This window comes from Rattus norvegicus, chromosome 3 (genome assembly GCF_021556685.1).
Source record: "Rattus norvegicus strain SHRSP/BbbUtx chromosome 3, alternate assembly SHRSP_T2T, whole genome shotgun sequence".
Taxonomy (NCBI): Eukaryota; Metazoa; Chordata; class Mammalia; order Rodentia; family Muridae; genus Rattus; species Rattus norvegicus.
Window position 1 is genome coordinate 20,178,862 of NC_141536.1, and position 64,042 is coordinate 20,242,903.

Genomic DNA, 64,042 nt, shown 5'->3' on the forward strand with positions numbered 1-64,042 from the left:
TTTGGGCCATTTTTTTGTTTAAAGACTACTAGTTTACCCTCTCTTATCTTCTTTTCCGGAACAAATACTATTAGATAGATTATAAATATTTGAATTTCAATCCACACTTTTAGGGAAAGAATAGACTTTTTGAAATTGTTTTCTTACTCCTCTTGCTGTCCCTCAAAAAATGAGAGATAAGTTATTTAACCATATTTGAAGAATCTATGGTCATGAAGAGCCTCTTAAAAGTCATCATGACCATGAGGTCTAGACAAAACTAGATGTATCTTTCCATTATACTCATTTCTATCTTTAGGTCTTTCAGTGTAACAAGTGCTCAAGAATATTATTGAAGGGGTTGGGGATTTAGCTCAGTGGTAGAGCGCTTGCCTAGGAAGCGCAAGGCCCTGGGTTCGATCCCTGCTGTGGTTTGCCTTGGAGTTCTCTCTGAATTTGTAAAATAAAGGCAAGAGCGCTAGATTTGGGCAGAGGGAGGAGTCAGGAGCGAGAGGGGGATTAGATTCAGAGAATAGGGTGAGAGAAGACAGTTGGTGACAGTTGAGCCAGTAGAACCTGAGGAGGGGGGAAAAGATTGAACAGTTGAGAGAGTTGGGAGAGGAGTAATGAAGATAGGTGGGAAAGGGACTGGTTAAGCACACGATGGGGAACTGAGAAAAGTTAGAGGAGACAGGAAATGGAGAGAGGGGAGAAGCTAGGAGTCGTTGTGGGAGAAAGAGAAACTAAAGCATGGAAGAGTTGATATAGTTGGGAGAGTGAGTAATGAAAAAAGTGGGAAAGGGACTGTTTGAAGACATGATGGGGAACTGAGAAAGGATGAGTTGGGAGAAAAGTTAGAGGAGACAGGAGATGGAGAGAGGGGAGAAGCAAGGAGTCGTCCTGGGAGAAGGAGAAGCTGGAGACCTGGCAAATAAAAGGTGTAAGGAATAGATGGTACTGGGCTTTGTATGTTTAAGTGGGCAATTATATCTTACCAATTGGATCTAAGATTATTGTGTTGTGTGTTCTTTTATGTGAGGGTTTGAATGTAAGAAAGTGTGGGGCTGGGCTTTCCCCCAAGATATCTAGCTGTGTTTCCGCCAAGATATCTAACAGATATCTGGGGCACTGAGGTGTAGGACCTAGCAGGGTAAAAGACCAAAAATTACCGTTTTATTTTTATACTTTTACAACAACAGATCCCCAGCTCTGAAAAAAAGAACCAAAAAAATATTATTGAAGCAGAGAATATGATTATGATTGTTATTCATGGTTTTCAACTTGGACTTCCTCTGGATTAACTCAAACCAAAAAGAGAGGGCACAACTATGATGGATTTCTGCAGAAAAGTGCAGGCCTTCCTGGTTGCTGCCCTAATGGAGAGCTCAAAAGCAGCTCCCCACAAGCGACTTTAGCTGCAGGACCACAGGTAAGACCAAGCGACCTGCCTGGTAGACTCAGGAAATAGGCCCACAGGAACAGCTGAAGACCAGTAGACAGGAAGGACTACACTCCCGAAAGCAGAACACTCTGTTCCCATAACTGAAAGAAAACAGGAAAACAGATCTACAGCACTCCTGACACACAGGCCTATAGGACGGTCTAGCCACTGTCAGAAATAGCAGAACAAGGTAACACCAGAGACAACCTGATGGCGAGAGGCAAGCTCAGGAACCCAAGCAAGAGAAACCAAGACTACATGGCGTCATGGGAGCCCAATTCTCCCACCAAAGCAAACACTGAATATTCAAACACACAAGAAAAGCAAGATCTAGATTTAAAATCACATTTGATCATGATGATGGGGGACTTGAAAAAAGACAAGGAACTCCCTTAGAGAAATGGAGGAAAACATAAATAAACAGGTAGAAGCCTATAGGAAGGAATCACAAAAATCTCTGAAAGAATTCCAGGAAAACAAAATAAAAGAGGTGAAGGAATTAAAAATGGAAATAGAAGCAACAAGGAAATCACAAAGGGAGACAAACCGGGATATAGAAAACCAAAGGAAGAGTCAAGGAGCCGTATATACAAGCATGACCAACACAATACAAGAAATAGAAGAGAGAATCTTTGGAGCAGAAGATTCCATAGAAATCATCAACAAAACTGTCAAAGTAATGAAAAACAGAAAAAGCTACTGGTCCAAAACATACAGGAAAACCAGGACACAATAAGAAGATCAAGCCTAAGGATAATAGGTATAGAAGAGAGTGAAGACTCCCAGCTCATAGGACCAGTAAATATCTTCAACAAAATCATAGAAGAAAACTTCCCTAACCTAAAGAAAGAGATGCCCATAAACATACAAGAAGCCTACAGAACTCCAAATAGATTGGACCAGAAAAGAAACTCTTCCCATCACATAAGTCAAACCACTAAATGCACAAAACAAAGAAAGAATATTAAAAGCAGTAAGGGAAAAAGGTCAAGTAACATATAAAGGCAGACCTATCAGAATCACACCAGACTTCTCACCAGAGATTATGAAAGCCAGAAGATCCTGGACAGATCTCATACAGACCCTAAGAGAGTACAAATGCCACCCCAGGTTGCTGTATCCAGCAAAACTCTCAATTAACATACATGGAGAAACCAAGATATTCCATGACAAAGCCAAATTTACACAATATCTTTCTACAAATCCAGCCCTACAAAGGCTAATAAATGGTAAAGCCCAACATAAGGAGGCAAGCTACACCCTACAAAAAGCAAGAAACTAATCTTCTTGGCAACAAAACAGAAGAAAAGCACACAAACATAATCTCACATCCAAATACAAATATAACAGGAAGCAAGAATCACTATTCCTTAATATCTCTGAACATCAATGGACTCAACTCCCCCAATAAAAAGACATAGATTAACAAACTGGATACGCAATGAGGACCCTGAATTCTGCTACCTTCAGGAAACACACCACAGAGACAAAGAAAGACACTGGAAAGAAAGGCTGGAAAACATTTTTCCAAGCAAATGGTCTGAAGAAGCAAGGTGGAGTAGTCATTCTAATATCGAAAAAATTGATTTTCAACTAAAAGTAATCAAAAAAGATAAGGAAGGACACTTCATATTAATCAAAGGAAAAATCCACCAAGATGGACTCTCAATCCTAAATATCTATGCTCCAAATACAAGGGCACCTACATATAAAAGAAACCATAATAAAGCTCAAAGCACACATTGCACCTCACACAATAATAGTAGGAGATTTCAACACCCCACTCTCATCAATGGAAAGATCATGGAAACAGAAATTAAACAGACACATAGACAGACTAAGAGAAGTCATGAAACAAAATGACTTAAAAGATATTTATAGAACATTCTATCCTAAAACAAAAGGATATACCTCCTTCCCACCAGCTCATGGAACTTTCTCCAAAATTGACCATATAAATGGTCATAAAACAGGCCTCAATAGATACAGAAAGTAAGAAACAATCCGATGTGTTCTATCAGACCACCACAGGCTAAAGCTGGTCTTTAACAACAATAAGGGAAGAACGCCCACATATACATGGAAATTGAACAATGTTCTACTCAATGATAACCTGGTCAAGGAAGAAATAAAGAAAGAAATTAACGACTTCTTAGAATTTAATGAAAATGAAGGTACAACATACCCAAACTTATGGGACACAATGAAAGCTGTGCTAAGAGGAAAACCCATAGCTCTGAGTGACTGCAGAAAGAAACAGGAGAGAGCATATATCAGCAGCTTGACAGCACACCTAAAAGCTCTAGAACAAAAAGAAGCAAATACACCCAGGAGGAGTAGAAGGCAGGAAATAATCAAACTCAGAACTGAAATCAACCAAGTAGAAACAGAAAGGACCATAGAAAGAATCAACAGAACCAAAAGTTGGTTCTTGGAGAAACTCAACAAGATAGATAAACCCTTAGCCAGACTAACGAGAGGACACAGAGAGTGTGTCCAAATTAACAAAATCAGAAATGAAAAGGGAGACATAACTACAGATTCAGAAGTTCAAAAAATCATCAGATCCTACTACAAAAGCCTATATTCAACAAAACTTGAAAATCTGCAGGAAATGGACAATTTCCTAGACAAATACCAGGTACCAAAGTTAAATCAGGAACAGATAAACCATTTAAACAATCCCAAAACTCCTAAAGAAATAGAAGCAGTCATTAAAGGTCTCCCAAATAAAAAGAGCCCAAGTACAGATGGATTCAGTACAGAATTCTATCAGACCCTCATAGAAGACTTCATACCAATACTATCAAAACTATTCCACAAAATTGAAACACAAGGAGCGCTACCGAATTCCTTCTATGAAGCCACAATTACTCTTATACCTAAACCACACAAAGACCCCACAAAGAAATAGAACTTCAGACCAATTTCCCTTATGAATATTGATGCAAAAATACTCAATAAAATTCTGGCAAACCGAATCCAAGAGCACATCAAAACAATCATCCACCATGTTCAAGTAGGCTTTATCTCAGCCATGCAGGGATGGTTTAGTATACGGAAAACCATCAACATGATCCATTATGTAAACAAACAGAAAGAACAAAACCACATGATCATTTCATTAGATGCTGAGAAAGCATTTGACAAAATTCAACACCCCTTCATGATAAAAGTCCTGGAAAGAATAGGAATTCAAGGCCCATACCTAAACATAGTAAAAGACATATACAGCAAACCAGTTGCTAACATTAAACTAAATGGAGAGAAACTTGAAGCAATCCCACTAAAATCAGGGACTAGACAAGGCTGCCCACTCTCTCCCTACTTATTCAATATAGTTCTTGAAGTTCTAGCCAGAGCAATCAGACAACAAAAGGAGATCAAAGGGATACAGATTGGAAAAGAAGAAGTCAAAATATCACTATTTGCAGATGATATGATAGTATATGTAAGTGATCACAAAAGTTCCACCAGAGAACTACTAAACCTGATAAACACCTTCGGCAAAGTGGCTGGGTATAAAATTAACTCAAATAAATCAGTAGCTTTCCTCTACACAAAAGAGAAACAAGCCAAGAAAGAAATTAGGGAATTGACACTGTTCATAATAGTCCCAAATAATATAAAGTACCTCGGTGTGACTTTAACCATGCAAGTAAAAGATCTGTATGATAAGAACTTCAAGCCTCTGAAGAAAGAAATTGAAGAAGACCTCAGAAGATGGAAAGATCTCCCATACTCATGGATTGGCAGGATTAATATAGTAAAATTGGCCATTTTACCAAAAGCGATCTACAGATTCAATGCAATCCCCATCAAAATGCCAAACCAGTTCTTCATAGAGTTAGACAGAACAATTTGCAAATTCATCTGGAATAACAAAAAACCCAGGATAGCTAAAACTATCCTCAACAATAAAAGGATTTCCGGGGGAATCACTATCCCTGTAGTCAAGCAGTATGACAGAGCAATAGTGATAAAAACTGCATGGTATTGGTACAGAGACAGACAGATAGACCAATGGTATAGAATTGAACACCCAGAAATGAACCCACACACCTATGGTCACTTGATTTTTGACAAAGGAGCCAAAACCATCCAATGGCAAAAAGATAGCATTTTCAGCAAATGGTGCTGGTTCATCAGGAGGTCAGCATGTAGAAGAATGGAGATCAATCCATGCTAATCACCCTGAAAAAAGCTTAAGTCCAAGTGGATCAAGGACCTCCATATCAAACTAGATACACTCAAACTAATAGAAGAAAATGTGGGGAAGCAACTCGAACACATAGGCACTGGAGAAAATTTCGTGAACAAAACACCAATGACTTATGCTCTAAGATCAAGAATTGACAAATGGGATTTCATAAAACTGCAAAGCTTCTGTAAGGCAAAGGACACTGTTGTTAGGACAAAACAGCAACCAACAAACAGATTGGGAAAAGATCTTTACCAATCCTACAACAGATAGAGGGCTTATATCAAAAATATACAAAGAACTCAAGAAGTTAGACCACAGGGAGACAAATAACCCTATTAAAAATGGGGTTCAGAGCTAAAAAAACAATTCACAGCTGAGGAATTCTGAATGGCTGAGAAACACCTAAAGAAATGTTCAACATTTTTAGTCACAAGGGAAATGCAAATCAAAACAAATCTGAGATTTCACCTCACACCAGTTAGAATGGCTAAGATCAAAAACTCAGGTAACAGCAGATGCTGGCAAGGATGTGGAGAAAGAGGAACACTCCTCTATTGTTGGTGGGATTCCAGACTGGTACAACCATTCTGGAAATCAGTCTGGAGGTTCCTCAGAAAATTGGACATTGAACTACCTCAGGACCCAGCTATACCTCTCTTGGGCATATTACCCAAAAGATGCCCCAACATTTAACAAAGACACATTCTCCCTATGTTCATAGCAGCCTTATTTATAATAGCCAGAAGCTGGAAAGAACCCAGATGCCCTTCAACAGAGGAATGGATACAGAAAATGTGGTACATCTACACAATGGAATATTACTCAGCTATCAAAAACAATGACTATGAAATTCATAGGCAAATGGATGGAACTGGAAAATATCATCCTGTGTGAGGTAACCCAATCACAGTAAAACACACATGGTATGTACTCATTGATCAGTGGATATTAGCCCAAATGCTTGATTACCCTAGATTCACAGAACACATGAAACTCAAGAAGGATGACCAAAATGCGAATGCTTCACTCCTTCTTTAAAAGGGGAACAAGAATACCCTTGGGAGGGAATAGGGAGGCAAAGTTTAGAACAGAGGCAGAAGGACACCATTCAGATCCTGCCCCACATGTGGCCCATACATATAAAGCCACCAATCTAGATAAGATGGATGAAGCAAAGAAGTGCAGGCCGACAGGAACCAGATGTAGATCTCTCCTGAGAAACACAGCTAGATACAGCAAAAACATAGTCAAATGCCATCATTAAACCACTGAACTGACAACAGGACCCCGTTTGAAGGAATTAGAGAAAGGACTGAAAGAGTTTGAAGGGGCTTGAGACCCCATATGAACAACAATGCCAACCAACCAGAGCTTCCAGGGACTAAGCCACTACCCAAAGATTATACATGGACTGAACCTGGGCATAGGTAGCAATGAATAGCCTAGTAAGAGCACCAGTGGAAGGGGAAGCCCTTGGTCCTGCCAAGAGTGAACCCCAAGTGAACGTGATTGTTGGGGGGAGGGTGGTAATGGGGGGAGGATGGGGATGGGAACACCCATAGAGAAGGGAAGGCAAGGGTTTAGGGAGATGTTGGCCCTCAAATCAGGAAAGGGAATAACAATAGAAATGTAAATAAGAAATACCCAAATTAATAAAGATAAAAAAAAGTTCACCCAACCTAGAACTTCATAAGAGAAAACAATAACCACAAAGAAGAAATGTCCGAGACTTACCACACCAAAAGACATGGAATACCAAGCCTGAGGCAACATGTTTAGACATTTCACAACCCTCTACAGCCATGTCTGCCTTGGCAGCACACTTGGGACTTTTCATGACCCCGACCATGGTCCAGATGTATTAACTGAAATAAATAATGTTTGTATAAACTAAAATATCTGATAAAGGACATAAATGAAAATAATTTGTTACATTGTGACCCAAATAATTACTATGTTCTGTCAAAACAAATGTTGAAAGGTTATTCAAATCCTCAACTAACACTGATGCCACCGTCGGTTTTGCCTTTTAAAAATGCTGTATCCCTTGGACTTTAGTACCAAGAGTCTTTCAGAGAAGCTTGCCTACTCTCAGCCACTGGCTATAATAAAGGACTCCTTGTACTCTTAAAAAAAGATTTATTTATTTATTATATATAAATACACTGTAGCTGTCTTCAGACACACCATAAGAAGGCATCAGATCCCATTACAGATGGTTGTGAGTCACCATGTGGTTGCTGGGATTTGAACTCAGGACCTCTGGAAGAGCTGTCAATGCTCTTAACCACCAAGCCATCTCTCCTCCCCACTTGGTTATTCTTAGAGAGGCTCATCCTGGTATTCTTTGATACTCCCCATGACATTAAAAAGCTCCAAGGAGAGCCTCTTGACATGTATCAATTCTTGGCTGTCTGTCAAACTAATGATCAGAAATTGTTGAGTCTGGGTCAGCCATTTGGGAAGACTGAGGCTCCAAATCATACATCATACTCCTGGAAGGACCAACACAAGCCAACTTCTTCGAAGAAGCTCCCCTTCCCCTACCCAGTACTTACTTCACCTTCTCCAGGATCATTCCATTCGTCTTATTCTCCAACATGATAGAAGTCTGGCCTCCTTCTGCCTTGGTCTGGTCTCTGCACGTATATGATTGTCCCTCTGAAATAGACTGAGCAGCCTTGAGAACATGCCTGCTTCTGAAACCATTAGGCACTGAAGGGATAGGCACAGGTAGTTGGTGTCACCACAACACTGGTGACATCACAGAAGATTCTAGTGTTCTCCTGGATACAAGAGAATTTCCAGGGAAGACACTACCTGTGATGTCACTTGGAAATGCCATAGCTTTCTTGCTAACTACCTCTACCCAGACTGACCAGTTTCTCCAGTGCCTTTTCCAGAGGCTCACTTTTGAGCCAGGGAGCACCCATTCGCACACTCTCCTTCCAGAGCTTCAGGGTTCTCACTACTTCATTACAACTCAGTTGCTGAGGATAGGGAGAGTTGGCTAAAGCCTTGATATGGATAAAACATCTTTGTTACCAGCCAAAGATCTAAAGATCCAGTTGCCCTAGCCATCACAGGTCCTCATTCCATTGTATTGTTCCCCTCCTCATCTACTTCTGTCTCTCCTTGTATGGTCCACCTGCAGCTGTTTTAGGGGGTCACCAGGCACGAACATCCCCTGGCAGTCACCACAGTCTAGTTGCCACCCAGCAGGACAAGAGCAGTTGGAAAGGTATCTGATTCTGCAGCTGTGGCAGCTTTTGTGTGGTTTGGGGATGGGCCATGTGAGGGAAGTGTCATAAGAGGGAAAGAGAGGCTGGTTTTAGTCCGTTGGTCACATGTCATCAGCTGGCCTAGGTGTGTTTGGGGGCTAGTATGACCTTGTCTTCCTTTGTTAAGACATTCACAGAGACTGTCATGCACCAAGGTGTGTGCCTGGCAATGAGATAAAACCAGACATGTTCCTGGTATGGCAGTGTGGCCCCTCCCCCTCTACCTTAGGTTCAGCCTTCCTCTGAGTGCCCATCTTCCCTCAACTCTCTTGAAGGTAAAATCACTTGTGGACCTCCCCTTATCTTCTGCAATCCCTCAAACATCATGGGCCAAATGCATGGTGCCACTGACCTCCAATTCTCATCTGGGCTGGCCACCATCCAGCTGAACACCATTAGGGTGTGTCAATATCTAGTGTGTTGGGGGCCCTGGGTACAGTTGCACACCACCAGGACACAGGGGATGCAGAGCAAAGGGAGAAGCAACTGCATGAAGTTGCAGGATTTATTAATCCTTATATAGATATGAATATGCATTATTTCAATTTTCATTCTGGCAAGAGAGCAAAAGATCATTATTCCCAGGATACCAGGAACAATTGAGGCAAGACTAAACCAAGAAATATAGCTAAACAAAGGCTTCTTCTCAAAATACTCACATAATAAATCACCCCTCTTCTTATTATCAAAATATACTCACCATTACCATGAGAACGGCTTCCACAGAAACAGGATACAGCAGAACATAGTTTAAGGCCAAGTGAGAAAAACATTTTCTTCTCAAGGGCGGCATTTCAGTCCCTATGTGCACCTGTCACCAGTCCTTACTTTATCCTGCCTGGGAGCTGCATCTCTATGTCTCAACAATTCCTTCTTCTTTCTTTTGTTTCAAGAGTAACACTTCCCATAACATAGCTAAATGCCCTTGTAGGGGTTTAATCATGGAAAAATAAAGCAACATAATACATAATGCACATAATATTATGGCAAAAATAGCCCCTCCCAAGCTGTGGAAAATACTTTGAAGCCAAGTTTGGGATCTAATCATGTCAATTGATCAGCCAATAACTTCACTATTTCTGCAGGGGTAGTATCTTCTAGCTGTTTACCAAAAGACACTTGGACCTGTGGATCCCTGCCCGCAGCAGCTCTCTGCTCCCAAACCCCGTGGAAGAGAGACCTCACCACCTGGACAGGTGGGCACTCCTGAGACTGCAGAGCGGAAGAGACCACCAACACTGCCCACCCTTGCCCACATCCCTGGCCCAAGAGGAAACTGTATACGGCTTCTGGGTTCCCTTGGATAAGGGCACAGCAGCAGCGGGTCCCCTGCGTCTGAGACACCGCCTGAACCTGAAGGGACCGACCAGATAAACAGTTCTCTGCACCTAAATCCCATGGGAGGGAGAGCTAAACCTTCAGAGAGGCAGACAACCTGGGAAACCAGAAGAGACTGCACTCTGCACACATTACTGATTCCATAGGAAAACACCAAACGCCATCTGGAACCCTGGTGCACTGAAGCTCCCTGAAAGGGCGGCACAGATCTTCCTGGTTGCGGCTGCTGCAGAGAGCTCATAAGCAACACCACACGAGCAAACTTGAGCCTCGGGACCACAGGTAAGACCAACTTTTCTGCTGCAAGTGATCTGCCTGGTGAACTCAAGACACAGGCCCACAGGAACAGCTGAAGACCTGTACAGAGGAAAAACTACACGCCCGAAAGCAGAACACTCTGTCCCCATAACTGGCTGAAAGAAAACAGGAAAACAGGTCTACAGCACGCCTGAAACACAGGCTTATAGGACAGTCTAGCCACTGTCAGAAATAGCAGAACAAAGTAACACTAGAGATAATCTGATGGCGAGAGGCAAGCACAGGAACCCAAGCAACAGAAACCAAGACTACATGGCATCACCGGAGCCCAATTCTCCCACCAAAGCAAACACGGAATATCCAAACACACCAGAAAAGCAAGACCTAGTGTCAAAATCATATTTGATCATGATGCTGGAGGACTTCAAGAAAGACATGAAGAACTCCCTTAGAGAAACACAGGAAAACATTGATAAACAAGTAGAAGCCTACAGAGAGGAATCGCAAAAATCCCTGAAAGAATTCCAGGAAAACATAAATAAACGAGTAGAAGCAGATAGAAAGGAGTCACAAAAATCCCTGAAAGAATTCCAGGAAAACACAATCAAACAGTTGAAGGAATTAAAAAAGGAAATAGAAGCAATCAAGAAAGAACACATGGAAACAACACTGGATATAGAAAACCAAAAGAAGAGACAAGGAGCTGTAGATACAAGCTTCACCAACAGAATACAAGAGATGGAAGAGAGAATCTCAGGAGCTGAAGATCCCATAGAAATCATCGACTCAACTGTCAAAGATAATGTAAAGCAGAAAAAGCTACTGGTCCAAAACATACAGGAAATCCAGGACTCAATGAGAAGATCAAACCTAAGGATAATAGGTATAGAAGAGAGTGAAGACTCCCAGCTCAAAGGACCAGTAAATATCTTCAACAAAATCATAGAAGAAAACTTCCCTAACCTAAAAAAAGGATACCCATAGGCATACAAGAAGCCTAAAGAACTCCAAATAGATTGGACCAGAAAAGAAACACCTCCCGTCACATAATAGTCAAAACACCAAACGCACAAAATAAAGAAAGAATATTAAAAGCAGTAAGGGAAAAAGGTCAAGTAACATATAAAGGCAGACCTATCAGAATCACACCAGACTTTTCTCCAGAAACTATGAAAGCCAGAAGATCCTGGACAGATGTCATACAGACCCTAAGAGAACACAAATGCCAGCCCAGGTTACTGTATCCTGCAAAACTCTCAATTAACACAGATGGAGAAACCAAGATATTCCATGACAAAACCAAATTTACACGATATCTTTCTACAAATCCAGCAATACAAAGGATAATAAATGGTAAAGCCCAACATAAGGAGGCAAGCTATACCCTAGAAGAAGCAAGACACTAATCGTCTTGGCAACAAAACAAAGAGAAGAAAAGCACACAAACATAACCTCACATCCAAATATGAATATAACAGGAAGCAATAATCACTGTTCCTTAATATCTCTCAACATCAATGGCCTCAACTCCCCAATGAAAGGACATACATTAACAAACTGGGTACCCAACGAGGACCCTGCATTCTGCTGCCTACAGGAAACACACCTCAGAGACAAAGACAGACACTACCTCAGAGTGAAAGGCTGGAAAACAACTTTCCAAGCAAGTGGTCAGAAGAAGCAAGCTGGAGTAGCCATTCTAATATCAAATAAAATCAATTTTCAACTAAAAGTCATCAAAAAAGATAAGGAAGGACACTTCATATTCATCAAAGGAAAAATCCACCAAGATGAACTCTCAATCCTAAATACCTATGCCCCAAATATAAGGGCATCTACATACGTAAAAGAAACCTTACTAAAGCTCAAAACACACATTGCACCTCACACAGTAATAGTAGGAGATTTCAACACCCCACTCTCATCAATGGACAGATCATGGAAACAGAAATTAAACAGAGACGTAGACACACTAAGAGAAGTCATGACCCAAATGGACTTAATAGATATTTATAGAACATCCTATCCTAAAGCAAAAGGAAATACCTTCTTCTCAGCTCCTCATGGTACTTTCGCCAAAATTGACCATATAGTTGGTCAAAAAATGGGCCTCAACAGGTACAGAAAGATAGAAATAATCCCATGCGTGCTATCAGACCACCATGGTCTAAAGCTGGTCCTCAATGACAATAAGGGAAGAATGCCCACATATACGTGGAAATTGAACAATGCTCTACTCAATGATAACCTGGTCAAGGAAGAAATAAAGAAAGAAATTAAAGACTTCTTACAATTTAATGAAAATGAAGGTACAACATACCCAAACTTATGGGACACAATGAAAGCTATGCTAAGAGGAAAACTCATAGTGCTGAGTGCCTGCAGAAAGAAACAGGAAAGAGCATATGTCACCAGCTTGACAGCACACCTAAAAGCTCTAGAACAAAAAGAAGCAAATACACCCAGGAGGAGTAGAAGGCAGGAAATAATCAAACTCAGAGCTGAAATCAACCAAAGTAGAAACAAAAAGGACCATAGAAAGAATCAACAGAACCAAAAGTTGGTTCTTTTAGAAAATCAACAAGATAGACAAACCCTTAGCCAGACTAACGAGAGGAAACAGAGAGTGTGTCCAAATTAACAAAATCAGAAATGAAAAGGGAGACATAACTACAGATTCAGAGGAAATTCAAAAAATCATCAGATCTTACTATAAAAGCCTATATTCAACAAAACTTGAAAATCTACAGGAAATGGACAATTTCCTAGACAGATACCAGGTACCGAAGTTAAATCAGGAACAGATAAACCAGTTAAACAACCCCATAACTCCTAAGGAAATAGAAGCAGTCATTAAAGGTCTCCCAACCAAAAAGAGCCCAGGTCCAGACGGGTTTGGTGCAGAATTCTATCAAACCTTCATAGAAGACCTCATACCAATACTATCAAAACTATTCCACCAAATTGAAACAGATGGAGCACTACCGAATTCCTTCTATGAAGCCACAATTACTCTTATACCTAAACCACACAAAGACCCAACAAAGAAAGAGAACTTCAGACCAATTTCCCTTATGAATATCAATGCAAAAATACTCAATAAAATTCTGGCAAACCGAATCCAAGAGCACATCAAAACAATCATCCACCATGATCAAGTAGGCTTCATCCCAGGCATGCAGGGATGGTTTAATATACGGAAAACCATCAACGTGATCCATTATATAAACAAACTGAAAGAACAAAACCACATGATCATTTCATTAGATGCTGAGAAAGCATTTGACAAAATTCAACACCCCTTCATGATAAAAGTCCTGGAAAGAATAGGAATTCAAGGCCCATACCTAAACATAGTAAAAGCTATATACAGCAAACCAGTTGCTAGCATTAAATGGAGAGAAACTTGAAGCAATCCCACTAAAATCAGGGACTAGACAAGGCTGCCCACTCTCCCCCTACTTATTCAATATAGTTCTTGAAGTTCTAGCCAGAGCAATCAGACAATAAAAGGAGGTCAAGGGGATATAGACCGGAAAAGAAGAAGTCAAAATATCACTATTTGCAGATGATATGATAGTATATTTAAGTGATCCCAAAAGTTCCACCAAAGAACTACTAAAGCTGATAAACAACTTCAGCAAAGTGGCTGGGTATAAAATTAACTCAAATAAATCAGTAGCCTTCCTCTACACAAAAGAGAAACAAGCCGAGAAAGAAATTAGGGAATTGACACTGTTCATAATAGTCCCAAATAATATAAAGTACCTCGGTGTGACTTTAACCAAGCAAGTAAAAGATCTGTACAATACGAACTTAAAGACTCTGAAGAAAGAAATTGAAGAAGACCTCAGAAGATGGAAAGATCTCCCATGCTCATGGATTGGCAGGATTAATATAGTAAAAATGGCCATTTTACCAAAAGCGATCTACAGATTCAATGCAATCCCCATCAAAATACCAATCCAATTCTTCAAAGAGTTAGACAGAACAATTTGCAAATTCATCTGGAATAACAAAAAACCCAGGATAGCTAAAACTATTCTCAACAATAAAAGGACTTCCAGGGGAATCACTATCCCTGAACTCAAGCAGTATTACAGAGCAATAGTGATAAAAACTGCATGGTATTGGTACAGAGACAGACAGATAGACCAATGGAACAGAATTGAAGACCCAGAAATGAACCCACACACCTATGGTCACTTGATTTTTGACAAAGGAGCCAAAACCATCCAATGGAAAAAAGATAGCATTTTCAGCAAATGGTGCTGGTTCAACTGGAGGTCAACATGTAGAAGAATGCAGATTGATCCATGCTTATCACCCTGTACAAAGCTTAAGTCCAAGTGGATCAAGGACCTCCACATCAAACCAGGTACACTCAAACTAATAGAAGAAAAACTAGGGAAGCATCTGGAACACATGGGCACTGGAAAAAATTTCCTGAACAAAACACCAATGGCTTATGCTTTAAGATCAAGAATTGACAAATGGGATCTCATAAAACTGCAAAGCTTCTGTAAGGCAAAGGACACTGTGGTTAGGACAAAACGGCAACCAACAGATTGGGAAAAGATCTTTACCAATCCTACAACAGATAGAGGCCTTATATCCAAAATATACAAAGAAATCAAGAAGTTAGACTGCAAGGAGACAAATAACTCTATTAAAAAATGGGGTTCACATTCAGAGCCTGCCCCACATGTGGCCCATACATATACAGCCACCCAATTAGACAAGATGGATGAAGCAAAGAAGTGCAGACCGACAGGAGCCGGATGTAGATCGCTCCTCAGAGACACAGCCAGAATACAGCAAATATAGAGGCGAATGCCAGCAGCAAACCACTGAACTGAGAATAGGACCCCCGTTGAAGGAATCAGAGAAAGAACTGGAAGAGCTTGAAGGGGCTCGAGACCCCATATGTACAACAATGCCAACCAACCAGAGCTTCCAGGGACTAAGCCACTACCTAAAGACTATACATGGACTGACCCTGGACTCTGACCTCATAGGTAGCAATGAATATCCTAGTAAGAGCACCAGTGGAAGGGGAAGCCCTGTGTCCTGCTAAGACTAAACCCCCTGTACTAGACTGTTGGGGGGAGGGCGGCAATGGGGGGAGGGTGGTGAGGGGAACACCCATAAGGAAGGGGAGGGGGGAGGGGGATGTTTGCCCGGAAACCGGGAAAGGGAATAACACTAGAAATGTATATAAGAAATACTCAAGTTAATAAAAAAAAATGGGGTTCAGAGCTAAAGAAAGAATTCACAGCTGAGGAATGCCGAATGGCTGAGAAACACCTAAAGAAATGTTCAACATCTTTAGTCGTAAGGGAAATGCAAATCAAAACAACCCTGGGGAGGAAGCCCTTAGATTGTTTCTATCCTTGGAACAGCAGTTTGGCGCTCATGTCTGGTCTTCCTCATCCCCAAATCTCTCTGGTCTGGGAGATTCTGCTCCCCAGGGATGGGGCTTGGGGTAATAGGAGAGCAGCCAAACTCTAACACTCTTTCTGAGGTCAGTTTCTTCGTGAATTGTCAAAATAAAGCAAAAAACAGCAAATACTACACATCTTACAAAAATAAGAGGCTTAAAATCTTAAGCAACCTACATTCCTGGGACTTCTCCTCAAAAAAATGAACAAACCAAAAAGCAAAACCAAAGCCTTCTTTGGGTGCTTTTTATCCTTGTCCCACTCCTAAGACCCCAAGATTTCAGGTGGGTAGGGGACAGAGGCAGCTTGGGGCTCCCTGCTTCACCTTTCTCAGCCTCCAGACCAAAAGAACGTCTGCCAAGCGTCTCTGCAGTGTTAATCAGAACAATGAGGGAGGGTGGGTTAAAGCACAGGGTCAGGGAGACACAGGGCAAGACGAGACAGAAGCACAGAGGGTGATAGATGGGGACAGGAAGGAGGAGCTGAAAAGGAAGGGGACAGCATGGGGAGGGGTAAGTGACAAAACCCTGAGGAGACAACTAAGCCAAAACTGAGAAAGTAGAATGGGAAAGGAGGGTGTGGCCCAGAGGACAAAAGACAGAGATTAAGGGGAGAGAGCAGGAGCTCCTTAGGCCCTGATGCCAACTCATGTCCGGTGTGCCGAGCGGAGATGTCGAACTTCCCGTCCACGATAAATAGGAAAATCCTGAGTACACCGGCGCTTATGGCATTGATCTGCAAGCATTTTCCTTCCCACTTAAAAAAAAAAAAAACTCAAAACTGAAAGACCTCTGCCCAAAAGAAGCTATGATATACATCAAAATGAACTCAACAAATATATCATTATCAAGAATAACAACAAACAAACCAACAACAAAAATAGTAAAAATATTCATTCCTCTAAAATTGGTCGAATTCATTAACTGTGCAGTCATAGCTGATGCTATAGTTCAAGGAATCCACAGGCATAAAACTCTATGTGTCCTGATCTCTTTTTTATATTCCCATACTGAATGTTTTTATTTCCTCTAACGTACTACAGAAACACTTCTGCGTTTCTCTTTTGTTTGTTATTATAAAGGAATCTAAATTTGTGAACACAAGGATACAGCAAGAATATTTTTCATCATGAAGGTGGGATCCACAGAGCAAGACACACTATCAACATCAAGACCATGGTTTCCTGTGCAGCTATGGCTGGATGTGAACTGATGATGAAGCCTAAGCTGCATGAGACTTGCAGAAAACCACTGTTGCCTTATACTTGTGCTGTTACAGGAGGGAAAACCACACATGACTCAGAAGGGTCTTATGAGTGAAGGGTTAGAGGTCACATTTTTATTTATAGGCAAACATTAATTTATTCGAGAACATTTTAAAGTGGGGAGTCAATGAGTTCAATTAATATAGCCTTAGGAATATAGCATATTAATTTTAAAAACTAAAGTTAACAAATAAATGACAAAACTTCAAGTGTAAACAAAAAAACCAAATGCATAAAACAATCAAACTAAAAACTGAAAACCAAATACAGCAGGTAAATTAATCAACATTCAATGGCTGCAGATTTTGCAACATATACCTCCAGCCTGTTGCTGGCCTTGCAAGCATAGCAGAATGGCAGGCAAAATGGTAAAAATCTCTTCAAGATGAATGTAGACATGCCTCATTCGGGGTGGTGGTTGTTGATGGACAAGTTCTCAAAAGGTTAAACATTAGGCATGTTCCATATGATATCTCAAGGTCTTTCAAATGCAGCCCAAGAGTGTTATGGTTATGAGAACTGAGATGCGGGAGGTGTTGTCAGTCTTTGCACCCTCAGTGTTCCTGGTGGACAGTTCTGTCTCTGAGAGCTGTAGTCCTGGTCTGGGCCCTGTGCAAGTTTCTGCTGGAGTGTTGCAGACCTAGGGGTGGAAAAGGCCTGGTGAGGACCTGCCATTTCAGTTATCCAATACACAGCAGCACAATTCAGCAGGATAATACAGTATGATCTTTCATTTGAAGTCATTCTCTCATGCCCAAGAGAGAAGGGTAAGAGATCCCACAGGCTTGCATATTTTCTCAGCTTTTAAAAGCTGCTAAAAATCGAACAGTGAACAGCACATGATTCCAATCATCCATATATTATATTTTAATATCATGTTGCAATGTCTCAATGTCAGTTGAGGAGAGATGTGAACAACCTAGAAAACAATAGGAAGGCCTTGGAAGCCTGGCCCTCACTGGAATGAAGGCTGCTATTATTCCTCCAGTGCAGGAATCTGTCTGAGTTCCACTTACAATCTCAATATCTGCAAAGACCCAGAGAAACAATATCTCAAGAAGTACATGCACACAGATGTGATATTATATTCAGCAAGCATATGCTGCCTGGAAATCTTTCCAAGAGGAGGCATTGAACTCTGAAGGAGATATTCATGCAGAAAATAAACTATATCACTCCTTCGTTTATGGGTATCGTAAAATTATTTGTGGGGAGACCTAAAGGCAATGTGCTCAGAAAACACTAGAGAGCTCAGACTGGAAGAATGGGTACACAATAGCCAGAATCTCTAAGGATCGCATACACTTCGTGGACAAAATTTCTTTTAAAATGGACCAGAATAATATTCTGAGCTGCTCTTAGCTGACAGATGCTGAGAACTATGTAGAAAGACAGACACCCAAAAAGACAGTTTACAAGTACAGGGAATCTACTTGGGTCCTCCCATCCTGTGCTTTTTTTTTTTAATTTTAACAAGTTTTTTTTTAAATTTATTTAATACTTAATAATAATTCTTTGGTTTCTGGGCAAACATCCCCCCCTCCCCTTCCTTATGGGTGTTCCCCTCCCAACCCTCCCCCCATTGCCACCCTCCCCCCAACAGTCTAGTTCACTGGGGGTTCAGTCTTAGCAGGACCCAGGGCTTCCCCTTCCACTGGTGCTCTTACTAGGATATTCATTGCTACCTATGAGGTCAGAGTCCAGGGTCAGCCCATGTATAGTCTTTAGGTAGTGGCTTAGTCCCTGGAAGCTCTGGTTGCTTGGCATTGTTGTACATATGGGGTCTCGAGCCCCTTCAAGCTCTTCCAGTTCTTTCTCTGATTCCTTCAACGGGGGTCCTATTCTCAGTTCAGTGGTTTGCTGCTGGCACTCGCCTCTGTATTTGCTGTATTCTGGCTGTGTCTCTCAGGAGCGATCTACATCCGGCTCCTGTCGGTCTGCACTTCTTTGCTTCATCCATCTTGTCTAATTGGGTGGCTGTATATGTATGGGCCACATGTGGGGCAGGCTCTGAATGGGTGTTCCTTCAGTCTCTGTTTTAATCTTTGCCTCTCTCTTCCCTGCCAAGGGTATTCTTGTTCCCCTTTTAGAGAAGGAGTGAAGCATTCACATTTTGATCATATGTCTTGAGGTTCATTTGTTCTAGGCATCTAGGGTAATTCAAACATTTGGGCTAATAGCCACTTATCAGTGAGTGCATACCATGTATGTCTTTCTGTGATTGGGTTAGCTCACTCAGGATGATATTTTCCAGTTCCAACCATTTGCCTACGAATTTCATAAACTCGTTGTTTTTGATAGCTGAGTAATATTCCATTGTGTAGATGTACCACATTTTCTGTATCCATTCCTCTGTTGAAGGGCATCTGGGTTCTTTCCAGCTTCTGGCTATTATAAATAAGGCTGTGATGAACATAGTGGAGGACGTGTCTTTTTTATATGTTGGGGCATCTTTTGGGTATATGCCCAAGACAGGTATAGCTGGATCCTCAGGCAGTTCAATGTCCAATTTTCTGAGGAACCTCCAGACTGATTTCCAGAATGGTTGTACCAGTCTGCAATCCCACCAACAATGGAGGAGTGTTCCTCTTTCTCTGCATCCTCGCCAGCATCTGCTGTCCCCTGAGTTTTTGATCTTAGCCATTCTCACTGGTGTGAGGTGAAATCTCAGGGTTGTTTTGATTTGCATTTCCCTTATGACTAAAGATGTTGAACATTTCTTTAGGTGTTTCTCAGCCATTCGGCATTCCTCAGCTGTGAATTCTTTGTTTAGCTCTCAACCCCGTTTTTAATAGGGTTATTTGTCTCCCTGCGGTCTAACTTCTTGAGTTCTTTGTATATTTTGGATATAAGGCCTCTATCTGTTGTAGGATTGGTAAAGATCTTTTCCCAATCTGTTGGTTGCCGTTTTGTCCTAACCACAGTGTCCTTTGCCTTACAGAAGCTTTGCAGTTTTATGAGATCCCATTTGTCGATTCTTGATCTTAGAGCATAAGCCAGTGTGTTTTGTTCAGGAAATTTTTTCCAGTGCCCATGTGTTCCAGATGCTTCCCTAGTTTTTCTTCTATTAGTTTGAGTGTATCAGGTTTGATGTGGAGGTCCTTGATCCACTTGGACTTAAGCTTTGTACAGGGTGATAAGCATGGATCAATCTGCATTCTTCTACATGTTGACCTCCAGTTGAACCAGCACCATTTGCTGAAAATGCTATCTTTTTTCCATTGGATGGTTTTGGCTCCTTTGTCAAAAATCAAGTGACCATAGGTGTGTGGGTTCATTTCTGGGTCTTCAATTCTATTCCATTGGTCTATCTGTCTGTCTCTGTACCAATACCATGCAGTTTTTATCACTATTGCTCTGTAATACTGCTTGAGTTCAGGGATAGTGATTCCCCCTGAAGTCCTTTTATTGTTGAGGATAGTTTTAGCTATCCTGGGTTTTTTGTTATTCCAGATGAATTTGCAAATTGTTCTGTCTAACTCTTTGAAGAATTGGATTGGTATTTTGATGGGGATTGCATTGAATCTGTAGATCGCTTTTGGTAAAATGGCCATTTTTACTATATTAATCCTGCCAATCCATGAGCATGGGAGATCTTTCCATCTTCTGAGGTCTTCTTCAATTTCTTTCCTCAGTGTCTTGAAGTTCTTATTGTACAGATCTTTTACTTGCTTGGTTAAAGTCACACCGAGGTACTTTATATTATTTGGGTCTATTATGAAGGGTGTCGTTTCCCTAATTTCTTTCTCGGCTTGTTTCTCTTTTGTATAGAGGAAGGCAACTGATTTATTTGAGTTAATTTTATACCCAGCCACTTTGCTGAAGTTGTTTATCAGCTTTAGTAGTTCTCTGGTGGAACTTTTGGGATCACTTAAATAAACTATCATATCATCTGCAAATAGTGATATTTTGACTTCTTCTTTTCCGATCTGTATCCCCTTGACCTCCTTTTGTTGTCTGATTGCTCTGGCTAGAACTTCAAGAACTATATTGAATAAGTAGGGAGAGAGTGGGCAGCCTTGTCTAGTCCCTGATTTTAGTGGGATTGCTTCAAGTTTCTCTCCATTTAATGCTAGCAACTGGTTTGCTGTATATGTCTTTTACTATGTTTAGGTATGGGCCTTGAATTCCTATTCTTTCCAGGACTTTTATCATGAAGGGGTGTTGAATTTTGTCAAATGCTTTCTCAGCATCTAATGAAATGATCATGTGGTTTTGTTCTTTCAGTTTGTTTATATAATGGATCACGTTGATGGTTTTCCGTATATTAAACCATCCCTGCATGCCTGGGATGAAGCCTACTTGATCATGGTGGATGATTGTTTTGATGTGCTCTTGGATTCGGTTTGCCAGAATTTTATTGAGTAGTTTTGCATCGATATTCATAAGGGAAATTGGTCTGAAGTTCTCTTTCTTTGTTCGGTCTTTGTGTGGTTTAGGTATAAGAGTAATTGTGGCTTCATAGAAGGAATTTGGGAGTGATCCATCTGTTTCAATTTGGTGGAATAGTTTGGATAATATTGGTATGAGGTCTTCTATGAAGGTTTGATAGAATTCTGCACTAAACCCGTCTGGACCTGGGCTCTTTTTGGTTGGGAGACCTCTAATGACTGCTTCTATTTCCTTAGGAGTTATGGGGTTGTTTAACTGGTTTATCTGTTCCTGATTTAACTTCGGTACCTGGTATTTGTCTAGGAAATTGTCCATTTCCTGCAGATTTTCAAGTTTTGTTGAATATAGGCTTTTATAGTAAGATCTGATGATTTTTTGAATTTCCTCTGAATCTGTAGTTATGTCTCCCTTTTCATTTCTGATTTTGTTAATTTGGACACACTCTCTGTTTCCTCTCATTAGTCTGGCTAAGGGTTTATCTATCTTGTTGACTTTCTCAAAGAACCAACTTTTGGTTCTGTTGATTCTTTCTATGGTCCTTTTTGTTTCTACTTGGTTGATTTCAGCTCTGAGTTTGATTATTTCCTGCCTTCTACTCCTCCTGGGTGTATTTGCTTCTTTTTGCTCTAGAGCTTTTAGGTGTGCTGTCAAGCTGCTGACATATGCTCTTTCCTGTTTCTTTCTGCAGGCACACAGTGCTATGAGTTTTCCTCTTAGCACAGCTTTCATTGTGTCCCATAAGTTTGGGTATGTTGTACCTTCATTTTCATTAAATTCTAAAAAGTTTTTAATTTCTTTCTTTATTTCTTCCTTGACTAGGTTATCACTGAGTAGAGCATTGTTTAATTTCCACGTATATGTGGGCATTCTTCCCTTATTGTTATTGAAGACCAGTTTTAGGCCGTGGTGGTCTGATAGCACGCATGGGATTATTTCTATCTTTCTGTACCTGTTGAGGCCCGTTTTTTGACCAACTATATGGTCAATTTTGGAGAAAGTACCATGAGGAGCTGAGAAGAAGGTATATCCTTTTGCTTTAGGATAGAATGTTCTATAAATATCCGTTAAGTCCATTTGGCTCATGACTTCTCTTAGTCTGTCTACGTCTCTGTTTAATTTCTCTTTCCGTGATCTGTCCATTGATGAGAGTGGGGTGTTGAAATCTCCCACTATTATTGTGTGAGGTGCAATGTGTGTTTTGAGCTTTAGTAAGGTTTCTTTTACGTATGTAGGTGCCCTTGTATTTGGGGCATAGATATTTAGGATTGAGAGTTCATCTTGGTGGATTTTTCCTTTGATGAATATGAAGTGTCCTTCCTTATCTTTTTTGATGACTTTTAATTGAAAATTGATTTTATTTGATATTAGAATGGCTACTCCAGCTTGCTTCTTCTGACCATTTGCTTGGAAAGTTGTTTTCCAGCCTTTCACTCTGAGGTAGTGTCTGTCTTTGTCTCTGAGGTGTGTTTCCTGTAGGCAGCAGAATGCATGGTCCTCGTTGCGTATCCAGTTTGTTAATCTATGTCTTTTTATTGGGGGAGTTGAGGCCATTGATGTTGAGAGATATTAAGGAACAGTGATTATTGCTTCCTGTTATATTCATATTTCATCCTGTGCTTTTAAATCATCTCAGTGACACTGAAAATATGCTGCATCTTCTCAGCCAAGGCCTTTTGCTCAGTGACCAGTTCTTTCTGCTCTAGTGGGTCCTACAAATTTTCTTCCTTTCTCTCCTCATCCTGGTCACTAGAAGATTATATTGTCTGTGGGGTCATGCATGAATACAGACAGACAGACAGACAGACAGACAGACAGAAAGACACCAAAACGTACACATTTTTAACACACTCAAATATATTTGTTCACACATACATGCCAGAGTACTTTGCAGAATGTGGTTAGTTTCCCAGCTAATGGTAATAATAAGAGGTCATCCAGTCTACTATTGTGGCATAAGAAAACAAAAACCTGGAATGAGGTAAGTACACAGTGAGCATAGCCTAAAGACAGCTCAGCCAATAAAGTGAATTGCCCTGAAAATCAGAAGTTAGAAATGTGGCATGTTGGCCTGTTAGCCAAGCCTGCTTAGCAAGTGCACCAGGTTGTGCACAGTAGGCTTAATATCAGGCAATACTCTACTGGGTGGTGGCAGCCTTTTCCATGCTCTGCCTCACTGTTTCATACTGGATGCAAAGTGAATAGCATTTTTCAATATGAGGTCCCTTTACCATCCCCTACCTGACAGGGGAACCAAACTACCAGCACAAACAGCTAGAAAATCTCCATAACCACAATCCAAGGTAAAACTTGTAATGGGATACTGTCAGATATAATTCCAGTAAGAAAAGCCTGACCTACTCAACGCCAAATGCTTGGATGTATAATCAAACTCAGCAACAGTCCATGGAAGGGCTGGACAACACTGTACATTTTTACTTTCTGACTGAAGGACATCTGGATCTTTCTACGTCAGGGCTGCTCCGAGGTGTACCACTACAACACTAATGTGCCACAGTTTCTCTGTTGACACCTACTTCTTGTTATGGAATCGCTGTGTCAAAAGGTTGAACTTTCAGAAAAGTTGTACATGGCTTCTCATAGGACTACCCATTTGACACCTCTAGCAATGTTTGAGGGTCATCACTTTTCTAAACCCTCCTTAAAGATGATTTTCACTCAGATCAAATGATTTTGAATAACATTGGTTAAGAATGCCACACACTCAACACAGGATGACTGCTTTGGACTATGTTGAGCCTAAGGTTCTGTCTGAGGCAAAGATGTGATTACACCTCAGCATAACTCCTGGACATCTTCTGCTTGCAGATTCAACTCTAAGCAAATTAATCTTTCAAATAACAAATTCCAGGCCAAACTCCAAAGCCAAGTTATATTGAGCCAAGTTTAGACCAATCTAGAAAGAAAGTGGTGGCAGGCAATGATTAAAATAACCAGAATGTTGAGAAGATACAACAAGCCACATGACCTTCCAGTGTTACTATACACCAAGAGCAAAGAAGGCAGAGGAGGCCTCAGTCAGCAGTTTCGACACTCAGGTACATGGCTTTCAGACCACAGCTTCTCCTCACACCCCTGTAACCCATTACTGTGTTTTTCTCCAAGTTATGTCAGTGATGATGAATAGCTTTCCCACTATAAATAGTTTCAATAGCAATCAAGACCCCATTAAGAACAGTTTAAAAATATGATTGGAAAAATTTTGTTTCCTCTTGTTTTAGTGAATATATATATATATATATGTGTGTGTGTGTGTGTGTGTGTGTGTGTGTGTATGTATGTATGTATATATATATAATGTTTTACATGTTTATATATGTGCATATAGGCTTATACACATCGATACACACAGACATGTATATATATGTGTGTGTGTGTGTTCAGAAACCATTAGTTCATGACTTCCCACATGCACACACACATGCACAACCACACACAAATATACACACACTTCTATATATAAGCACCCATATAACAAATACTTAAAACAAGCAACTCCCAATGTACAAATATGCACCATAGCCATAAACATGCTCACGCATATCTGTGATCACAGACACAAACACTCACATTCACACAAACAACCCCCACACTCATGCACAGAGAGAGACAGACAGGCAGACAGACAAACAGAGAGAGAGAGAGACAGAGACAGAGAACAGAAAGTGAGAAGCAGAAAGGAATGAGGAGGACATCATGCAACTAACTGGAGGAACAGTTAGTTGCTGAATACAGATTAGGCAAAGGAAATGTGTCAAGTGAGAGCTTAGACAATGCTATCCATACCTTAAAAAAATAAAACTGTATAGAGAGTGCACTTCTTGAGCACACTAGGTTGAGAGTGTTGGAGAAATTTTTCTGTCAAATCCTCACTCATCTCACACAAACCCTCACCCTGAGAGAAGCCTTTCCTACATCCTTGTTCATCCAGTCAGCTCCAGGATAGAAGCCACAGAAAAGAACTCTAGAACATTGACATAGAGCAGGACTGACAAGGTGCTTCTCAAGCTCTGTCACTGTGAACCATGATTTGGGCAGGCAAAAGAGACCATCTTGCAAAGTCTGGGGAAAAGGAGAGAAAGGACACAAACCCCATCAAAACGGACAATGATAACCATTCTTTTGGCAATTTAACTGAACTCTAATCAGTTCTGTGCACTACAAAGAAGGATACCACAAGACACCCTCCATAATGGAGTATAAGTGTGCAATGTGTGATCAACCAATCCCCTGTAAGGAACTGCAGTTTCTAGTTGAGCAGGAGGATTTGGTTCTCATTTCTTCTGTTTCTTGCATGAGGCTAACACAACAGAAAGTCTTGTAAATAGTCAAAGAAATGAACGACTGGATGAGACCTAGTAGAGTGTCTGGATAAGTTGGAGATTGGTTAAATTTGTTTAACTTGGTTTATGGTTAGATATCAGGACAACATCCCCTTGATGCTTCATTCATCCTACCTGATGCTGCTTGTTACGTGGTTTTTCATACTGGCTTCCACACGGAACCTCGCTGTTTCCTTAATGGACTGTTCCAGTGCAATTTGTTCCATAGAAGCTCCCTGTTCTCATTCTGTGCTCTCTTGGCATTGTGCTTCAGCCGAATAGACTCACTTCGTAGGATGGAGTACCTCAGGCTGAGGCACAAACATAAAATGGTGAATCCCAAGACAGAATCTAGATTTTTCCCACTTCTCCAAGTACATTTCACTTTTTAAGGCTCTGATCCAAAGATAGCTATAGTCCAAGTCCTTGGTAGCCATGGAGCATAATATAGAGACAGGTCAAATCGAGAAAAGAGCAACATTCCAGAATAGTCAGGGTACTTCTCATAACCTGACACCAAGGACTCAAGTTTGTCCCAGAAGAGGACAAAATTCCTCTGTGTGCTTATATGTCCATTTTTTTTCAAAAGTCACTTGTAGGTGAACACCCGCTGAGAGAGGAGAATAGAGCCAACAGGTATACAATCTTTCTATGTGTCTAATAAAAACTATATTATATATATATATATATATATATATGTGATTCCAATGTGCCTTCAAGGTGAGCAGAGGTCAAATATTGTACTGCTCAAAGTGAGGCTCTCAGCCTCATCTCTTTCATGCCATGGAAACTGAGTCAGGCTAATTCTCAGGCCAAACCAAGGCCATAGAATTCTCAGATCTTAAAGATACACATGAACACATTCACACATGCACACACAACACACACACACACACACACACACACACACAAACACACACTCACAGAGTCAAATACAATTAGAATACTGAATAAATACAATGATGTGGCATCATCTCAAAGTACAGTGAACAAAATCAGAGAAAACCAATGATAACCTGTTGCCAATGCAGTCACACACTGAAAGGAAGCAAGTGGGATTAGGCCCCTCCACCTGTTCACAGGACTTATTGAACCCAAAGCACCTCCATATCAATTACAACAATAATTAGTCATAATCACAGCACCTAAAGAGTTCCACAAGCCAACACCTGTCCAGGCATCTTAAAACACACAATGAGAGCTCACACACTTCTACTCTTATTCCCAGACTATGATTCAAGCCACAGTCTACGATTTACTTTTGGAGGAATCAAAATAGCCTGTGCCCCCATCTCACTCCTTTCTGAACTTCACATTCTGTGCTTAAGAAGAAATGATTTTGACCATGAGGACACCCTGGAGTTATAGCCTACTGTGATTTGAGGAAATATGGGATTAACAGACATATCAAGTCAGTTAATAAAGAACTTGCATTGTGATTACCTGTCATTTAAATTGTTTCTAGGGTAATATGCCAGTATTCTCTGGCGTTCATCTCTCTCGTTTGGCATCTTCTGGAGAACAATTTTCAGGTCCTCCAAATGCTTCATTCTCTCCTCCTCAACATGGTTGGTGGACGGTTGAGATGATGCCTCCTGAGCAAACTCTAAGTAGATAAACACAAGTAAACTGTCATATAGGAGGACATAATGACAGGAAAAACTATGCTTAGTCGAAAACAGAAGTCTGAGGATGAACAGTTATAGAGACACAGTGAATCCCTGACAAAACAAGAAAGCTGTCTTTAAGCTGAATTCAGCTATGTCCCTGTTCCCCACCATCATAGCCATATGATGACATATTCCACTATAGACATATACCACACTTCCTAAGACCATTCCCCTGGCAGTGAAATGAAAAAGCTGGCCTAAACAAGAAGAATTGGAGGCCATTTTCAGCTAATGTCTGATGTGAGGTAGGTAAGTCCTTGAGTCTAAACTGCTTAACATCTTGAATCCCTATTCATGTGTGTTCAAGTACAAAGTAACTGAGACCGTGATATATGACCAGGAGAATATCCCTCTTGGCATCAATTACCCATGTAACCTACAGAACATTGCTGAGAATGAAGAGCTTCAAAAGCCTATCCTGAGAGAGAGAGGCACTTTGTTATTCGTACAGGGGCTCATTCTGATATTCTTTGACACTACCCATGACATTAAAGGGCTTCAAGGAAAGCTGCTTGACTCAATTCTTGGCTCTCTGTCAAACTACTGATCAGAAAGTGTTGAGTCTGGGACAGTCAATTAACAAAACTGAGGCTCAAAATCAAAAGTCCTACACCTAAAAGGACCAGTTCAAGCCAACCTTCTCCAGGAAGCTTCTCTAGCCCTGCCCAGTACTCACTGGGTCTTCCCCAGGACCATTTCCTTGTCTTGTTCTCCAACGTGATAGAAGGCTGGCCTCCTTCTGCCTTGGTCTGGTCTCTGCATGTGTATGATTCTCCCTCCTAAATATACTGAGGAACCTGGAGAACTTGCCCGCTTCGGAACCCCTTAGGCTCTGGAGGGATATCACTCAGGCAGTTGGTGTCACCACAACACTGGTGACATCACAGAAGATTCTAGGGTTCTCCTGGATACAAGAGAATTTCCAGGGAAGACACTACCGATGATGTCACAGGGAAATGCCATAGCTTACTTGCTAACTCCCTCTACCCAGACTGACCAGTTTCTGCACTGCCTTTTCCAGAGACTCACTTCTGAGCCAGGGAACATCCATTCGCACACTCTTTTTCCAGAGCTTCACGGTTCTCACTACTCCATTACAACTCAGTTGCTGAGGATAGGGAGAGTTGGTTAAAGCCTAGGTATGGGTAGAAAATATTTGTTAACCCCCAAATATCTAAATACCTTATGTGAGGGAGATTCTTCTCCCTGAAATGTAAAAACCGGGGTCCATTCATGTGACATATAGCCCAATTCTCACAGTTTTGTTGTTTCCCAAGGCCAGTATTCTTTCCCTGCACCTTTAAATGTATGCAAGTTGGAGTTTATTGTTTCACTGAGTGTGCCTTGAGAGGGAGCAGGGTTTCACTATATTCACCCATGTGTTTTCATGAAATCTCTGTCTTAAAATCCTATTTTGTGCAATGAAAACTCCATTGTCCTGGCAACCTAGGTCCTCAGGTACAGGGCAAACATCAAATTGTAAACTTTCTGTCCATTCTTAAAGTCCTCAAAAGTGAGAGAACTGAGCCTCAGGCAAGAGCCATGGAGGGGCAGAGTGTGCAGGAGCTGCTGGCCAAGGCTGAGCAGGGGAAGCAGAGAAGCTGCAGTGCATCCTGCTGCACCAGGAGGTGGAACTGGAGTTCGACCTGGGCAACCTACTGGCTTCAGACAGCAACGCCCTGATGGTGATGCGCCAGTCCTGGACCTCGGGAGAGGACGAGCTGCGGGCCCTGGCGTGGGAAAACACGCAGCTTCTCATGAACCAGCTGTGGCAGCTGGTGACTGAGCAAGTGGACGAGGCGGTGGTAGCATGCTTGCAGGAGCCCGCCACAGGCCTGGCCCGGGAGAAGCCTCTGCACCAGCTACTGCCGCTCTAATGCTTTCAGCAGTTCCAGTGCATTAGGGCATCTGTCCCAAGAAGAGGGCCAACATCCTGTGTGACAAGGTGATTGGCAATGCTGTTGTGGCTACAAGCTCAGCCAGGATGACACCAAGGAGTAGCTGATTGAAGTGCCAGGGAGTGCTGACCCCACGGAAGACCAGTTCTGCAAGATGATTCAGGCCAATAAAGCGCATGGCCATGAAGGAGCTGAACCATCTGCAGAACATGGCCCGCACGCACAAGATGCAGATGCCCAGCTCAGCCGGCCTGCACCCACGGGACACCAGAATGAGGAGGACCTGGGTCATGCCATGCAAGTGGCTATGGTCTCCACCACTTGGGTGGGATGCTTCAGAGAGTGCCTCCCAAGGAGAAAGCCCCCGGGGCTCTGGCAAAAGAGGAAGTTTCAGGCCCTTTTGGGGGACTTCACAACCCAGAAAAGACACAATTGGAGCTACTTCAAGTCATGAACAGCAAGAAACCTGCTCTGGAGGTGACCAGGGCCACCAACAAACACATGAGGGAAGAAGACCAAGAGGAGTTTGCCAAGAGGAGGATAATTAGCCAGATGGACAAGAGAAAAAGAATCCAGCAAGGAGCATCGGGCAAAAAGACCAGCCCGCCATGTTAGGTAGAGAAAAAGAAAGGAAGCTTGGGAGGCCAGAAGCATTCCAGGCGGCCTGCCGTAGGTGTCAAGAAGAAAGGAGCGCTGCCCCAAGGAGGGCAGAGGAGAACGTAGTGCTCTCCCCTCTGGACCTGTTCTGAAAAGCTAGACCTGTGAGTACTGTAGGCTGCTTCAGGATGTGTCTGCTGTCCTCAGTGAGCTTGACATTGAAGGGACAGGTTTGCCTCCCCTCCAGTCAGTGCTGGACTTCGAATTAATCGAGACACTGACTGGAAGTTGGTGTATTTTGAGAAAATGATAATTATAGAAACAATATGGTTAGAACCAGGAATAAATTAAGGCCTGCCTTTTTATTTGACTTTGAAAGCTAAGTAAAGGTTGATCAAATTTCTAGGTTACAGTTGATTGGTTTCAACACTTTTGCTTTATTTTTTTCAATAAAGCTTGTATATTTATCAAAGCAGGGACAATGGTAGGGTGGGGGGGGGGTCTACAAGTCTGTAAAGGTATACGGGTACCTGGTGTTGCTATTAACTTTTACTGTCAGTAGAAGTTGTGTGTGAAGCCAGTGACACCAACATGGAGTTTGCTTGCAAAAAAAAAAAAAAAAAAAAAAAAAAACAAATTTACAATGGTTATAAAAAACCATGTATTCGGGAAACTCAAACATTACTTTGGCGCTAACTATAAGTAACATACATTGCTTGTTGATGTTAGTCCAGGTGGTGCATTTGGCCAGTAATTTGGAACCATGCTAAATAGTGGTAATTAACCTAGTTGCTCAAGAAAATTGTTGTCATTTTGTTCTTAGACGGTGGCTTTTTTTTAATTGGCACAGGTTTTAGTTTTTAGCAAACGCTGGACTGGAAATCGCTTGGAGCTAAGCAAGGCTGCCTGGAATTCAATCAGGCCAAGTGCTGTGGTTATAAATGAGCAGCCACACCCGACAGATACCATGTTACTTTGTGTCATGGATGTTTTTCCCTGTTTCATTGTCTTTTTTATCTTAATAAACTTATCTTTGCATAAGTAAAAAAAAAAAATAAGTTAAAGTCCCACATCCTCACAATCTCCCATACAACCAGAATATTAAAGGAGACATCAGTGAGCAAAGTTCAACAGGCACTGTCGTTTGCTGCTCTGTGGTCTCATCAACTATCACTTCTCCAATATCTACCTTCCTGAATTCCCTGGTCCAGGCCTGAGTTAGTTGGGAGTTGGACTGTGATCCTCTATTCATAATGTAGCTAAGACTACAAGGATAGATAGGGAATGAAAAGGCCTCAGATCTAGTGGAACCTCTATTTTCATGGGTTCTTAAGTGCCTGAAGGAATCCCTTAGACACTGTCATCTGGGGCTTCTGCCTTCTTGACAAGGGTCTGCAGAAGCCATGGTAAAATGCTGCCTAACCACACAGGTGTAAGAGTGGGAAAATCCTGTGAATCCTTTCCAAATTGATTTTATTACCCTTGGCTACCCCCTTAAGCAGGTAGTATCACAATGACAAGGCTGAAAATTGAAATTGGGGGGATGATGGGGGAGTCAGAAGTCCAATGGATCTCTGATGTAGTTCAATGAATAGCCTTTATGGAGAACTAGAGGGCCTGGATAATGAAAAAGAATTGGTTAGATATTTTAGCCAACTACTGATTTCTGAGCCTGAGAAACAGTGAAGGGGGTATATCAAACATAAAATAATATGGATGTATCCCTCCATGTATGGAGTAAAATAGGCCCAAGGTAAGTAGGAGGCCTATCCACCCTTTCTTGGACACCAATGAGAGTTTTGTACTGTTTCCTATAATGTTCTTTTCTTTATTTGTACGTGACCAGAACTTTGAAATCTGCATGCACAATGAAGGTTTTCATCTATACATTTTTATTCACCTTTAATTGACAGTGTGATATGGGATGGAGCCTAGCAAGTGAGAGGCTTTGTTGACAGAGATGAAAATATCCCACAGATGCCATGTGGCCCTATGGTGCCAGCACTAGTGCAGGATAAAAGAAATGCCTTTATTATATATACTGCAACAGGTGGTAAAATGACATGTTGGGCAAGAATCCACTTGTAAATTAAAATTGTAATCCAAAGAGTTGAAAGAAAGTTTTATTTTCTATGTAAGAGCGTGCCGGTGCCATGTTGAATCACGTGATAACCCAAACACAGGAACCTTAAACAAAGGACTAGAAGGGGGTCTGCTCACAGACTCTAGGTCACCTGGGATGCTCCTATAAGAACTAGAAAATGAAAGCTGCCTGCTTCCTTAGCAGGTGTTGATTACGGACACTGATAAGTCTTACAAGATACTCATTTTCTTTCTAATGTGAGATCCACAGGAATTTTGGGTTAAAATCCTAGTTAGACAAGCTGACTGCTTCCTAATTCCAGGTGTCATTGGAAAGAGATTAAGTTTGTTTTTAGAAGAAGAGAGTAGAGTGTAACTGAATCACCAGAGATTTTCAGCCATAGTCAAAACTTAGAAAGGGAAAACTACTCACTGAATCCAAGTAGAGACTTGTGATATTTATAAGTTAATATGGTTATTAAAAAATAGAAGTCTGAACCCCAGGCACAGTGAATACAAACATGTATTATGGAAATTATTAATAAATAAAAAAATAAAAAATAAAAATCTGAGGCTCCAGGTAGAGAGGTTGACAGATCAATGTATTTTGGTTAAAGTTCTGGTTTGATAAGTTGCTTATTTCTTTTCTTTTAAGATTTATTGCTTTTCTCTTTATATGAATACACTGTAGCTGTCTTCAGACACACCAGAAGAAGGCATTGGATCCCATTACAGATGGTTGTGAGCCACCATGTGGTTGCTGGGAATTGAACTCAGGACCTCTGGAAGAGCAGCCAGTGATCTTAACCACTGAGCCTTCTCTCCAGCCCCAAGTTGCTTATTTCTTATTGGTATTGGAATTGATAGAAGGTGTTTAATTGGTTTTATAAATTATCCCGCTAAAGACTATATGGCTCAATGATGACAGCTGGTGAGGGTTCGTGATTGTTTTTGATATTTACCGCAACAGGAAGCTTGGATTCTCTTAAAGTGGGCTCCATGGGAACTTTGGGTTCATTTCCTGATCTGACAGACTAGAGAAGCCTAAACAGGCTCACACACTATTGTTTAGCTTACTTCTTGTTTTAAAACAGTTTAATCTTCATAATGGGCATGATTTTGAATTTTTTGGTTATATTATTGCTCTCTGAGAAACTGCAAGATACAAACTTTTCTGGTTACAGACTAAGGAACACAGTATTTTACGAGAAAGGTTTTGGTTGTTTTTTTTTTTCAAAATGGTGATTAGGCTCTGGACACCTTCCAGAGTCATAAGGATTAGATTTGATAGAGGGAGACTGCTTGAAGAACTAAATTTGAGAGAATCGAGCAAAAATATGTCTGAATTCTAAACATTTGTCTTGAGAATTATATTTTGGAGAACATTCCTACTTGGATTCCTCCTCTCTAGGACTTTCAGCTGGGTCCAATCAAGACAGACACCTCAGGCTACAGCATTTGTTCCATTTTTCCCTACCACCCCCCGCCAAGGATGTCTCAATGCCCATGTACAACTTGAAGAAGTTATTGAAGTGTCATTGCCCTGATCCCCTGGATTTTGGGGGACCTGAAAGTGGTTATTCTGAGGTGTTTTTATGATGAATTTAACAATGGTCATAATTTAACAGGGAGGTATTAGCTAGATTGATTTGTAAAGCCACAATTTCATTTGATAACTAAGCTACAATCATATCTTTACTTTAGTATAGAAATTATTCTTTACCAAATTTTAAAAGTATGAGGTTTGGACCCATTCCTTCTATTGATGTCATTATAAACTTCTGAGTTGATTAAACATATGAGTCAAGGGCTAAATAGCAAACTCATGTTTATTGATAGAGTGCTTTCAAGATAATATATTAGAATAGTCAATGGACACTAGTCCAGATTATCTTATATAGATAGATGGCTTTCAAAAACATCAGAAATCCACAAAATATGACATTTAAAGTTATTTATCTTTTGTTGAGACACATCTGCCCCTAACAGTTCCACTTTGGTGGATTTCATGAAGAAATTGAGTATTACTACCTTTAGGTGAGGTAGTACTTTGTGACTAGGTAGCCATTGGGCAGAAACTGACTATTTCATCTACAGACTAACACTGTCCAAAATGGGACACATGCATAAGAGTTGACTGATAATCTTTGCCCAGCCAGAATTATCAGCCCTTCAAGATTTCTACATCTCAAGGGTCTGTCAGTTGATCCTAGGCCAGAAGGCTGAAGACTTGCACTCACATGTATCTAGCAGAAGACTATGCTAGGGGAGATTTGTCTCTACAACCTGTCTCAGGTCTGGAAGCCGTGTTAGGCTTCTTCTGTTTATAGATATTTGGTCAGTCATTCACAGATTTATGATGGGGTTGAAGACTGATTATAGTCTCATAGCCGACTCAGGCTGTTATACTTTGAAAATACATATTATTGGATAGTTTTCAGAGAGTATACAAGCTAGCCAGGATATAACATATATTTTAATCCTTTCTTAAACTGGAATAGATAACTAAATGTTCTGTTTAACTGAAAATCTATCATCAGTGCTAGGATGGAGATACACACACACACACAGACACACACACACACACACACACACACACACACACACACACACATATATATATATATATGAAGGAACAGAACTGCCTAGGATTTTAAGATACATCATTTCTGTGGCAGTTTTACTTACCTAAACATTCAACATAAATTAAAAATACCAAATCATGTAAATAGTATCAGATCAGCCTGGAAATGGCTGTGCTGGCAGGAGGCTGGGTGAGAGTGAATGAGTGGATTCCTCATTCTGTTAGGGGGTGTTACCAACTCCATTAACATTTCCAAAGATCTAGGTATGAGTGTATCATTTTATTTAATTATTGCCACAAGGCAGGGCTATCCTGAGTGAGAGCAATATGAAGGGTGTGTGGGTCATAATAAAATGACCTGAAAGGACAGTGAATTGTAAAACATTCACACGGATATCATGTCTATTTTCAGGTAGAAAAATAGCCACTGGAGAGACATGCTTTAACACTTAAACTGCACTCCTGTCTTCCACACTCCACCCGTGCTGATGGGGAGGAGAGACAAAGGGCCTGCCAGCAAAATCAAGAAGAGCTGCCATTGGTAACAATGAGTGGCCCTTCCCCATGAATGTCCATCCCTTTCCTGGTGTGGTTTAGACACTGGCCGGAGCAGAGCACAAGAGCCCTGAAAGTATTAGGAGTACACGCCATCGGGAACTACAGGGATCTCTTGTGGGCAAAACCAGCAAGCTGGAGTACAAAAGTGAGCAGAGCAAGTGACCAACCAGAACACAATGGAGAAGGACAGACAAACTGCCACAAAAGAAAACAGGAAAAAACCACCAACAAAATCCTTAGCTGCTTACCCTCCAAAGGCCATGCTGTAAGGAGGGCAAAGTACTACACTGGGAAGCACATGGCAGAAAGAAAGACATGGATACAGGAATCACAGACCCCTGGAGTTTTGGATGCTCCAAGAGAAAATATAAAGCAAAAAAACAAAACGGCAACAAAAATGGAGTTTGTCTTGGAGGAACACTGGGAAACACCAGCACAAAGTAGATACTCTCCTCATCCCATAGCCTCATCATTCTACCCACACAGGTGACAATGACCATGGAGAAAGCAGAATGGCTGACATGCAAATGAGGCACAGGGCCCAGGTGTCACAAGCCTCCCACAGAATATACTCAAGCAAGCAAGTACAGAAAGCGGGAAGTTAAGTCCACAGTACATTTTGCTTTGTAATTGGTTTATTTTGTTAGGGTAACACAGTCATTATTTTACTATATTATCACAGCAACAATTCAGAGAATGCAGAACAATTCGTTCGTTAAAGCAAAATTTACTGCTTTGGGCAGTTGATATTATTGCTTTTTGTCTTCCTATAAACAGGCAATAAAGCATAAGATATTTAAAGCTAAATGTCCATGGTTACACTAGGGGATTCACTTTCCTGGTTTTAGCACAGAGAGTCATAACAGGCATGCACTTTTACTGAGATTTGTGTAGCAGGTTCAGTTTGTCATTACTTTCTGGAATTTTCACTGAAATATTTGACCTTACACAGTAAATGCGTAATAGCTGAAAGAAAAGTGGGTTCACAGAGACGCTACACAATCACAGCACGCTGGTCGTGCCTTCTTCACTTTCTTTACTAATGACTAAGGGAGCGTTTCCTTTAGATTTGTGAGTGCAGTTGGCTTCATATACTTTAGGGGGTAAACGTGCAGGGTTGTTATGAAATATTTCATTTCTTGTGTTTTCTTGGGTGTTGTTTGCCTCGACCATACATTTGTATGCCTTTTTGAAAGAAAAATGTATTCACTTTTATTTATTGTGGTGAATTGTTCTTTGGCTGACTTTTGTCTGCGGTCCCTCTGCATGCAGTTCTCTCTGGCCAGATGAGGACACCAGATACCCTGTTATAGATGATTGTGAAGCACCAGATAGGTCCTCTGAGTGAGCAGCAGATTTTGACTTGGGTTCTGTTGTTTATGGTCTTGAGTTTCCCTCTCCCCAACTGTTTATCTCTGGTGTTAACTGTCATGAGTGTCTCTGACTGGATCGGCCTCATTGGAGGAATGTAGAGGTCTGTGAGCTGGGTGACAGCTGGTCTCCTGGGAGTCAGGTAGTACTGTCTCTATTTAGGGTGGTTCTCATGTGTCTCTGGTTACAGCAGGCCTCCAGAGCACCTGGAGTACAAACCCACAGGCCTAAGAGAATTTTGAGAGAGTCTGTACTGTTATTTTCTATCTCTCCTTCACATTTCCTACATCTTTAATAGAGTACAGAGTTGGAAACTATGAATTCCAGTTCCTAGGTGCCTCTCAAATCAAGAGTATGCATGTGACTAAGTTCTAGCCACCAACATATGAACAGAGACCATGGGCAAAATGTCTACAATATTCTTCTTTATGTTTTCCCTCCCTGGTACTGAGGATAAAATTCCTATATTCTTAAAGATAGTTGCTTAGTTCATCATCAAGAATATATGTGTAAAGTGTCAACATCTGGTGTTGGGAATTGTTTTATTTTGGCTCCCAAAAAAACTGTCCTACCAGACCTAAGGATCCCTGAGGCTTCAACTGATAATAAAGCATTTCCATGTAGACAATGGCTGGGCAGAAAGACAGAAAGACAAGGCAAGGGATTGGGAATGAGGGGAGGATGAAGAGAATCAATATGATCCAGTTAGAAGGATCAGATCTAAGAGCTACAGGAGAGATAGCAGCCTACAATGTAGGTGGAAGGGAATAGGACCCTATTTGGGGAGTGGGGTGTTTCCCAAAAGTAACAGGGCAGCAAAGATAAAACATGGATTTAAAAGGTGTTAAACCTGGGATACTGGATGGAATGGAGATGTATGGTAGCTGTCAGGAGGATTAGAAATGTCCAGACATTCAGTTTGTGTGTGTGCGTCTATGTGTCTTTCATAGAACTCTTTGGCAGGTGCCAAGGCTACACTATGGAGCCAAAGCTGTTTAATTAATTCACCACTGCAGTCCGATACATTGAGGTCCCAAGTGAGGGTTGCATTAACCTGGACACTGGGGGTACACAGTCCAGTCCACCAATGCACAGTTTATTCAGTTTCAACTTCTCTTAAAGTCAAATCAGGATAAAAGTTTCCCACTGTTTCTAGTTCTCACCAGAAGCTGTTTTCCTAGCAATAGCATATCTTGGGTCAAAGAGACCCAAAACTCCTTGCAGACTGAGAAATCTGTCAGCAGTCCAACTCTTAGATGTGTTAGAGGTGTTGCTGTGTAATTAAAAAGCTATAAAAAAAGTTACTTTCTCATGAGACAATGATCATGAAGGCCACGTCCTCAGGTTTACAGCTTACTTGGCAGACAGAGCACCAGGATCCTCTGCATCAGGAAGTGTGCCTCCTCCTTGGTATCTCAGTATGCTGAGAGTGACCATCCTAGGATGCCCTGCAGCTGGCAAACTAGGAGCCGTCCCCTCATGCCACTTCTCTACAGTGAAGTAAAATAGTGTCAAGTTCCACTTAAACCTTGAGTGTGACCAAGCAAGACTAAGCCAGAAAGCAACATTCTGGTTCACTTTTACACTAGACTCAAGTACAATCATATACAATACACACATCAATCACAGACAATTTTTTGTCTTCTCCTGCTCACAGGGAAAGCCAGGGAACCAGAAACTCAGATGATAAACTTTAGTCCAAACAAAAGAAGGCAATTAAAAGAACAACAACGTTAAAGAAACCTGGTTTGGTGGTACACACTTGTGTTGGGGAGACAGAGTCTTCATGTCCTCAGTAGCTAGCAAACCGAGGTGACCTGTCCCATTCTAAGCCAATGAAAAGTCCTATTTTATAAAAATGGCGGATGGCACCTGAAGAGTAACACCCAAGGTTGTCCTCTGGCCTCCACACATGCAAGCTCATATATGCAGAGCCACAGGACCAAACTAGCCTGTAAAAGGTTTTTCATGAGCCAGGAAGATAGCTCAATGGGTAAAGGTTCTTGTGTGGCCAAGTTTGATGTAATCAGTTCAATACCTGGGACCTATACAGAAACCTGACTCTTACCAGATGGCCCTGACCTCCATGTTTTGAGGTTTGGTCTGTTGCTCTGTATTGTAATGGTACCTGCAGGCCCCCAAGGCCTGATTGTGCCAGAGGCAATAGAGTCCACATGTAGACCCAAGTGATGCTATGTGACCTTGTCTCCAAATTATTTCTGAAAGGTGAATAAAGATGCCAACAGTCAACAGCTGGGCAGAAGACACACAGGTAGGGTTCAGCATCCCAGGACTTCTGGCATCAGACAAGAACCACGAGTGGGAAAGAAGGTGAAGGGAGTAGGAAGCCACCACGGATCAGGTGAGTTGGTTAATTGGAGTTAAGAGCAACCGAGATGAAACACAGCAAATTATATAGTGGGATTTTTGACTGGGAAACAGACATAACAGCCAGAGGATCCTTATATGCCCAACTCCTGTGCTGATTAAGGCTTAATGTAAATATAAAGCTTGTGGGTGTCTTTTACCTGGGAACAAAATGGTCAGAGGGCGGGGAGAAACCCTGGGTTGGGATTAAATAATTTCTACAACATCCACACACACAACTCCTGCCCCCCACACACAAATAATAAATGTATTTTTCCACCAAAATACAGCAAAGATACCTGATCCACTATGTTCATTGCAACCTTGTTTATAATAGCCAGAAGTTGGAAAGAACCCAGATGACCTTCAACAGAGCAATGGATTAAAAAAAAATGTGGTACATCTACACAGTGGAGTACTACTCAGCTTTCAAAAACAATGACTTCATGAAATTCATAGGCAAATGGAATGAACTAGAAAATATCATCCTGAGTGAGGTAACCCAATCATAGAAAAACACACTTGGTATGCACTCATTGATAAGTGGATATTACCCCCAAAGCTCAAACTACCCAAGATGCAATCCACAGACCACAGGAAGCTCAAGTAGAAGGATGACCAAAATGCAGCTGTTCCCACTCCTTCTTAAAAGGAGAAAAAATATCCATAGGAGGGGATATGGAAGCAAAGTTTAGAGCAGCAACTGAAGGAACGGCCATTCAGAGCCCACCCCACATGTGGTCCATATATATATATAAAGCCACCAAAACTAAATAAGATTGATGAAGCAAAATGAAAATACATGCTGAAAGGGACCAGATATAGATCTCTCCTGAGATACACATCCAGAGCATGTTCAGTACAGAGGTTAACGCTAGCAGCAAACCACTGAACTGAGAACAGGACCCCCTTTGGGGGAATTAGAGGAAGTATTGAAAGAGTTGAAGGTGCTTGCGAGCCCATAAGAACAACAATGCCAACCAACCAGAGCTTCCAGGGACTAAAACCACTACAGAAACACTATACATGGACTGACTCAGGTCTCCAACTGCATGTGTAGCAGAGAATAGCTTTGTTGGGGCACCAGTAGAAGGGGAAGCCCTCGGTCCTGCCAGGGTTGGACCCTCAGTGCAGAGGAATATGGGGGGCAGTAAGGGGAATGCACGGGAGAATACCTGTATGGGGGAGGGGGAGGGGATGGGAGGGCTTATGGACAGGAAACCCGGAAAGGAGGTAACATTTGAAATGTAAGTAAAGAAATATATCTAATAAAAAATTGGGAAAAATGTAATTTTCTTTTTTTTTGTTTTTTTTTATTTTTTTTTTTATTAACTTGAGTATTTCTTATATACATTTCGAGTGTTATTCCCTTTCCCGGTTTCCGGGCAAACATCCCCCTCCCCCCTCTCCTTCCTTATGGGTGTTCCCCTCCCAACCCTCCCCCCATTGCCGCCCTCCCCCCACCAGTCTAGTTCACTGGGGGTTCAGTCTTAGCAGGACCCAGGGCTTCCCCTTCCACTGGTGCTCTTACTAGGATATTCATTGCTACCTATGGGGTCAGAGTCCAGAGTCAGTCCATGTATAGTCCTTAGGTAGTGGCTTAGTCCCTGGAAGCTCTGGTTGCTTGGCATTGTTGTACTTTTGGGGTCTCGAGCCCCTTCAAGCTCTTCCAGTTCTTTCTCTGATTCCTTCAACGGGGGACCTATTCTCAGTTCAGTGGTTTGCTGCTGGCATTCGCCTCTGTATTTGCTGTATTCTGGCTGTGTCTCTCAGGAGCGATCTACATCCGGCTCCTGTCGGTCTGCACTTCTTTGCTTCATCCATCTTGTCTAATTGGGTGGCTATATATGTATGGGCCACATGTGGGGCAGGTTCTGAATGGGTGTTCCTTCAGTCTCTGTTTTAATCTTTGCCTCTCCGTTCCCTGCCAAGGGTATTCTTTTTCCTCATTTAAAGAAGGAGTGAAGCATTCACATTTTGATCATCCGTCTTGAGTTTCGTTTGTTCTAGGGATCTAGGGTAATTCAAGCATTTGGGCTAATAGACACTTATCAATGAGTGCATACCATGTATGTCTTTCTGTGATTGGGTTAGCTCACTCAGGATGATATTTTCCAGTTCCAACCATTTGCCTACGAATTTCATAAACTCGTTGTTTTTGATAGCTGAGTAATATTCCATTGTGTAGATGTACCACATTTTCTGTATCCATTCCTCTGTTGAAGGGCATCTGGGTTCTTTCCAGCTTCTGGCTATTATAAATAAGGCTGCAATGAACATAGTGGAGCACGTGTCTTTTTTATATGTTGGGGCATCTTTTGGGTATATGCCCAAGAGAGGTATAGCTGGATCCTCAGGCAGTTCAATGTCCAATTTTCTGAGGAACCTCCAGACTGATTTCCAGAATGGTTTTACCAGTCTACAATCCCACCAACAATGGAGGAGTGTTCCTCTTTCTCCGCATCCTCGCCAGCATCTGCTGTCACCTGAGTTTTTGATCTTAGCCATTCTCACTGGTGTGAGGTGAAATCTCAGGGTTGTTTTGATTTGCATTTCCCTTATGACTAAAGATGTTGAACATTTCTTTAGGTGTTTCTCAGCCATTCGGCATTCCTCAGCTGTGAATTCTTTGTTTAGCTCTGAACCCCATTTTTAATAGGGTTATTTGTTTCCCTGCGGTCTAACTTCTTGAGTTCTTTGTATATTTTGGATATAAGGCCTCTATCTGTTGTAGGATTGGTAAAGATCTTTTCCCAATCTGTTGGTTGCCGTTTTGTCCTAACCACAGTGTCCTTTGCCTTACAGAAGCTTTGCAGTTTTATGAGATCCCATTTGTCGATTCTTGATCTTAGAGCATAAGCCATTGGTGTTTTGTTCAGGAAATTTTTTCCAGTGCCCATGTGTTCCAGATGCTTCCCTAGTTTTTCTTCTATTAGTTTGAGTGTGTCTGGTTTGATGTGAAGGTCCTTTATCCACTTGGACTTAAGCTTTGTACAGGGTGATAAGCATGGATCGATCTGCATTCTTCTACATGTTGCCCTCCAGTTGAACCAGCACCATTTGCTGAAAATGCTATCTTTTTTCCATTGGATGGTTTTGGCTCCTTTGTCAAAAATCAAGTGACCATAGGTGTGTGGGTTCATTTCTGGGTCTTCAATTCTATTCCATTGGTCTATCTGTCTGTCTCTGTACCAATACCATGCAGTTTTTATCACTATTGCTCTGTAATACTGCTTGAGTTCAGGGATAGTGATTCCCCCTGAAGTCCTTTTATTGTTGAGGATAGCTTTAGCTATCCTGGGTTTTTTGTTATTCCAGATGAATTTGCAAATTGTTCTGTCTAACTCTTTGAAGAATTGGATTGGTATTTTGATGGGGATTGCATTGAATCTGTAGATTGCTTTTGGTAAAATGGCCATTTTTACTATATTAATCCTGCCAATCCATGAGCATGGGAGATCTTTCCATCTTCTGAGGTCTTCTTCAATTTCTTTCCTCAGTGTCTTGAAGTTCTTATTGTACAGATCTTTTACTTGCTTGGTTAAAGTCACACCGAGGTACTTTATATTATTTGGGTCTATTATGAAGGGTGTCGTTTCCCTAATTTCTTTCTCAGCTTGTTTCTCTTTTGTATAGAGGAAGGCAACTGATTTATTTGAGTTAATTTTATACCCAGCCACTTTGCTGAAGTTGTTTATCAGCTTTAGTAGTTCTCTGGTGGAACTTTTGGGATCGCTTAAATATACTATCATGTCATCTGCAAATAGTGATATTTTGACCTCTTCTTTTCCGATCTGTATCCCTTTGATCTCCTTTTGTTGTCTGATTGCTCTGGCTAGAACTTCAAGAACTATATTGAATAAGTAGGGAGAGAGTGGGCAGCCTTGTCTACTCCCTGATTTTAGTGGGATTGCTTCAAGTTTCTCTCCATTTAGTTTAATGTTAGCAACTGGTTTGCTGTATATGGCTTTTACTATGTTTAGGTATGGGCCTTGAATTCCTATTCTTTCCAGGACTTTTATCATGAAGGGGTGTTGAATTTTATCAAATGCTTTCTCAACATCTAATGAAATGATCATGTGGTTCTGTTCTTTCAGTTTGTTTATATAATGGATCACGTTGATGGTTTTCCGTATATTAAACCATCCCTGCATGCCTGGGATGAAGCCTACTTGATCATGGTGGATGATTGTTTTGATGTGCTCTTGAATTCGGTTTGCCAGAATTTTATTGAGTATTTTTGCGTCGATATTCATAAGGGAAATTGGTCTGAAGTTCTCTTTCTTTGTTGTGTCTTTGTGTGGTTTAGGTATAAGAGTAATTGTGGCTTCGTAGAAGGAATTCGGTAGGGCTCCATCTGTTTCAATTTTGTGGAATAGTTTGGATAATATTGGTATGAGGTCTTCTATGAAGGTTTGATAGAATTCTGCACTAAACCCGTCTGGACCTGGACTCTTTTTGGTTGGGAGACCTTTAATGACTGCTTCTATTTCCTTAGGAGTTATGGGGTTGTTTAACTGGTTTATCTGTTCCTGATTTAACTTCGATACCTGGTATCTGTCTAGGAAATTGTCCATTTCCTGAAGATTTTCAAATTTTGTTGAATATAGGTTTTTATAGTAAGATCTGATGATTTTTTGAATTTCCTCTGAATCTGTAGTTATGTCTCCCTTTTCATTTCTGATTTTGTTAATTTGGACGTACTCTCTGTGTCCTCTCGTTAGTCTGGCTAAGGGTTTATCTATCTTGTTGATTTTCTCAAAGAACCAACTTTTGGTTCTGTTGATTCTTTCTATGGTCCTTTTTGTTTCTACTTGGTTGATTTCAGCTCTGAGTTTGATTATTTCCTGCCTTCTGCTCCTCCTGGGTGTATTTGCTTCTTTTTGTTCTAGAGCTTTTAGGTGTGCTGTCAAGCTGCTGACATATGCTCTTTCCTGTTTCTTTCTGCAGGCACTCAGCGCTATGAGTTTTCCTCTTAGCACAGCTTTCATTGTGTCCCATAAGTTTGAGTATGTTGTATCTTCATTTTCATTAAATTCTAAAAAGTTTTTAATTTCTTTCTTTATTTCTTCCTTGACCAGGTTATCATTGAGTAGAGCATTGTTCAATTTCCACGTATATGTGGGCATTCTTCCCTTATTGTTATTGAAGACCAGTTTTAGGCCGTGGTGGTCCGATAGCACGCATGGGATTATTTCTATCTTTCTGTACCTGTTGAGGCCCGTTTTTTGACCAATTATATGGTCAATTTTGGAGAAAGTACCATGAGGAGCTGAGAAGAAGGTATATCCTTTTGCTTTAGGATAGAATGTTCTATAAATATCCGTTAAGTCCATTTGGCTCATGACTTCTCTTAGTCTGTCGACATCACTGTTTAATTTCTGTTTCCATGATCTGTCCATTGATGAGAGTGGGGTGTTGAAATCTCCCACTATTATTGTGTGAGGTGCAATGTGTGTTTTGAGCTTTAGTAAGGTTTCTTTTTCGTATGTAGGTGCCTTTGTATTTGGGGCATAGATATTTAGGATTGAGAGTTCATCTTGGTGGATTTTTCCTTTGATGAATATGAAGTGTCCTTCCTTATCTTTTTTGATGACTTTTAATTGGAAATTGATTTTATTTGATATTAGAATGGCTACTCCAGCTTGCTTCTTCTGACCATTTGCTTGGAAAGTTGTTTTCCAGCCTTTCACTCTGAGGTAGTGTCTGTCTTTGTCTCTGAGGTGTGTTTCCTGTAGGCAGCAGAATGCAGGGTCCTCGTTGCGTATCCAGTTTGTTAATCTATGTCTTTTTATTGGGGAGTTGAGGCCATTGATATTGAGAGATATTAAGGAATAGTGATTATTGTTTCCCTTTATATTCATATTTGGATGTGAGGTTATGTTTGTGTGCTTTCATTCTCTTTGTTTTGTTGCCAAGACGATTAGTTTCTTGCTTCTTCTAGGGTATAGCTTGCCTCCTTATGTTGGGGTTTACCATTTATTATCCTTTGTAGTGCTGGATTTGTAGAAACATATTGTGTAAATTTGGTTTTGTCATGGAATATCTTGGTTTCTCCATCAATGTTAATTGAGAGTTTTGCTGGATACAGTAACCTGGGCTGGCATTTGTGTTCTCTTAGGGTCTGTAGGACATCAGTCCAGGATCTTCTGGCCTTCATAGTTTCTGGCGAGAAGTCTGGTGTGATTCTGATAGGTCTCCCTTTATATGTTACTTGACTTTTTTCCCTTACTGCTTTTAATATTCTTTCTTTATTTTGTGCGTTTGGTGTTTTGACAATTATGTGACGGGAGGTGTTTCTTTTCTGGTCCAATCTATTTGGAGTTCTGTAGGCTTCTTGTATGTCTATGGGTATCACTTTTTTTAGGTTAGGGAAGTTTTCTTCTATGATTTTGTTGAAGATATTTACTGGTCCTTTGAGCTGGGAGTCTTCACTCTCTTCTATACCTATTATCCTTAGGTTTGATCTTCTCATTGAGTCCTGGATTTCCTGTATGTTTTGGACCAGTAGCTTTTTCCGCTTTACATTATCTTTGACAGTTGAGTCAATGATTTCTATGGAATCTTCTGCTCCTGAGATTCTCTCTTCCATCTCTTGTATTCTGTTGGTGAAGCTTGTATCTACAGCTCCTTGTCTCTTCTTTTGGTTTTCTATATCCAGGGTTGTTTCCATGTGTTCTTTCTTGATTGCTTCTATTTCCATTTTTAATTCCTTCAACTGTTTGATTGTGTTTTCCTGGAATTCTTTCAGGGATTTTTGCGATTCCTCTCTGTAGGCTTCTACTTGTTTATTAATGTTTTCCTGTGTTTCCCTAAGTGTGTTCATGTCTTTCTTGAATTCCTCCAGCATCATGATCAAATATGATTTTGAAACTAGATCTTGCTTTTCTGGTGTGTTTGGAAATTCCATGTTTGTTTTGGTGGGGGAATTGGGCTCCGATGATTCCAAGTAGTCTTGGTTTCTGTTGCTTGGGTTCCTGCGCTTGCCTCTCGCCATCAGATTATCTCTAGTGTTACTTTGTTCTGCTATTTCTGACAGTGGCTAGACTGTCCTATAAGCCTGTGTGCCAGGAGTGCTGTAGACCTGTTTTCCTCTCTTTCAGTCAGTTATGGGGACAGAGTGTTCTGCTTTCGGGCGTGTAGTTTTTCCTCTGTACAGGTCTTCAGCTGTTCCTGTGGGCCTGTGTCTTGAGTTCACCAGGCAGCTTTCTTGCAGCAGAAAATTTGGTCTTACCTGTGGTCCCGAGGCTCACGTTCGCTCGTGGGGTGCTGCCCAGGGGCTCTCTGCAGCGGCAGCAACCAGGAAGACCTGTGCCGCCCCTTCCGGGAGCTTCAGTGCACCAGGGTTCCAGATGGTCTTTGGCTTTTTCCTCTGGCGTCCGAGATGTGTGTGCAGGGAGCAGTCTCTTCTGGTTTCCCAGGCTTGTCTGCCTCTCTGAAGGTTTAGCTCTCCCTCCCACGGGATTTGGGTGCAGAGAACTGTTTATCCGGTCTGTTTCCTTCAGGGGCCAGCGGTGTCTCAGGCAGGTGTCCTGCCGCTCCTGGGCCCTCCCCCACGGGAGCCCAGAGGCCTTATACAGTTTCCTCTTGGGCCAGGGATGTGGGCAGGGGTGAGCAGTGTTGGTGGTCTCTTCTGCTCTGCAGCCTCAGGAGTGCCCACCTGACCAGGCGGTTGGGTCTCTCTCTCACCGGGTCTGGGAGCAGAGAGCTGCTGCGGGCCGGGATCCGCGGGTCAAAAAATGTAATTTTCAAAAGGAGGTTAAGCAACTTGTCATCAGCCATGAGGATCCAAGTTCTATCCCATGTGGTCAGAGGAAGACCTCCCCATTCATTGTCCTCTGACCTCCATATATGTGCATTGACACATATAGACATATGCACACAGAATACACTAATGTATTAATTAATTAATTAATTAAAGCTTTTTCAAATCATCTGTTCTTGGCCCCAGCTCACTTCTGTCTTTGGCTTACACAGCTCGCTTCCCCACATCTGCCTTGCCTCTCATGCCTGTCATGCTTGCATGTGTGTTTCTCCTCTCTTAGTGTTGATGTTTAAATCTATATTCACCTCTTTATAAACTACAGCTCTGGTGACTAGACACATGGTTTCCTGGGTAAAAGAACTTGCTGTGTGATCATGAGGCCTGGAGTCCAAATCCCAGCATCCTGCAAACACCAGTCATGCAGCTGCCAGGAATCAGACAACATCCTCTTAGGCAGAAATAATGTAATACTGCCAGTAATTTGGGGGAACACACACTTACAAATATATGGCAAAAATGCAAAACTTTGTCCTTTTAAAATGTAGCTCACAAAAGAGTTAGGACCTGGGCCATGAATCAAAGGGAAGTAAAAATCCTGGTTCCTTTTATACCATGTGAGCCAACCAAGTACTGTTATCTCTGCAAACCTGCTCCTTTCTCAGTTCACCAGATTTAAATAGTGCTTTGGAATATTAAATGGGAAATGACTTAGCAAAGAGTCCTGGAGCATAGGCCATACACAGGAATTTACCAATTATTATTAAATTTTGGAACAAATGTTAAAAAAACAAGTAGTGTTTCATGTTCATTTTTAAGTGTCAGGCACAAGGCTTACAATCCTATGACTTAAGGTTGAGACTGATATATAAAAGGAATTACAAAATGCCATTTGCCAAGGACAAATGCTCAGTAAAAATACACTCCAACTTGAGAACCAAAATACAACATGTACGAAAAACTCCGTGTACAAAATGGCACAAAACATCACAGTAAAGATAATAGGACACCTCTCCTTCCTGAACTCTACAAGAAACAAACTACTCTGAGATCTTCTAGGATTTTCCTGTCTGGGCAAAGGAAGCCCGGTCATCACCACAGTCGTATTTCCAGTTGAACATCAAAGCAAAACCTAGGAAAGGCATCTGTAGCTTTCTCGTTCTCAGCAAATCATTTTTATTTTATTCTAGATGTACCGAGAAACTACTTAGAAAGTCAAACAAATTTTGCTAGGCAACAAAATTTCACTTAAAAATATAAAAATGAATTCTATTTTATCTTTGGACAACAATAAAAAATGGTGTCAGAAGACAAGCAATGGTAACACACCTTTAACCCCAGGACTGTGGAGACAGAGGTAAGTAGGCAGATCACTTGACTTTGAAACCAGCCTGATCTATAGGCTGCTCAGGAAAAACCCAGCCACCAATCCACCAATGGAGAGAGAGAGAGAGAGAGAGAGAGAGAGAGAGAGAGAGAGAGAGAGGGAGGAAGGAAGGGAGGGAGGGAGAGAGAGAGAAAGAGAGAGAGAAAGAGAGAGGAAGGAAGGAAGGAAGGGAGAGAGAAAGAAAAAGAAAGAAAGAAAGAAAGAAAGAATGAAAGAAAGAAAGAAAGAAAGAAAGAGAGAGAGAAGAAACAATTTTATTTTAAAAGTTTGGATTATTTGTTTATATGTTTCTTTGTTCATTTTTAAGGGGGAGGGAGATGCTCAATAAGTCCCTGCTCTGCAAGCATGAGGACCTAGGTTCAGATCCTTATCTACATTCACTCTGGTACAGTGCTGCACATTTCTTTCTAACCCCAACACTTTATCTGACAAGAGACAGATGTTTGGAGGCAGCCATTCCAGCCAAAATGGGAAGCTCCAGGTTCAGGGAGAAATTTTGACTCAAAAATTAGGTAGAGAGCAATTGGAAGACACTGACATAGACTCTGGCCTCTGCACAAAGCATAGAAAACTCAGACCTTTAGATCTTTAACATGTATTGACTCAAGTACTCACTGTAATGCTGTGGTGTAGGTAATACTGTAGTCATCTTAGACAGCTGAATAAAATGAAGACCAGAAGTCATTAAACTGCCCAGGGTCATGCAATCAGTAAATGGTAGCAGGCAGGATCTAGACTTGAGATGTCAAAAGGTCAAATCAGCTATAGCATTCCCTTAGAATTTTTTACAAAGAGCCTATTAGGTACCAGGCACAGTTCTAAGTACCAAGGATAAATTTATGAACAAATCAAAAGTGATCTCTACCCTGTAGTTAGAAAGAGAGAGTCAAAGAGTGCAATGGGAATAATTAACAAGTGGGAAGTGTATCTGATAACAAATACAAAAGAGTAAAAGAAAAAATAGTTAATACCAAAAAGAAGAGTCAAACAACAGTGAGAGACAGATTTGCTCCTATTTCAGGAAAGAGGAGAAGCTCCCTCAAGTAAAGAACAGCAATAGAAGACAAGAACAACTGCCACCAGCCAGAAGAGGTGTCCAGTCTATCTGCCTGGGTAGCACCCTGAAGTCCAATAGTAAGAGTCATGGGTGAGGGTAAGGTTAAGTTGGCAGCTGCCCTGATGGTAGGGAGGAGCTTAGATACAATTCTTTATGTAACCCAAAGCTATTTGAGAATTTTGAACACAAGAGTTTCAATCCATATTCTTTTCAAAAGATTATTCTGATTGTAATGTGAGGAACAGCAAGCAAAATAATGACACCAGGGAGGGCACTAATCCAACAATCAATGGAAAATAACACTAGAAATTAAAACTTGCATCTGTGCGTGGTTTACAAGGAGATGAGATACAAAAAAAACCTTCCACTGATCACTTTTCTCATACTCTGAAGTATGAGAAAATTACATTTTTAAAATATCTATTAATATCCACACTAATGTTTCAGTTGACATTGGTTGTTTGTGATTCAAAATTCTGTTTAACTTACCCTATGATTTATTTTGGTCTTTATTTATGATGGTGTCTAATTATGCAGGCCGTAATCGGTCTGTATCTCACTATGTAGATCAGGCTGGCTTCAAACTACCAGAGAACCCCCTGTCCCTGCCTACCTAGTGCTGAGAGTAACCAAGCCCATACGATTTACAATCCCTTAAAATCTAATGAAAAGAAGAATCATAATAACATTCAGTGTCTGCTCACTCGTAGAAAGTAGGTACTACCTAAGGTCTCTTGTGATTAGTTTTCTTCTCATGGCATTCTCTCTAGCATATCTGGTCGTATTTAGTACATTGCTATAAGATCATTCAATGGGAAACACTTACCTAGTACCTGGAAATTCTTAGCCCTAGTAAATGCCTTTTTAAGGACTAATAGAAAATGATGTATTCAAACTATGAAGAAAAACTTTGGGAAGGTCATACAGCCAGATTCAAACCCATATCTAAAGCTCCTATCTTTCTACTTCAAAAGCCATGGAAGACTGTGTGTTTGACTTTATAGGTATATGTAGTCATTAGCCCTTATTAACACTGATTGGTTGTGGAGAAGAGGTTGCTTTCCTATATAGCTTATTAGTTGTCAATTGGGGTTAAGGGAATGGAGGTATATATTTGAACACATTATCTTTGAAAATTAGTATTTTTCTACCTGAGACAACATAGCAATTAACTCAAAGTGAATTCCAACTTTTAAAAAATGAACAGATTCTTATCATAAAAAGAAGTAAAGTTTTACAACAATGTACTCTAAGTTGTACATACTGACACAAACAAGACACAAATGAGAAAACAGAGAAATTCAGGAAAAATGTCCAATACCTAGGGTAATAAGTAAGCTGAGTGCACTCAGGTAGACTGAATTTCTGGATGGAGAGCTTCAGGTAAGTTTCCAAGTGTCCACACTGCAGCACTGGAAGGGAATAAAGGGTGTTCTAGCAGCATTTCCCAGGACAAAGCCCTGTCAGTATGAGAAAGAAGACTTAATGAATGGTAATTTTAGGTTACACCTCACACACACACAAAAAAGCAAAGTCCTAGACTGCATCACCTGTACTGATTTGTAAACAATGAAGGAACTTCCTACAGGATGCTCGGCTTTCCAAACCAGACACAAGAAGAATGCACTTCCAGACAGGTACAATTGCTGCTCACAGTCTCCCCAGACTGACTATTTTAACAGCACACACAAGTGTGAATAGAGTGTCTGTAGCATCACAGGGAATAGGTGCCCTGCATAGGAAAGGTAAGTAAGAAGGAAAAGGGAGTTTGTTAAACATTGCCTCCAGAAACTGACTCCAGGATGCTTAAGAGCAAGATGGAGGGAGAGGCGGTTATATTGGGGAGAGCATCGAGAGGAAGCTGGAGAACCTTGGTGTGGGCCCTGGGTGCTCCTGCCATGATCTGCAAAAGAGGGAGGAGTGGATGCACCACTAAGCTCAACTCAACACCATTCCTCAGCCTCCATCCTACCTGTGATCTGGCAAACTGGATGACCATTACAAACTATTACATTAGTCCTTATTGTTGGAACACTCAAACACGAAGCTAAACAACTCCTCTCCCAAAGTTCAACACTTCGTTCCCCCACCTTAGACATTTGAAAAGAGTTGGCAAACACAAGAAACAATCAGTACTTTTTTTAAAACTGACTTTGCAGGTCCACTGCGTCTGAGAAACCACCAGAACCTGAAGGGACCGACCAGATAAACAGTTCTCTGCACCCAAATCCCGTGGGAGGGAGAGCTAAATCTTCAGAGAAGTAGACACGCCTGGGAAACCAGAAGAGACTGCACTCTGCACACATTACTGATTCAGAGGAAAACACCAAATGTCATCTGGAACCCTGGTGCACGGAAGCTCCTGCAAAGGGCGGTGCAGATCTTCCGGGTTGCTACCGCCGCGGAGAGCTCATGAGCAACACCCCCACAACCAAACTTGAGCCTCGGGACCACAGGTAAGACCAACTTTTCTGCTGCAAGTGACCTGCCTGGTGAACTCAAGACACAGGCCCACAGGAACAGCTGAAGACCTGTAGATAGGAAAAACTACACGCCCAAAAGCAGAACACTCTGTCCCCATAACTGGCTGAAAGAAAACAGGAAAACAGGTCTACAGCACGCCTGAAACACAGGCTTATAGGACAGTCTAGCCACTGTCAGAAATAGCAGAACAAAGTAACACTAGAGATAATCTGATGGCAAGAGGCAAGCGCAGGAACCCAAGCAACAGAAACCAAGACTACATGGCATCATCGGAGCCCAATTCTCCCACCAAAGCAAACACGGAATATCCAAACACGCCAGAAAAGCAAGATCTAGTGTCAAAATCATATTTGATCATGATTCTGGAGGACTTCAAGAAAGACGTGAAGAACTCCCTTAGAGAACAAGTAGAAGCCTACAGAGAGGAATCGCAAAAATCCCTAAAAGAATTCCAGGAAAACATAAATAAACAAGTAGAAGCCCATAGAGAGGAGTCACAAAAATCCCTGAAAGAATTCCAGGAAAACACAATCAAACAGTTGAAGGAATTAAAAATGGAAATAGAAGCAATGAAGAAAGAACACATGGAAACAACTCTGGATATAGAAAACCAAAAGAAGAGACAAGGAGCTGTAGATACGAGCTTCAACAACAGAATACAAGAGATGGAAGAGAGAATCTCAGGAGCAGAAGATTCCATAGAAATCATCGACTCAACTGTCAAAGATAATGTACAGCGGAAAAAGACACTGGTCCAAAACATACAGGAAATCCAGGACTCAATAAAAAGATCAAACCTAAGGTTAATAGGTATAGAAGAGAGTGAAGACTCCCAGCTCAAAGGACCAGTAATTATCTTCAACAAAATCATAGAAGAAAACTTCCCTAACCTAAAGAAAGAGATACCAAAAAGCATACAAGAAGCCTACAGAACTCCAAATAGATTGGACCAGAAAAGAAACTCCTCCCGTCACATAATAGTCAAAACACCAAACGCACAAAATAAAGAAAGAATATTAAAAACAGTAAGGGGAAATGGTCAAGTAACATATAAAGGCAGACCTATCAGAATCACACCAGACTTTTTGCCAGAAACTATAAAAGCCAGAAGATCCTGGACAGATGTCATACAGACCCTAAGAGAACACAAATGCCAGCCCAGGTTACTGTATCCAGCAAAACTCTCAATTAACATTGATGGAGAAACCAAGATATTCCATGACAAAACCAAATTTACACAATATCTTTCGACAAATCCAGCACTACAAAGGCTAATAAATGGTAAAGCCCAACATAAGGAGGCAAGCTATACCCTAGAAGAAGCAAGAAACTAATCGTCTTGGCAACAAAACAAAGAGAATGAAAGCACACAAACATATCCTCATATCCAAATATGAATAGAAGAGGAAGCAATAATCACTATTCCTTAATATCTCTCAACATCAATGGCCTCAACTCCCCAATAAAAAGACATAGATTAACAAACTGGATACGCAATGAGGACCCTGCATTCTGCTGCCTACAGGAAACACACCTCAGAGACAAAGACAGACACTACCTCAGAGTGAAAGGCTGGAAAACAACTTTCCAAGCAAATGGTCGGAAGAAGCAGCTGGAGTAGCCATTCTAATATCAAATAAAATCAATTTTCAACTAAAAGTCATCAAAAAAGATAAGGAAGGACACTTCATATTCATCAAAGGAAAAATCCACCAAGATGAACTCTCAATCCTAAATATCTATGCCCCAAATACAAGGGCACCTACATACGAAAAAGAAACCTTACTAAAGCTCAAAACACACATTGTACCTCACATAGTAATAGTAGGAGATTTCAACACCCCACTCTCATCAATGGACAGATCATGGAAACAGAAATTAAACAGAGACGTAGACAGACTAAGAGAAGTCATGAGCCAAATGGACTTAACAGATATTTATAGTACATTCTATCCTAAAGCAAAAGGATATATCTTCTTCTCAGCTCCTCATGGTACTTTCTCCAAAATTGACCATATAATTGGTCAAAAAACGGGTACAGAAAGATAGAAATAATCCCATGCGTGCTATCAGACCACCATGACCTAAAGCTGGTCTTCAATAACAATAAGGGAAGAACGCCCACATGTACATGGAAGTTGAATAATGCTCTACTCAACAATAACCTGGTCAAGGAAGAAATAAAGAAAGAAATTAAAGACTTCTTAGAATTTAATGAAAATGAAGATACAACATACCCAAACTCATAGTGCTGAGTGCCTGTAGAAAGAAACAGGAAAGAGCATATGTCACCAAAAAGCTCTAGAACAAAAAGAAGCAAATACACCAAGGAGGAGTAGAAGGCAGGAAATAATCAAACTCAGAGCTGAAATCAACCAAGTAGAAACAAAAAGGACCATAGAAAGAATCAACAGAACCAAAAGTTGGTTCTTTGAGAAAATCAACAAGATACGTAAACCCTTAGCCAAACTAACGAGAGGACACAGAGTGTGTGTCCAAATTAACAAAATCAGAAATGAAAAGGGAGACATAACTACAGATTCAGAGGAAATTCAAAAAATCATCAGATCTTACTGTAAAAGCCTATATTCAACAAAACTTGAAAATCTGCAGGAAATGGACAATTTCCTAGACAGATACCAGGTACCGAAGTTAAATCAGGAACAGATAAACCAGTTAAACAACCCCATAACTCCTAAGGAAATAGAAGCAGTCATTAAAGGTCTCCCAACCAAAAAGAGCCCAGGTCCAGACGGGTTTAGTGCAGAATTCTATCAAACCTTCATAGAAGACCTCATACCAATACTATCCAAACTATTCCACAAAATTGAAACAGATGGAGCACTACCGAATTCCTTCTATGAAGCCACAATTACTCTTATACCTAAACCACACAAAGACCCAACAAAGAAAGAGAACTTCAGACCAATTTCCCTTATGAATATCGACGCAAAAATACTCAATAAAATTCTTGCAAACCCCAGTGGAAGGGGAAGCCCTGGGTCCTGCTGAGACTGAACCCCCAGTGAACTACACTGTTGGGGGGAGGGCGACAATGGGGGGAGGGTGGGGAGGGGAACACTGATAAGAAAGGGGAGGGGGAGGGGGGAGGGGGATGTTTGCCCGGAAACTGGGAAAGGGAATAACACTCGAAATGTATATAAGAAATACTCAAGTTAATAATAAAAAAAAAAAATTCTTGCAAACCGAATCCAAGAGCACATCAAAACAATCATCCACCATGATCAAGTAGGCTTCATCCCAGGCATGCAGGGATGGTTTAATATACGGAAAACCATCAACGTGATCCATTATATAAACAAACTGAAAGAACTAAACCACATGATCATTTCATTAGATGCTGAGAAAGCATTTGACAAAATTCAACAACCCTTCATGATAAAAGTCCTGGAAAGAATAGGAATTCAAGGCCCATACCTAAACATAGTAAAAGCCATATACAGCAAACCAGTTGCTAACATTAAATGGAGAGAAACTTGAAGCAATCCCACTAAAATCAGGGAGTAGACAAGGCTGCCCACTCTCTCCCTACTTATTCAATATAGTTCTTGAAGTTCTAGCCAGAACAATCAGACAACAAAAGGAGGTCAAGGGGATACAGACCAGAAAAGAAGAAGTCAAAATATCACTATTTGCAGATGATATGGTAGTATATTTAAGTGATCCCAAAAGTTCCACCAGAGAACTACTAAAGCTGATAAACAACTTCAGTAAAGTGTCTGGGTATAAAATTAACTCAAATAAATCAGTAGCCTTCCTCTACACAAAAGAGAAACAAGCCGAGAAAGAAATTAGGGAAACGACACCCTTCATAGTAGACCCAAATAATATAAAGTACCTCGGTGTGACTTTAACCAAGCAAGTAAAAGATCTGTACAATAAGAACTTCAAGACTCTGAAGAAAGAAATTGAAGAAGACATCAGAAGATGGAAAGATCTCCCATGCTCATGGATTGGTAGGATTAATATAGTAAAAATGGCCATTTTACCAAAAGCGATCTACAGATTCAATGCAATCCCCATCAAAATACCAATCCAATTCTTCAAAGAGTTAGACAGAACAATTTGCAAATTCATCTGGAATAACAAAAAACCCAGGATAGCTAAAGCTATCCTCAACAATAAAAGGACTTCAGGGGGAATCACTATCCCTGAACTCAAGCAGTATTACAGAGCAATAGTGATAAAAACTGCATGGTATTGGTACAGAGACAGACAGATAGACCAATGGAACAGAATTGAAGACCCAGAAATGAACCCACACACCTATGGGCACTTGATTTTTGACAAAGGAGCCAAAACCATCCAATGGAAAAAAGATAGCATTTTCAGCAAATGGTGCTGGTTCAACTGGAGGGCAACATGTAGAAGAATGCAGATCGATCCATGCGTATCACCCTGTACAAAGCTTAAGTCCAAGTGGATCAAGGACCTCCACATCAACCCAGATACACTCAAACTAATAGAAGAAAAACTAGGGAAGCATCTGGAACACATGGGCACTGGAAAAAATTTCCTGAACAAAACACCAATGGCTTATGCTCTAAGATCAAGAATCAACAAATGGGATCTCATAAAACTGCAAAGCTTCTGTAAGGCAAAGGACACTGTGGTTAGGACAAAACGGCAACCAACAGATTGGGAAACGATCTTTACCAATCCTACAACAGATAGAGGCCTTATATCCAAAATATACAAAGAACTCAAGAAGTTAGACCGAAGGGAGACAAATAACTCTATTAAAAAATGGGGTTCAGAGCTAAACAAAGAATTCACAGCTGAGGAATGCCGAATGGCTGAGAAACACCTAAAGAAATGTTCAACATCTTTAGTCATAAGGGAAATGCAAATCAAAACAACCCTGAGATTTCACCTCACACCAGTGAGAATGGCTAAGATCAAAAACTCAGGTGACAGCAAATGCTGGAGAGGATGTGGAGAAAGAGGAACACTCCTCCATTGTTGGTGGGGTTCCAGACTGGTACAACCATTCTGGAAATCAGTCTGGAGGTTCCTCAGAAAATTGGACATTGAATTGTCTGAGGATCCAGCTATACCTCTCTTGGGCATATACCCCAAAGATGCCCCAACATATAAAAAAGACACGTACTCCACTATGTTCATAGCAGCCTTATTTATAATAGCCAGAAGCTGGAAAGAACCCAGATGCCCTTCAACAGAGGAATGGATACAGAAAATGTGGTACATCTACACAATGGAATATTACTCAGCTATCAAAAACAATGACTTTATGAAATTCGTAGGCAAATGGTTGGAACTGGAAAATATTATCCGGAGTGAGGTAACCCAATCACAGAAGAACACACATGGTGTGCACTCATTGATAAGTGGCTATTAGCCCAAATGCTTGAATTACCCTAGACGCCTAGAACAAATGAAACTCAAGACTGATGATCAAAATGTGAATGCTTCACTCCTTCTTTAAAAGGGGAACAAGAATACCCTTGGCAGGGAATAGAGAGGCAAAGATTAAAACAGAGACTGAAGGAACACCCATTCAGCGCCTGCCCCTCATGTGGCCCATACATATACAGCCATCCAATTAGACAAGATGGATGAAGCAAAAAAGTGCAGGCCGACAGGAGCCGGATGTAGATCTCTCCTGAGAAACACAGCCAGAATACAGCAAATACATAGGCGAATGCCAGCAGCAAACCACTGAACTGAGAACGGGACCCCTGTTGAAGGAATCAGAGAAAGAACTTGAAGAGCTTGAAGGAGCTCGAGACCCCTTATGAACAACTATGCCAAGCAACCAGAGCTTCCAGGGACTAAGCCATTACCTAAAGACTATACATGGACTGACCCTGGACTCTGACCTCATAGGTAGCAATGAATATTCTAGTAAGATCACCAGTGGAAGGGGAAGCCCTTGGTCCTGCTAAGACTGAACCCCCAGTGAACCTGATTGTTGGGGGGAGGGCGGCAATGAGGGGAGGATGAGGAGGGGAACACCCATAAAGAAGGGGAGGGGGAGGGATTAGGGGGATGTTTGCCCGGAAACCGGGAAAGGGAATAACACTCAAAATGTAAATAAGAAATACTCAAGTTGGCCTTATATCCAAAATATACAAAGAACTCAAGAAGTTAGACCGAAGGGAGACAAATAACCCTATTAAAAAATGGGGTTCAGAGCTAAACAAAGAATTCACAGCTGAGGAATGCCAAATGGCTCAGAAACACCTAAAGAAATGTTCAACATCTTTAGTCATAAGGGAAATGCAAATCAAAACAACCCTGAGATTTCACCTCACACCAGTGAGAATGGCTAAGATCAAAAACTCAGGTGACAGCAGATGCTGGAGAGGATGTGGAGAAAGAGGAACACTCCTCCATTGTTGGTGGGGTTCCAGACTGGTACAACCATTCTGGAAATCAGTCTGGAGGTTCCTCAGAAAATTGGACATTGAACTGCCTGAGGATCCAGCTATACCTCTCTTGGGCATATACCCAAAAGATGCCCCAACATATAAAAAAAGACACGTGCCCCACTATGTTCATCGCAGCCTTATTTATAATAGCCAGAAGCTGGAAAGAACCCAGATGCCCTTCAACAGAGGAATGGATACAGAAATGTGGTACATCTACACAATGGAATATTACTCAGCTATCAAAAACAATGACTTTATGAAATTCGTAGGCAAATGGTTGGAACTGGAAAATATCATCCTGAGTGAGCTAACCCAATCACAGAAAGACATACATGGTATGCACTCATTGATAAGTGGCTATTAGCCCAAATGCTTGAATTACCCTAGACGCCTAGAACAAATGAAACTCAAGACGGATGATCAAAATGTGAATGCTTCACTCCTTCTTTAAAAGGGGAACAAGAATACCCTTGGCAGGGAATAGAGAGGCAAAGATTAAAACAGAGACTGAAGGAACACCCATTCAGAGCCTGCCCCTCATGTGGCCCATACATATACAGCCATCCAATTAGACAAGATGGATGAAGCAAAAAAGTGCAGGCCGACAGGAGCCGGATGTAGATCTCTCCTGAGAAACACAGCCAGAATACAGCAAATACATAGGCGAATGCCAGCAGCAAACCACTGAACTGAGAACGGGACCCCTGTTGAAGGAATCAGAGAAAGAACTCGAAGAGCTTGAAGGAGCTCGAGACCCCTTATGAACAACTATGCCAAGCAACCAGAGCTTCCAGGGACTAAGTCATTACCTAAAGACTATACATGGACTGACCCTGGACTCTGACCTCATAGGTAGCAATGAATATCCTAGTAAGAGCACCAGTGGAAGGGGAAGCCCTGGGTCCTGCTAAGACTGAACCCCCAGTGAACTAGACTGTTGGGGGGAGGGTGGCAATGGGGGAAGGGTGGGGAGGGGAACACCCATAAGGAATGGGAGGAGGGAGGGGGATGTTTGCCCGGAAACCGGGAAAGGGAATAACACTCGAAATGTATATAAGAAATACTCAAGTTAATACAAAAAACTAAAAATAAAAATAAATAGTTTAAATAAAATTAAATGATTTTGAAAAAAAAAGAGGGCTGGAGATATGGCTCAGCGGTTGAGAGCACTGACTGCTCTTCCAGAGGTCCTGAGTTCAAATCCCAGCAACCACATGGTGGCTCACAACCATCTGTAATGGAATCCGATGCCCTCTTCTGGTGTGTCTGAAGACAGCTACAGTGTACTTATATATAATAAATAAATAAATCTTTAAAAAAAAAAGAAATACTCAAGTTAATAAAAAAAAAACTGACTTTGCAAACCTGTGCTTTCCCCCCAGAAAGACAGATATTCAAATAAAATCGCCCTCTCTCCCCCTCTTGCTCGCTCTCCTTTATAAATTCAACTTCAGCATTCCATTCCTACCCCTAGAAAGTTGCATGTTTCTCTGGACACACATTTGAAAAGATGAAAAGAGAGGTAGAGCTTAATTTCAGGAGCTACAGACAGAGCTCCTAGGCTAGCTATACCCCCAGCAGGCCCTGTCCTGAAATGCCACAGTGGGGGGAAAAAAAAACTGAAGTTTGGGGGAATGTGTTTTTTTTTTAAGTTCTCTTTGTGCAGCAGTTATTTTCACTAAGACAAATGACAAAACCTTATTTGTGAGATGGAAAAGTACACATGTTACAACACAGTTCACAAAATCATTTTAACCCAATATTTAGTCATAGAATGCATTCTGTCTACCACTCACTATACCACGTCTTTTGTGCCAATGGACAATTACTTTGATTTCCTGTTCTCTCTCTTTCTCTCTCTCTCTCTCTCTCTCTCTCTCTCTCTCTCTCTCTCTCTCTCTCTCTCTCTCTCTGGTTTTGGTTTTTGTTTGGAATCATTTTTTATTCAATTTTTTTAATTCTTTCATATCCCTATTCCATGTTTCTTTAAAAAACTACATTCATATGGCTTGAGTGAAATGCCTTGCTCCTGTAGAAGTCACAAACAAGAACATGAGATTTCTTCTTACACACAATCCAACCAGTGCGACCTTAAACAACTGTATAGAGGAAGTTAAGAGTTATGCAGTTACCCCAATAGGAAGAGTATGTGAAGCAACTTACAACACTGCTCTTGTGCAGAAAGAAGGCATTCTGGAGAAGTTCCGTCCTAAAATGTGGCTCTGCTTTAAGGATTCCAATGGTCATAGAAACAATGGTTGTACTCAATAAATCTGGGGTGCCTGATGCCATTGCCAAGGAAGTGGAACTTCAGATGGGAGCTGATTTGTCACATGTAATTACCCAGTGTGTCAGCTTATCAAGTAAGTCTACTGAAGCTCCATGGCAATATTGAAAAAGAGTTTTACCAGGCCACAAACTCAACAGAATTTCAACCTCTATATTTGGGCTATGATCAACATGTTTGGATACTTAGCAAAAGATTTTTGCTGGTCAGCATTTAAAATGTGCTCGTTATTTGAACCAATTGAGTAATGTCATTTAATGTGCTCCTGTGCCAGAATATTATTAGTCTATAAGGAATTTAGAAGGATTAGGTGCCAAAATACCCAGCACAATACTTGTATATTTTTAGCGTCATAACAGAACAAAAACTCCAAGAACTAAGAACTCTGTAGACGTTCCATGGCGTATTCCTTCAGTCATCTCAAACACCGTGGGCTTCTCTTGCTCTCTGCCTGCTCACTCTATGCTTACATCTCCCACACTTACACCAGAATCCATCAGGATTGCTTTGCCATCATTCTATTTTTTAAACTAAGTCTTGCAGTGATTATTTAATGTCTTTGTCTTATTCTGTGCTCTTTGGGAAACCTCCATTTGAAAATCAACTTTGTTACAGAGGCACAAATCTTCAATGTCTCCAGACAATACGCCTTATAGTAAATTTAGAGTTTGCACACAGAGGTGCAACCTAACAAGAAGGGCCTGAAAAAGAGAGGAGAGGAGGCTATTAAATATTTTTAGTAATTTGTTGCCTTGGTCTTGTGCAGAACATGTAGAGTTGAAAGAACAACCGTATAAAATCCATCTGAGTATTCAAATGGCCCTTGAGATTTGATGCTCACACATGTCCTGCCTAAGTGGTTTCCACCAAGATTGTGCCACTGGCAAGTATGACAAGTTTTAGAAGCATCCTCAACAAACACTGCTAAAATTTACCTGCTTGTTAATCTCATACTATTGCCAATTGATTTCTGCTATTATATGTAGTATCAAAAGAAGCAATTTTACTAAATTCCATATTCAACCTTTAGGCATTACCAATCAATTATTTGCAAAATTGCCAAATATTTGTCTTCAATAAACATTTCCACTTGCTTTTTATTTTACCCAAGTTCAAGAGTTAAGAATGAGAGTTAAGAATGCCTTCTTTGAATTTTTTTCTGTATTGTTGTAGGGACACTTGCCTTGGTTAATATGATTCTTTATGAAATGTGTCACCTCTTTGGAAATCTGTAAAAGGTGAGCAGTGGGGTGAACAATGTGGGGAGTCTTGAGAGTTGTATTTTGAGGAGTGAGCCTACTTGGATTCCTGGTCTCAAGGACTTTCAGCTGGGTCCAGTCAGGACCCATCTGCTCCAGCAATTGCTTCAATCTTCCTATCTTCTACCCCCAAGGATATCTCAATGTCCATGTACAGCTTGAAGAAGTTATGGAGGAGTCATTGCCCCAATTCCCTGGACTTTGGGGGGGGGGCTGAAAGTGGTTATTCTGAAGTTGATTATATGAGGGATTTAGAAATGGTTGTAATTTAACTGGAAGGAAGTAGCTAGATTGAGTTATACAGGCATAATCTCATTCACTGTATAAGGTAAAATCATATCTGTGCTTTGGTACAGAATTTATTTGACAGAAAAAGTTTAAAAGTACAAGGTATAGAGACAGTCTTCTATTGATGTCATTACAAACTTCTGAGCTGATTAAACCTGTGAGTTAAGGGCCAAATAACAAATTCATGGCTCTGAGTATGTCAGAATACTTTCAAGATAATATTTAAGATTTGAAGACAACAAGTCAGATTAGTTTATGTAGATCGATGTTTTGCAAAAACGTCAGAAATCCACAAAATTTGAGATGTAAAGTTATTTATCCTTTGTTAAGACATATCTGCTCTTAACAGTTCCCCTGTGGCAGATTTAATGAAGAATTTGAACATGTCTACCTACCTCCAGGTGAGGCGACATTTTGTGGCTAGGCAGCAACGAGACAAAACTCACTGTTTCATTTGCAGACTAATACTGTCAAGAAAAGGGCAAATCATGCAGAATAGTTGACTGATAAGCCCTGTCTAGACAGGGTGAACAGCCCTTCCTCATCTGCATTTCAACAGTCTGTCAGTTGATTATGGGCCAGAAGGCTGGAGACCTGCCCTCACATGTTGCTAACAGGTGACTGTGCTAGCGGAGAGTGGTCTTTACAACCTCTCAGTTCTGGAAGGCATGTTAGGCTTCCTATGTGTGTAGATATTTGGTCATTCTCATACATCTGACAGGGTTGAAGACTGATTATGGTCTCATAGCTTATCAGGCAGTTTAACTCTGAATATGCATCTTTCATTGGATACTTATAAGATATTATACAAGCTAGCCAAGATATGACATAGATTTTAAGCCTATCTTAATCTGGAATGGATAACTGAATGTTGTCTTTAACTGATAGTGTTGGACTGGGTGTTAGATATATTTTATGCTTTTAGTTAGAAAATGATAATAGTTCTGCTCAGCTTATATTGGAGAGAACCATTTTTTTTTAATTAGACAAAGGGGTGAAATGTGGGATGTTGTCACAGGTGACGCAGGTACAAGATAGAAGGAAGCCTGTCATTGAACAAGAAGAAAGGAAGGGTGGGGGGAAAAGTTTGAAGGGAGAGGAGGAGACAGGAAAAGAAAGGGGGAAGAGACAGGAGTGAGAGGGAGAGAAGCCATAGCAGGACAATATGGTGGGTGAGGTTAAGATTCCACGATGGAACTTTACAGGTTGTTACAAATCTTTTTAAGGGATGGATGTGTATTTGGCTTTATACTGTTAGGTGGTCAATTATATCTTATAAATTGGGCCAAAGGTTGTTGTGCTCTGTGTTCTTTCATGTAGCAATTTAAGTGTAAGAAAGTGTGTGGCAGCTGGTCTGGATGGCCAGAGAGTTGGGATGTGTGCTTCTGGCATGGAAACCTGCCTTGGGATAGATAGGTAGAGATATTGCTGCCAGGCTCAGAGGGAGGCCTTTGGCAGTGGTATATGGAATGGAGCAGAGGCGTAAGACGCTTCCCTGAATGAGAATTTAGATTTCCAGCAGATATCTTGGGGACACTGTGGTGTCAGACCTAGAGCAAGTAAAGTTTACAAGAACAGACATCAACCCAACATGATGGGCAAGAGTCCTCTAGTAATCCAAAGAGTTGAGAGATAGTTTTAATTTCTATGGAAGAGGAGGCCAGCACCATGTTAAGCCATGTGATATCTCAAGATTAGGAATCTAAACAAAGAAACAGAGAAGCAGCCTGGGCTGGCAGGCTGTAGGTTCCCTGCTGTGTGATAAGTAATGGCAGGTCATAGAGTTAGAGATAAGAGGCTGCTTTTTAAAGAATGTTGTTTAGAAAGTATTTCAGGATACTCATATTCATTTTAACATGGGCTCCATGGGAAGTTCGGGTTGAAATCCTAGTTAGACAAGCTGCTTCTTAATGAAAATTTTATTAAAAGTTAAATAAGTGCATTTTTACAAAGAAGAGAGTAAAGACATTACCCGAATCATGAGGGGATTTTCATTCATCGCTTTGTAATTAGAGAGGAAAAATTGCTCACTAACTCCTA

The 64,042-nt window shown here is 41.0% G+C and overlaps 3 pseudogenes across 2 annotated transcripts; 2 read left to right on the top strand and 1 right to left on the bottom strand.

Moving 5' to 3' along the window:
* Positions 1-17,249: 17,249 nt before the first annotated feature.
* On the bottom strand, positions 17,250-28,470 carry Pdcl1-ps1 (phosducin-like 1, pseudogene 1; annotated as a pseudogene). 2 transcript variants are annotated; one of them, XR_015684290.1, is made up of 4 exons: positions 28,285-28,470; positions 27,382-27,544; positions 26,074-26,249; positions 17,250-17,846 (listed from the first exon to the last, which is right to left on the bottom strand). The product of XR_015684290.1 is annotated as a phosducin-like 1, pseudogene 1, transcript variant X1 (transcript). The 2 variants fall into 2 exon arrangements; XR_015684291.1 differs by lacking the exon at positions 26,074-26,249 and having other exon boundaries at positions 17,264-17,846; positions 28,285-28,442.
* Positions 28,471-29,150: 680 nt separating this feature from the next.
* Positions 29,151-30,269, top strand: Rrs1-ps10 (ribosome biogenesis regulator 1 homolog, pseudogene 10; annotated as a pseudogene).
* Positions 30,270-49,357: 19,088 nt separating this feature from the next.
* LOC134486216 (protein tyrosine phosphatase type IVA 1-like) lies at positions 49,358-60,439 on the top strand (annotated as a pseudogene).
* Positions 60,440-64,042: the final 3,603 nt, after the last annotated feature.